Raw genomic sequence first — 72089 nt, forward strand, 5'->3', positions numbered from 1 at the left:
TCCATTCACTTCTGGGAATGGAGCAGATTAGGCGGATCTCATGATTTTTCATCAAAAGCTTTATTGCTTTGTCCAGCCAGCCATGCATAGGCATGAAATAAATTCACAATATTTGTGAAGTCTCTTTTCACAATATTTTTGTTATGAGCAAATTAGTTGCTTTATTTCTTTATTTAATGGTATCCCAATATCCATTGCATCTAAATATATTTCAACATTTAAAATCCAATATAAGGAATTCTTCCTTACAATATCAAGGGTCACAAATCCAAATTTTGCAACGTTTCGCGTGTTTAAAACTAACACATAAAATAATAATATTAATAATAATCATCATCATCAAAATAATAATATTAATAATAATCATCGTCATAATAAAAATATTATGACAGAGAATTTTGCAACGTTTCGCGTGTTTAAAACTAGCACATAAAATATTAATATAATCAAATTTCATGTATGAAATTATTAAAATCAAATAATAATAATAATAATAATATGACAGAGAAAAATAAATCAAACAATTATCATTACACAAAAAAAAGAAAATGAGATAAAGTTTGTGAATGAGAAAAAGATTAGAAAGAACCTCGGTTAAGGAATATAGAGCGTTGTTCTTAGGGAGAAAAAAAAAAAATATGCCTTCACGCTCAGTTGGATAACCCTCGTGCTGATAACGTGTTATAAAATAAAGGTAATAAGAGAGACAAAGGAGAGGAAGAATAGAGAATGAGAGAGTAGGGAGCAACTTCTGTTTTTATGTGTGTCTCATTACTGATAGGACGAGTCCTATTTATAGGTACAATATGGTAACCCAGAAAGGATATAAAATCAAATAGTAAATACAAAATATTACATCATAAAGAGTAATGAATAATATGATTATCAATCATATGAGTAATTGTATAAATCAATGGACGACCATTAATTCATAACATATATGATAAATTTGTTAATTTGTATATTATAGGCAGTGATGGAACTTTAAAAAGAAAATTAAGGGGTGCCAACTTAAATTTTATGCTAAAATTTTACATATATATATATATATATATATATATATATAAATCAAAAGTTACATTTAATCAAAGTGAGACTCTATGTTTTTTAATGACTAAAAATTTTCAATAATTAAACCAAAATTAAAATTTTTTGTAATATCTCTTTCAATATAAAACATCATTTCACTTATTAAAAATTCAGCCTTCATACTACAAAAAAACTTAGAAAGGTAAATTAAGTTTTACATACAAATTTAATATATGGATTTATATTCGTATGTAAAATTGTATTATACAAATCTTTTTTTTATGTAACAACAAACTAATAGCTACCACTTTTTCATATGTAAAATCCATATTTAAAAGGGGACATACCTTTCATATAGACTTTATATGCGGATTTTAAACAAATACACTATCAGAAAATTGAATTTTTAAAAATTTATTTTCATTGGTCAGTGCATATTATCGTGGCTTCTCCTTTTTTCTCATATCTCAGGTTGATCTCTCTGTCGTATGAAGATTTCTCTCGTTTGCTCATGTTTCTCTCTCTCATTTTTGTATGCTCATTTTCGATGCTCATGTTTCTCTCTCTCAACTCGTTTTTTTAGAAAAAATTTCATAGTAGAAAATGAATCAATTATTTAATTATTTATCATAATTTTTCTAATATAAATGTGTGACCTCTCACTTATTTATAAAACTATAAATTTATCACCATTCATTGGTACATAATAGAAAATTTTATCACATGCAAGAGAAAAAGAGATTACTTTTAAAAAATGAGTAAAAAAATGAATTCACTGAATTCACTAAAAAGAAGAAATTGATCAATTCAAAATGTTTGTTAACTCTTCAATTTCACCATGGTGTAATTTAATTTTGAAAGGACGAGAGATTAAGGATAAAATTGAGATAGAAAGAAAAGGTAGAAAAAAGATGAAGGTACGAGACAATAGGCAGATCAAACCAAAACAAATTGATAGGTTGAAAATTTCAACCCAACCCGCTCTTTTTTTATTGGGCTGAGTGTAACTTCCCATTTAATTATTAAGCGAAATTAAAAGAAACGTCACACAAAATAGTAATGTAGAGTAGTCCTCGGGTCCTTAACACAACCCCTACAAACTGGGCACACCACGATGCCAACGGAAACCAGATAAAAGTCTAACAAAATGAGAGTAGAATAGTAAAGCATAGAGCAATACATGGGCCATAGCCCTAAATAAAACCCATGAAGAAAAAAATAAACATAAAGTCCAGCCCAAATGGCTAAGCAGCGGAATCGCCATTTCCTTGCTGACCGCGGGAACCTCGCCCATCTGCTCCCATCAATTAAATTGATGATCATCGCAAGAAAGAAGAGCCACATACAAGACAACCATACAACAAACGGGGTAAGCTAGAGCCAACAACATTTTCATCATACAGTCAAATATTACTTTCACCATCCAATATCCATACAACAACCAAGCATGTTATGACTTTCCAATCAATACACTACGACTCGGCTCGACTCATCCGGATTCGTATAACCTGGTCGAATTCAGCGGATGCTCGCACTTGTGGTGGATACCTCTGCTCACCCCCGAGCTATGTGTTATAAGTGTCACCCCCCGAGCTGCTCAGGCCTCCTGCTACTCTCACCACAAGAGTCAGTCCGCTCTAGATGAGACTAACTGACTCCTTAGAGTGTCAGGATGCAACCTTACCTTGAATCCTTACCTAGTTATACAGATGGGGCACCACCAGGGACACCCACTAACAGGGCCCATGGAATTACGTCCCGACCACTGAAGCGCGGCCCTGAAAGTCTCACCTAGAGACTCCAAGGAATTATGCACTGACACCGACCAAACATAATCACACAGCCAAATAACATTCATCATGCATGTATACGTTCGTCATCCCAACCTTTAAAACCAACGCCTTTCATGTTCCAGGCCCAACTCATTTCCACTCATCATAAACCATCCATGCATAAGGATTCCCAACTCATCTCGTTATCATGTCTCTTTAATACCAACCATATCATGCTCATTTCATGCCAAGGATTTATTCAAGTTTGTCATTCATAAATTCATACACCCTCTCACACATTCATATTATATCCTACATGCCATTATATAATAATTCCATCAATTTCATACCAAACACAAAAGAGAAAAGGAGTAACCACTCAACCAGCGCATACCCTCGCCCAAACTCGTCGCTCAGGCCAATGGGTCTCGCTCAGGCGAATTCTCCTTCGCCTAGGCGAGAGTTCGATAACACGGACATAAACAAATACGCCAGCTCGCTTAGGCGAGCTCACCTCGCCTGAGCGAGATAGACCCTCGCTAAAAAATCAGGTCCACCCGCCTAGGTGACAACTCGCGCAAAAGGTCTGGGCGAGCCTTCGTCAGACTCGCTTAGGTGAGCCCGACTCGCCTGGGCGAGATTAACAGTTCTCGCTCTGATTCGCCTGCAACAAATGTGTTTTTCCAAACCAACAAATCATGCAAAGAACTCCACACATCAAAACAGTGATTTATCCATACAAACAACAAACAATCTCAAGAACAGTCCACAAACAATATAACTCGAAACCCTAACTTCGTGTACCTGGAAAAGGGATAAAAGCGGGGTGCGTCTCCAACAGCGGAACGCGAAACTCCAAAGGCAGATTACTGAGCTGCGGGACAGATGCGGAAGAATATACATAAGCCTACGACGAACCCCTACTGGAAGTACAAACATAAAAGCGAAAGGAAAACAAGACTTGAGGTGTAGAGCACTTACATGAGGCTAGGAAACGTAATTGAGCTCACTGGTTCAAGGTTAGGAGTAAACCCTAACATAGGAAAAACAACAACCGCTCTAAGGATTGTGAAAGTTCTGTGTTACCAAAAATGAACACAAGGTTAGGGTTGGTAGGTTAAGTCTGACCCTTCCTTCCTCTTTGGGCCAGCCTTTAGGCCTATAAGATTGGGGCAACCCTTAAAATAAAAGAGACAGAATCAAGCGGGCCTTACACTGGGGACCAGACTGACAAGTCAATCCTACTTTAACACCATAAGAGAAACGAAAAGAAAGAAAAAAAAAAGAATTTAAAGAAAAAGAAACTACAAAGGAGAGGGAAGAGAGAGAAACTAAATAAATAAAAAAAGGAAAAAATCCAGATAAATACAACTAATTTAAAAAAAAAAAATCTAAAATTTGTATAAATAATATATAAATATAATTTTAAAATATATAAACAAAATAAATATGACAAAATGTTGGAAGACCCGTAGCTCCAAGTCATAACAAAGGTTCATTCCTACTTACAAAAAATATTACAAATATTATTTCTATTGGTTCACGTCATAGAGATGTTTATATAATAATTTCTTATTATTTAGGAGTTAATATTTAAAACTTTTTTTTCTTTCCCTTATCTGATACATTTTTCATGAATAAGATAGAACACTAAATTTTGAAGAGGACAATATTTCGAGTTGGTATTAACTATAGAATTATCTTATTGGACTTGGTATTTAAATATATATATATATATATATATATATATATATTAATTAATTTATTTATTAGAATACTTAAGTTTCGTTTTGATGTATACTTCGACACTTACTATAATTTCTTTCATAATCATCAATTAATTTCTTTTAAAATACAGTAAATAATTCACTGATACTGAAAAATAACTTATGCTCTTATCTAGTAAAAAAGTATTATCTGAAATAACTTTATTGATGTTAATAAAAATTACTCCAAAATCATATTAAAAGTAAGGGTATTTTTTTTGTCCTTTAAGCGAACTAAAAATTTCCTTTGGGGTACTATTGCAACCCTGCAATTCTAGATTCTGACTGCTACTGTGAGTTCTACTTTCTACACATAATTGGCGTCTTCTGTTTTGTTAATTAGCAACGGATAACTAGTTCTTCCCCCACGATGGCGACACACTCCACTGTAATGGATACTGATTTTTGAAGTTAACGAAACCTAAGAGTGAAATTAATCTAATTCTTTACGTAATTGTGGGTTTTTAGCCTGATTTCAAAAAATTAAGAAAAATAATCCATCACTTCATCCTCTCAATAAATACGCATATACTACATTATTATATACAAGTAAAGAGCAAAAATCAAGGGGGAGAAGTTGGTGTGGTAGACCAGCTGTGACTGTCGGCGTATGTGTGCTCTTTCTTTCTCTCTCTAGACGCGTCATCTTAGAGAGAGAGAGTGTGTGTGTGTAGTTTTTCTTTCTTCTTATTCTTCCTGTTCTTCGTTTTCATTTTCGGCACAAGAAAAAAGTAACCTCATCATTGCAGTTTCTGCGCAAGATAATTGCGCTGTGTAATTCGCATTATTGTTATCATTACAGCGTTGTGAGAGTGTGAGAGAGAAGTGAGTGTGGGGGAAGCACTATTGCATTGATTGCGGAGACACGTTAGGGATGGTCATAAGCGGAGAAGGATAGCGTCGCACGTGGTTCCGTTGCGGAAGCAATGTAGAAACGGTTTAGGCGCCGTCGCCAGAGTTCGGAGGGTGGATTTCGTTCTGAGCGTAACCGGTTTATCGCAATTGGATCGGGAGCGCGATGGAGTCGAGGATGGATCACTACGAGATCATGGAGCAGATCGGTCGCGGAGCGTTTGGCGCCGCGATTCTGGTGAACCACAAAGCGGAGAAGAAGAAGTGCGCGCTGTTTTTTCGTCTTGATTTTTGCGTTTGACTGAATGTGTGACTGGATTGTGTTCGTTTGAATTTTGAGAACTGAGGCTTCGTTTGGTCCATGGATTGCAGGTACGTGTTGAAGAAAATCAGGCTCGCGCGGCAGACTGAACGATGCAGAAGATCTGCTCATCAGGAGGTAGGATTTTGGTTACCTGTTTGTTGATTTGCGAAGTACTCTGAGATTTGACCTTTGTTGACTGTTTTTGCGAATTGAAGATGGCGCTTATTGCTCGAATTCAGCACCCTTACATTGTGGAATTCAAAGAGGCTTGGGTTGAGAAGGTGAGACACATCACACCGTTTCAATTGTTATATTATGACTTTTATTTTCCGGCTAAGGATATTTTGGTTGTGTTGCAGGGTTGCTATGTTTGCATTGTTACTGGTTATTGTGAAGGTGGAGACATGTGAGTAATATCTTTGAAGTGTGAACTCCCACTAGTGTCGTGTGAAGTTCTAGTAATGTATGCCTGATTACTTACTATTTTGTTGTGTTTAACAGGGCTGCATTGATGAAAAAGTCAAATGGGATTTACTTTCCTGAGGAGGTATTTTGCCACAAATATATTCGGTTTTCGTAATTCACATATTTTCGTTAATTTTAGTTGCTGACGTTGGATGTCTTTGGCATTGCCTAGAAACTCTGCAAGTGGTTTACTCAATTACTTTTGGCAGTGGAATACCTGCATTCAAATTTTGTTTTACATCGCGACCTAAAGGTATTACTTAAGAGACATATTTATATGGTAGCTGCTTCTTTTCTCTGTTCAATTTGAAAATGAATTAAATTACTTTTTTCAACTCTGCTTGTAGTGTTCCAATATCTTTCTTACCAAGGATCAAGATGTTCGCCTTGGTGAGTTCATCTACTTATTTAGGGATAGATCATGATGTTTTCATCCTGAATTTTGTCTGTAATCTCCTGACAATTATATAGGGGATTTTGGGCTTGCTAAGACACTAAAAGCGGATGATTTGGCTTCTTCGGTATGTGAGAAATGGGAACTTTCTACTTTTTTTTTCTTCTTTAAATCCAATTTTTTGTTTGAATGATGTAAAGATTCATGCTAGATATTATTCTGTCAAGTTACAGCATCGTTGAACCATGTTAACATCATAAGCTGAGCAGCACTAAAACCAAGTTAGAGCCTGGTGTTTTTCCTCCTTAAATCACTCCCCTTGCTTTTTCCCTCAGTTGGCCATATTTAGTTATACTTACTCTCCAAGAATACCCATTCGTGTTTACATATATCATCCAATTTTCGTAGCATCAGCTTATCAAACTTAGTATCCTAGAGTATCTTTCCGTAAGAACAGAAAGCTTCACTTTGTTACTATTCTTGTTAGCGTTTCTGACAGCGACTTTCACTAATATGTTCAATTAAAACTTCCCTGGTTGTTTGGTTGATTTTCCTTCACATCACACCATACTTCCCATTCTTGTTATTACTATGATATTATATGTAAACCCTTACCAAAACACTTATGCCATGATTGCTAGAAATAATTTTGCTTAATTATTTCTTTCACATAAAAGGATTTTATTTTTTTCATATAAAACATCTACTATAACCAAGGCAAATAATGATGTTGAACATGATAAAATAGACTTGCAGGCCTATTAGTTTTAGGTGAAAGAAACCTTGTTAAATAACTTTATTCAGCTTATGAGATATTTTATTTTTTTCTTTCTAACTCTAATTACAATAAATATTTCTTTGTTGACCACAGTGACACTTAAACCTATGCATAAGTGATGTGATATATATTGAAAGTGAGTTAATATTAGTTCAATAAGATAACCAAGAAGGTGCCAGTTGTGATGAAAAATACTATAAAATAGGCTAAGATGGCATTTTCATTTTTAATACTAATATTTCAGAAAATAAAAAATGTGGAGACTAATTGAGCGCTGTTTGAGTGGATTGTATATTAATTTCCTTGCTTCAGAATTGATTAGATCGAATTTTCTACTACAATCTGTTTCTGCTGGAAAACTATGTTGTAATGAGCTTGCATTTATCGGCTTTCACATCTTTGAAAGATGCAGTCCATGTTTTAATATTTTTCAATTACTATAGGTTTATAATATGACATTGGTACTATATGATTAGTTTTGCATTTGTTTTATAAATGTGAAGTTACTGGTTGAGGAAGTTAATTTTTGTAAATATTTGTGTGCAGGTGGTAGGAACTCCCAACTATATGTGTCCTGAACTACTTGCGGATATTCCTTATGGATTCAAATCTGATATTTGGTCACTAGGTATATGTTTTATGCTGTGAATATCTGATATTCGCTTTGCTACAGCTAAAAAACATTTTCGTTGTTCAGGGTGTTGTATATATGAGATGGCTGCTCATCGCCCAGCTTTTAAAGCTTTTGTAAGTTTCCCATTGATTTCTTTTTTACTTTATAATAATTATAGGTTGATGTCTCAGCTAATGCACAGTCATGGAGTAATACATCAATGTAATAACATTTGTTTATCAAACAAAGAAAGTAAAGTTGCATTTTTGTTGAACAGAAAGGATAATGTATTGATTTGCATAATGGTCTAGGATGACAAAATTTTTGATCGAGAGTTCCTAAGTATATATATATATATATATATATATATATATATATATATAATATTTTACTTATTTTGAAGTAATTATAGATATGCTACAATCATTTGTTCATTCTTTTAATATGTTATCCTCAAATTTGATCTGAACAAAATATCTCATATGGTTGAGTTACATACCAAAAGATTGTCTCTTGTAATGTGAAGACACATAGGAAGTCCATTGGGTATTCGTAATCATTCCACCATAATCCAATGGCCGTAAATATAGAAACCAAAGGAATCCATGTGGGAAAAATAAATGAAGTTTCCAAGGTTATAGCATGCTTTTCTACCATGATGTGGCTTTTTATCCATAAAATTATATAGAAATTATTCAATCATTGAGAAATTCTCCAGAAAATTTCCCGGTAGAATATGTAATAATAACATGCATCTCAAAATATGGAGTGTGTATTTTTCATTTGTCCATCCAAATGAAAGAAAAAATATGCACATATCTAAATAATTGGACTTACCATTGAAGATATAATTCCATTTCCATGAGTGTAATGCTTTTGCTTTAATGCTCTAGGCACTTGAGGTTGACAGAAGAAGAGCTCAATGGAGCAATTTTACTTGAAAGGGAGTATAAAAATTAAGTTTATTAGGAATGCATGCCATAATGTTTACAAACATATCAGAAGCTTTGTTGCAAGCAACTTGAAATTTGTGAATGCAAAAAAAAAATGAGAATTGTAGAAATTGAACTAGAATGAACAGTAAATGAAAATAATAATTATTACCAAATTAATTGAAGAAATTTTGCAAATGAAGATGGGAGAAAGAAGATTATTGGATTTCCCTCTTCATGAACTGTGGTTTATGAGATTGGATTTTTGGGATTGAAGTATGAAAAAGAAAGCAAAATGTGATTCAGTGAATCATATTTCCTGAACAGTCTCCTCGTTCAAAGCAAGCTTAGCGAGAAATGTTATTGAGTTTTCCAATTTCTAAGATCCACATGGAAAAAAAACAGCATCTGGGTTGAGTAACTAATAAATTGGAGTGGAACTAAAATATGATCTAATTGAATTGATTATAATCTACTGGATCAGTAAAACAAAAATTTGGGCCTAGAAGATTTTTTGCCCACCCCTAATTGTAAGTGGTCTAGAAGGGATAAAAAGTATAAAAGCCTTGTCATGACCAAAGAACCATCCCTTCCAGAATCCTCATCATGACCTATTATTTTAAGGTTGTCACTATTGTGATATTGTGATATCAGTGGTGTTCGAATTTCTAAATTTAAGCTTGCTGTAGACCTTATTTTGTCTCATATGTTTATGTGTATATGTGAGAATGCAATTTGTCGTCGTGTTTTTTCTTTTCCTTGATAAACATGGTAAATATTGTTTCAGGACATGGCAGGTTTGATAAGCAAGATAAACCGTTCCTCTATTGGCCCTCTGCCTCCCTGCTATTCCCCATCTTTGTAAGCATCATCTTCTTTGTTGAGGCTAGCGAGTGACTACTCAGGCTAAATAAGTTGTCTTTTGCTTTTGCTGCCATTCATATAGAAATGCTATGAAGGCTTCTGTTTGGCAATAAGAGAAGCTCAAATCTGTCTAGGTTTAGAGGATGATATACTTGCATATACATATGTATCCACGCATATATATATTTCTATTCTTGCTTCTCATGTATGTTCCCCGGAAATCTTAAACTTTGGTTCATATATACAGGAAAACACTGATAAAGGGCATGCTGAGGAAAAATCCTGAGCATCGTCCAACAGTAAGCCTCTATTTGAGAAGTGATCTTATTTCCTGTGTTACACTGGTTTCCTACTGTTGCTAATCTTGAGCAATTTCAATATATAATTTCACAGGCATCTGAAGTCTTGAAGCATCCTTATTTATTGCCTTATGTTGATCAATATCGTTCATCTTTCTCTCCAACAGCCAGTTCTCCTGAAAAGCCAATTTCTGCTGTTCATCATCATCGAAAAAATAAGCCAGACGGTCAAAATAGTAGTAGTTCAAGTACAGAGAAAGATAGTTTGATGTCAATTATGAAAAACACTGCAAATGCAGTGCAGAAGTGTGATAGCAAAAGCACTGAACTAGACATGACCTCAATTGAGGATGATGGCTCTGAGCAACTCCTGCCTGATGAAGAAGGAAATGGCTCTATAAAAGTCAACGACAAAACTATTGATCAAGAGGTGACAAAGCAGTTTAATAATGAACACCATTCTAATGTTGTATCTAAGCAACCAATAGCAATTAAGAATGTGGTGACAACATTAAGAAATAGAAAACTTAGAGAGACAAGTTCTCCGATAAGAGGCAATAGCATAAAGGGTGGTGGTGTGTTGACGCATAAATTAAATACAGAGACATTGTCCAAATTGCCCAAACCTAATTTTGGTGCTTGTGATTTGAAGCCGAATTTGGAGGTGCCAACTAATGCATCTTCAAAAGCAACTCCTGCTCCTGCTAAAAGATTGCAAGGATCACATACATCAAAGCATCAGGTACATTACTGTTATAAATGCTTTAGTGTAATATTAGTTACTTTTAAAGATTTCTTCGTAGCATTGAAATTTATTTCTGGTACACTGATGAATGCTGGCAGTTACCAATGATTGAATCCACACCAAAAACTAAACCTCGACATACTGTGATTCCACCACTGGGTCCTTCCAAACAAGTAGAAGGTCGTGAATTTGCTGCTAAGCCAAGGGAAAAGACTCCTCCAAGCTTACTTAAACCACCTTCTTTTCCAGTACATGTGAGGCAGACTGGGTTTGATGTTCCCAATGCAGCAAACAATAGTGGAAAGTCAAGTCCAAACAAAATGGTTCGGGAGCCTAAGGTAAGCCATAACCAGTTGACCAACAGTCATCTACCACTTGTTTCTAGAGAGATTACTCGAGAGCCTTTAAAGGCTTTTGAAAGCAGTTCCAAAGGAATGCAAACAGACAGCAGTAATTCTGTCTCATCTTCTTTCTCTATTCAAGGATTCGAACTTTCTGATTTCGCAACCACTTTTATTGACTTAAGTGAAACAACACTTCTTGTTGAGGAGAGTTTAAACCACGCTGAAAATGTGGAATCACGAGGAGATAGCGGTTCACCTGCCTCTTATTCGCATTTTGAGATGTCTGAACAATTGTCTGAAGAAACCCCTGACATTACATCACACGTTCAGAAGATAATGACTAGTGACGAGAAAGTAGGTCCCAGTTTATCTCCAGATCATTCGGTTCAAGATGCTAAGGTAATGTTTGCTTCTGATGATAGTTCTCCCATAAATCAGAGGATCACATCTGCTGGCTCCATGTGTGAAAATACATCTGTAGAATCCTCTGCTGAAATCACAGAAGAAATAGAAGATGTTGAAGATATTTCTAAGGAGATGTCTTCAACCAAATCTCCTCAACAGTCACTCCCCATTTCTGGAGAAAAATTTGCTTGTGAAGAATTTGGTCCAACAAGCAAACCAAATAATAGACATGATAAAGTTAGCCAGCCTAAACTTATGTGCTTCTCCAGTGATGACAAATTTATGGTGAGGGGAAGACTGTCATCAGCGGAAGAAACTTCTCCTTTGATCATCTCTACTAAAATTTCAAGCCAGAAAGTTTTGCAAGAGGAGAAAGGAACAGTTTCGGCATCAGAAAGGCCAGCTGTTGGCCATTTTCCTCCAGCTTTTGATGATGTCATTCATGTCATACGCCATAGCAGTTATCGTGTGGGGAGTGAGCAGCCAGTAAAGGAATCCGTGGAGATGGGAGTTCAAAATGTAGATGTTGGTAAGTTTATCAACATTGTAAGGGATGATATAGAAATGAGAAACGTGAGCACTCCTTTGACCCTAAAATCTTCTAATTGCTCAGAAGCTATTGGTTTGAAGGCAAATATTTCTGAAAATATGGAAATTAGAAACTTGAACAATCCTCCCAACTTAAAATCTTCAAGTTTCACCGACTCGTTGAGCATGAAATCAAGTCTTTCTGACAATCCTGGTGTCAGGGAACAAGATGTGGAAAATCCTGATTCTCTTGTTGCAAAATCTGATTCCCCTAAGTATATCGGATACACTCCTGCAGCTGAAGAAGAACCACCAGCAAAGGAAGTTTTGGATGTTAAATCTTCCAGGCAGAGAGCTGAGGCCCTTGAAGGACTGTTAGAATTATCTGCAGATTTGCTGCAGCAAAATAGATTGGAGGAACTTGCAGTTGTTCTGAAGCCTTTTGGAAAAGATAAAGTTTCCCCAAGGGAGACAGCTATTTGGTTAGCCAAGAGTTTAAAAGGATTGATGCTTGACGAAAGTGGAGGACGCAGTTAATGGGGTGTTTTAATCCATGGTAAGTTTGCTTGTGTTTGATATTTTCAATTACTTTTCCACTTTATAGCTTTTCAAGTGCCACTTGAATTGAGAGAACAAACAGGCTTTATCTCTTCTTTCACTTATTTTGTAATTCTTTTTATGCTATTGTAAATAGTTACCATACGAATGAATAACATCAACTTACGATCAATTGTGTGGACATGCTCTTGCCAGGCCATATTGACAATTGATGTGCTCTTTCAGTGTTCTACGTATGTGGTGCACTTCTCCAATTATGATGTAATAAGAAGCCAATAGAGAAATTTAGCTAATGCAACATATTATTAGTTTAAATGCATAAAATTCGTTTTATACTTATTTTGAGTAAATGAAAGCGTCAGGTAAAATATACTATATTTTTCTTGATCATTCCTCTGTATAACCTGTAACAAATACTCATTTTATCAAGAAAGAAAAAAAAAAATACTACTTCCTAGCCCTATTTATAATACCTTTTCAACTAATTCACGTCATTTAAGAATATTTTGTTTGAATTAGAGAAACGTACTTTGATAAACCAGAAGTTGTTAATAAGTTAATGAAAATCATGTTAGTAATGCAATCTTAGCTTCTGTTTAGTTTGAGGAAAAATATTGTTTTTGTTTTATCTCTAATTACAAAACTATGGTTTGTTTTCAAAAGTTTGTATAAAAAACAATAAATCTGGAAAATAAGGATAGAAAACAAATAAAAACGAGGCGATAACTTTCAATTAAAAAACAGAAAACAATAAAACCAAAGTTCTTTAAAAGCTGGCACCGATAAATCCGCACCAACAACAACAACAACACCGTCATTAAAAAAAGAAAATATAGTTTTATTATTATTTTTACCAATAAAAAATACAATGGAAAACAACATTATAGAAAGTGTTACATAAAAATATCACTCCTTAAACTACCTTAAAAAATATATAATTCTTTAATAAACGAGCATTGCTTTTTACGATGATGATGAGTTAATGTAGGTCTCTCTTTACGAGCAAGTAACCCTCATGCTTCGTTTTCAAGATGCTTCATGGAACCTAGTCAAACCTTAATCTAAATCACTAACTTGTTTCCATCAAAATTACCACTATTTTTTTTTTCATATCTCCAATGTTCTTCACCTTCTTGGTTTAAAATGAGTTAAACAGCGGCACCTCACTTTCTGTGTCCCATATCCAACTCAGCACAACAAATCCAAACAACAATATCTAAGTGACAAACGTTTGAACGTCAATTGGTGTCTTATGAAACATGGTTGCGTCCCTTGTCTTGTGCCCACGTTGACCACGTTCTTAGACGCATTTCTCTTTCACCTCAATCTATTAATTTAGCTTAAAGTCAAAATCATAGACTCAAATTAGGTATGAATAATAAAAGAAGATAAATTATTTATCATAAAAAAAGATAAAATAATATTAACATACTTTTAGAGGATGGAGGAAAGGGAATCTTATCTTTCAAAAAAGATAAATTATTTATCATAATGAAAATCTTTTTAATCCTTAAGTATGGTTTGAAAACGATATTAGAATGAACGAATTTGAGAGAATCTCTCCAACAGAGAGAAAAAGGAAAGGTATTAATATTCTTTATAAAAAGCCAAAATTGAAGAGTAGTAAAAGCGACACGCACAAATCCCAACAACGTATCCAAACATCAACCTTTCCTCTCTCACACACTCCACACACTCCACACACACACCGCTTTACGTTACTTGCTCTTCCGTTCCGTTATGCAAGATCCTTCTCGCCCCGCCACCGGCTACCCAGCTCCGCCCTTCCGCCACCCCAACGGCGCTCAACCTCCGCCGCCCGCCACCGCATATCCATATGCCGCCGCTCCCCCGCCCTACCCTCAGCCCCAATACTACAACCCCAATTACCCTCCTCAACGCTCCTACGCCTCCCGCTCCTTCTTCCGCGCCTTCTTCGCCACCATGATTTGCCTGGCCGTCATCTTCGGCGTGATCCTCATCGTCACTTGGCTGGTCCTCCGCCCCTCCCTCCCGAACTTCACCCTCCACACCGTCTCCCTCACCAACCTCTCCACCACTTCCCAATCCCTTTCCGCCACGTGGCACCTCTCCTTCCTCGTTCGCAACGGCAACAAGAAGATGACCATCACGTACAACGCCCTCCGCTCCTTCGTCTTCTACCGCACTGTCGACGTCGCCGACTCCCAGCTCGCTCCCTTCAAACAGGACACCAAGTCTGAGACCACTCTCAATGCCACCCTCGTCGCTGCCGGCACCTACCTCCAGCCCTCCCTCATCAACGGTCTCAACGCCGAACGAGCCGACAAGTCCGTCCTCTTTGACGTCCAGGTTGTCGCCTCCACCTCCTTCCGCTCCGGCTCCTGGAGGTTCCGGACGCGCGTCCTCAAGGTTCTCTGCCGGAAAGTTCCCGTCAGTGTTTCCTCGAATTCCAGTTCCGGCGAATTGGTCGGCGGAGACCGGGAATGTCAGGTTTGGACGTGAATTCTTTGTGCAGGGTGATGTTTTGTAAAAACCCTAGGTTCGATTGGAGATTCGTTTTCTGATTGTGTCCGGGTAATTGATAGTTTTAATGGTTTATGTTTATGCGATATGGTTTAGGTTTTGAATGGAATTTTTTGTTGGTAGTGTATGAATATGACTGTAGATAGTTATCATCACATCGCATCACACCTTGTGTTATTTGCCTAGCCTTCTAGAACACCTGACTTCAATTCAGTGGAGATTTGAAGGAGATTTGAAGTTCATTGATGCTGGAAGTTTGCAACTTTATGATTATTGGAGGCATCAAATAGGGCAGATAGTAATATTATTTATTTTGGATATCACTGACTTACTGTTTCACTGATCTTTGTTCTACTGAATATATATGTGTAGCATGAATGATATTGTCTAGGAAAAGAAAAGATGTTTCAAATTAATTAATAATGTTGATTTTTAAAAACATCTCCGAAGCTTTGGTCTTTGATCGGGGGTAAACAAGGTAAATGTTTATTGTTTTTATTTAAAAAAAAATTAATAGAAACGAATGGTGGTTTTTTTATACACAGGACAAATATAGAACTAACTACTACCGGATGCTTTTGTCGCATTTTTCTGTTGATGAGTTGATTCAGATTGTGACAAAGGCATTCATTGGCTTCTTACTCAATCATTCATTTTCAAACCCTTACTCAACTCTAGTCTTGTGAAGATACTGATTCCAAGTAAATTACGTGTGTGTCAGTCGGTTGTCTTACTGAAGCATTGTTTTTAAGATGTTTCACTTTGATGGTGTTTGAAATATCTAACTCGATGACATAGGCTCTTCAATTCAAACTGACAACACAAAAGCTTTAGAGTTTTATTCATCTTCGAGCATTCAAACTTGGTTAATGTTGTTCAATTCAAAACGCGTGCATCATCCAGTATTTTCTCCGAATAGGTGCTATATTGGGCATTTTGAGTTGTGGAGTCTACAGAATGCTTAACAGCTTGTCTATGTGGTCACTGGTGTATGACTAGCAATAGAAACATGTCTTTTCTAGTTCTGGTTTGGCTGTTTCTTTATATTGTTTCATAGATGGTTGTTGATGATATTATGATGACTACCGCAATTCGCCATGCTAATATATTCTGAAAGAAACAAAACTTTGTGTGTGTTTTTAATCTTTTTGTTATATTTTCACACCTAGTATATTTGTGATCAAATAATAATTAATCTAACACCATGGCATTTCCACCTTTTATATCTTGGATAAACTATGTTGTGTTAGGGGTTTACAAGTGTTTCTGAGTATCCAAAGTCCATACCTAAGACCTTTTCTTCATTGAGTACTTGTTTATTTAAGAAATTTATGACTCTAAATGAGGCAAATTTAAGAAATTTATTGATAAACTATCACAGAGAAAAGATCATATTCATTAAAAAAATCCTAGAAAACATTAATCATGACGACACTAGTTCCAAGTTACAAGCTAGCTCGTCATATACTTAAAGTCTAGAAACTGCTTGAATTGGCAATGCATGGAGGACTGGGGTTGTCATTTCACTTTGTTGGATCCGGGTTGCAACTGGTACAGGCTGGTGTCAATTGGGGAGGGGGGAGGGGGTTAAAAATGGAGTTTTTTGTTTTTGGATCTGTGTTGGGTTAATTTAGTACTATAGAGTTGATTGATTAAACTGTTGGCATTGACATTTATCTAATCTAATGGGGATGACTGTCAATTGTGTCTTGTTTAGTTGTAATTGGATCTGTGGACTGATAGAGTAAAAAATGGACATCAATCTCCGGTTGGTACATATCAAACTATACTGAAACAAACTAAAATACATACAAATACAATTTGTTTATGTAATCTAACTAACCTGTCACAAACTATATTTGCTCTTCTGTCACAAAAGTACTTACACTACATTATAGCGTGAACTGGGCCCTTATATTATTTATTTAGTTTGCTCCCTTTCTTGTTGTATATGAGTAGACCTAATCTGTCCTCTTGAACCATTGGAGCCTTGACAGCAGCCAGTTTCATAATTGATGTACGTGTCTTGTTTGAAAGAGCAGAAATTGATGGTATTTGTTTTGGTCATATTCACTTCCTCAAGAATTGCGTTGTCATTACCAATATTTGTCCATTTAGTTTAGTTGAAAACCAAGCAGTTTTTATGTACTGAGACACACACTCTGAATATTCTGTGTACCGTTGTGCACAATCTACGTGGCACAAACAAAAAATTGTTTATGGTTTTACTTGTTTGGAAGTGGGGATTAGAAGATGCAAGTGAAGTGAAATGTTAAACCAGCCAATAGTTGGTTTCTTCTTTCATTTTTAAAAAATAATATCGAAGGTTAGCTAGCAAAAATATTTTTGAAGGTTAGCTAGCAGGTTTGGCCACGGTCTGGCTGGTCCTGATGCAATTATTGATTGCCTTTGAAAACTTGCAATTTTGGTAGTGATTGGCTTCCCCATACTTCATTTTTGTTGAGATGAGATGTGTTTGACCCATTTATTTATGAATTGTTATGGATGCTTGCTGCACATGCATTTGTGTCCACATTAATAGGTAATCTGGAATAGTACAAACAGGGTTGGCCTCTTAGTTCATGCATACGCACGCAGGTTTTGGTTTGTTCCTAAGGTGCCGCTGCTCTTCAATACAAGTTCTGTAACATTGCCATATGCTTTTCCTCTGAATTTTATAGCAGAGAATCAGAATCTTTCATCCATAAAGGAATATCATGCGATTGCATTTACTTTATTCCGATATTGCTTCTACATTTTGTTTGTTCCGACTAACTTTGGTCCATTTTTATCTGGCATTGTTTCTATAACAATACCAGCTTACACACTTTTCTTGAGGCTCTTTCATCACGGAGAGATTATTTTGAAATCTAAAGCTTTCTTTTTTATATAACTACTTAATTCAGAATTTACGAAAGGGAGTGCTTTCTTTCTCTACAGAAATGTTAAGCTAGGGTGAAGGTTTTGTATACAAAATTTTTGAAGGGCTTGGAGAGGACAGGACATTCCTACTTGGGCCAGGCCAGGTGACTATAATAGTGAAAGATTAGTGGTCATGCTATTATGGGCCTAAGTAGGACCGAGGTTTGCAACTCTTCCAAGTTATTTCTTTTACATGTCTGCAGTTTAACTTATATAAAAATGTCATTTTTGAAAAAACAATTATTTCAAAAGCAAATGAAAAAACAAAATCGTTTCGACTTGTCTTAGGTTTGGGTAGCACACGAATTAAGAATTCCGATAGTAATACAAAAATATAAAAGTAGGAACGTGGGCCCTTCTGTGGATCTAAATTTGGTGAGTTGTGTTTTTAAATGTGGATTTAGGTACCTAGGCCTAGCCCCTACTAGAGTGGGCCTCATGTAGCCCATCTTGATATAGGCCTTTTGCATCTCTCAACCTTTTTTTTATTATTTATAAAAATCTAAACACCTTCCTCGTTTCATCTTTCTTCTTCCTTCTCTCGTTTCATCTTTCTTCTTCCTTCTCTCTCACTATGCATAACAACCTTTTTGTAAACTATTTTTTCTTCGAAAGTGCCAAAAAGTGGTGGGACTACAAAGATAGAAATGGAGATACAACAGAATCTTCCTTTCGTATAATTGATATTCAAACCAAAGTTTCAATGAAAATTCTACTCCCACTTTATCACCTTCTTAAGATTCCTCAGTTGAAGACCACTTGTTAAAAAGACCTCATGCTTGTAACTCGTGAGACCAAACTGCCTCAATGATGTTGTTCCTTTAACCAAATAACATAACAGGCTAAATTAATATTAGTTTTACTTTGATAATTTCATAAACTAATACGAAAAATTACAATTTGAAAGTCGGTGCATACTACTGATGAAAATCTCATATTATATGTTCGTGACGTGGCACATAGGATGAATGAAGATCAAGAGAGTAATCGAAACAAAACAAAAATGTTATGTATATTACACTTCTCAAAGTCTTCTTCAAACATCGAGTAATTTATGCAATGCAACTGTGTTGAAAAGCAGAGGTTTCATTGTGAATGTGATTGATTGGTGAAGATAAGAAATAAAAATAAAACAAGTTCATCTCTAGTATGAATATTAAAATTATGAATTTGAATATATTTTAACAAGATTTGTTGTTTGTTGAGATTATTGTATCATCTACTATCTAAAGATTTTTTGTTTGTAAAGTTTAGTTCTATCTACTAATATAAAATTATTATCGAACTATTTGTTAATATTTAGTCTCGTGTTTTAATCTCACACTTGAGATATATACTTTTCTAAGGGTTGAAGATCGACAAAAACTAAGTTAAAGAAAAGAAGGAGTAATGAAGCGAGTGAGGAGAAAGTGGGTATGCATTAGGAGGAGATGATTTTTTTCGTACAGAAATTTGAAAAGCCCTACATGTGTACCTTGAAAGATAAGGCAAATCTCAAATCTGGGACCAAACTTATCCATCACCCACCTCCAACCACCTTCTAATACTTTCATCATCATATCACAATAATAGTAATAATCACAAAAACACTAAAACATCACAAATCTAATCTAAGGACAACATCTTATATGGTTGTCAAGGTCCCACAGGTTCGTTTTCCTGTCTACCTCTATCTAATCAAAGTTTGTTAGTGACTAAATATGAGAGATTAATAAATATTAGACGGAAAATAATTTTTTAAATAAATAAATTTTGACAATTTTCTCTTATAATTTAAGGTAATATTTTTAAGTTATTTTTATTTTTTATTTTTTTAATTTTTTTTATTTCAAAATTACTTACCAAATATCACTTCAAATTATAAGAAAAAATTGTGAAAATATCATTATGCGTATATTTAGTCCCATCTTAAAAAGCAAAACAGTTTGAGTTTCACACTTTCATTGATCATGTGTTGGAAGAAGGCACCACTTTAAGGCTACAACATTCCTAGCATCCATTGAAAAGGTTGCACCATTCTATCTCTATCTCCATGTCCTCCAATGGCTACCCTTCCAAATAACCCTGACATTGAATGTGACTTCTAATTTCAATCAACTTCCATTATTCATTTCACCTTGTCTTAACCCTTTTGTTATTTTTTTTTCTTTCGATGTGAAAACCAAAACTGGATAATTAAAGTAAAAAAAAGGAGGAGAAAAAGAAGCATCTTCAATAACAGTGAATGTGAATATGTATAATACTGTGGTACCAGTGGAGACATCGCTGATTGCAAAGTAATTTTATGAAAGCACTTTTCTACAAAAGTGGTTTCATTATTCTTTCTGCATTTCAAAGATTATAACAATCACAAAAACGAAAAGAAATAAGGATAAGAGATAACCTTATGAATGCTTCTTTGGAAAAGACCTTACATGATTAGACTCTTCACTTACATTTAGTGAGGGCCCTTCCAAATTAGTGTTTTAAAGGAAAAATATTTTACACAAGACATAACCATTTGACAATTCACTCTAAAGGTAAAATGGCTATTAAAAAAGGAAGAGTAAAGTTTTGTATTTATACCAAAAAAAAATAAAAGATATTGAAAAGTAATATTAGAATAGTGTAAAAACTTTTTGGATGTCTTTTATAAAACTACACTATAAAACTACACTTCAATGTTTATATAATAAGTTTAAGGTGGCGAATTAACCTTTAAATTTAAAGAAAACTTTTCGTACATTGATAGTGATAGTAATTTTTACATCATTAATAATGTATTAATATATAATATATATATATATATTGTTTTTTACTTTTATCATTATTATTTAATAAACATATCACTTACCATCAATTACTCATTGAAGTTCAGTGGGTCTTTTTCACAATACACACCTTACTTTTTTGGAACAATCTTATTAAAGTAGTTGGATTTTTTTATAATTAAATTCTGTTGACAAAGATAAATAGAACAATTAATTTAAAGACAGAGTATGAAAAAAAATTCAATAAAATATAAAAATATCAGTCAATTAAGATTTTTGTAGAAAGACTAAAATAAGAATACAAGGGAGTAGATAATAGTAAAATGACATTTACACATATAAATATATAAAAAGTAAGCCTTTTCTTTTATTTTAACATAGGCATGATCGAGAAATTATAAGAGACATATATAAAGGTCGTTTGGTGATTCAGAAGAAAATGTGAATTTAACTTTTTCACAAATAAATACTGACTGATAAAAAATATTGAAAATTAATAAATGAAATTATATTAAACATTAAGTTTTTTACCTAAACAAAATATTTGTAAAAATATTTATTTACTGTGTTATCACAATATACATCATTAATATAGATAAAGAAATGTCTTAAATTTAATAAAAAAATATTCTAAAAATGTGAGGGCCAGAACAAAATAAAAGATGTTAAATAATTAAAAATACTTTTATTTTTCATGAATAGTGTGACAAGATTAAAAAATGAAAAAGAAAAAAAAGAGATGAACCTTGACATGAGATATCCTTGTGACAGTAATGCCCCCACTATAACTCTTCTCTAGATCCGATGCTAATACCTTTATAAAAATTATTAGTGGGGTGTGGGAATGTGTTGCTTCTATTCCCTACCAAACAACCTTCTTAATATATTTTTTTTCTCCTTTTTCCCATGAAAACGTACTATAAAAATTCTCTTCAACCCATTTCATTTGATTTTTTCTAAAATCTAGAGATTCTAGCTACACCCTAGTCCTCAAAACTTTTCAGTCTTATGCTATGCTTTTAGCTTATTTTATAAACAAACCTAATATGTAATATATATATATATATATATATATATATATATATATATATATATATATATATATATATATATTTTAAAGTGAAGACAAAATTGTTATGAATATCAAGATCATGTTGGGATTTTCACATACACTATAAACTACTGAAAAATTTTATGAGTATTGCTTACTTTGGGATCCATAATTATCATTCTTTACTCAATTTGATTGACATGATTGCATTTGAGTTTTGTAGTTTAGTTATGCATGAACTCACTTTCTTGTTTCAAATAATGTTTACTTCAAAAATTGACATAAGTTTATCAAAATTCAAATCAGAATCAATTGTTTAAGGAAAAGAAACTGTCATTACAAGAAAAAAATAAAACAGAAAATATATTTCTTGTACATATTCATTGCACTCAGACTTGTGTCCGAGATTTTCCAAGTCAATAAAGAATAATTTTCATATGTAACACTTTACGAACGTAGAAAACAGAGACTTCGAGAAAACACTTAGTTAAGTAAGAGACTTGTTTCACATTCGAAGTCTTATAAATCTTGGCGACAATAACAGTTTCAAGAAAAAATATATATCTTTACTCAAAAATATATATATATATATATATATATATATATATTATACTTTTTAATTTTGTTTTGAAATTTTTTTCATAAAAAATATATAAAAATTTTGTTATGAAAATTAATTTCTAAAAAATTACTTCTAACTTTTTGAAAAATTATTTTGTAAAAAATATTTATAAACTTTATAATTTTATTTGAAATAATTATTGACGAAGAAATTACGTATCAATTAAAGTTTTTGAAAAAAATGATAAAGAAAATGTTCATCGCAAGAAAAATTTTATGGAATATGAAAAATTCTTCTAATGAGAATTATTATTTTTTTAAAGAATTTATCATTTAATAAAAGAAAAAAAATACATATTTTTTAAATTTAAAAACTGAATGTTTTGATGTCAACATTTAAAACTTTAACACAAAAAAAGCATGATAGAAATCTTGTTCACATTTTTATTAATTTTGTACTTATGTTTTTAATTTTTTACAACATAAAAAATTAACTTTTTACAAAAAATATTGTACTTTATTATTAAGATCCACTGATAGTTTTTGTTTAATATATACAAAACTTTATTCTTAAATTTAACAACCTTCTTAATGCCTCAAGAATAAAGATGTACTCAGAAATTTGTTTATAGGGTAAGAAGAAAATGTGAAGAAGAAAATAAAAACATTATAAACTAGAAGATTAGTTTTGTTTGGGATCATCACAAACAACCTTATGGACTAAAAAATATACATTAATGGACACCAATATAAAAATATAAATTAATGATAATTCATTATGATATGTGTAGTTCACTTGTTATAATAAGTTGATTTGTGATGATTTTGTAATAAAAGGTTAAATTTATTATGATGAGTGTACATGTATTTGTTATAATAAATTGATCGGTGACATTTTTGTAATAAAAGTTAAATTTATTGAACATTGTAAGTAATAATGTCATAATAAGTGAGTATGGTGGCACAAATTTATTATGTCAGTTTATTGAGTGACCTATCATAATATATGTTTACTCCTTATAGTATGTTTGAATCTTTACTCACATTTTCTTTTAAATATTTCACTTTTTTTCTTCATGTTATCTTTTAAGCAGTTCATAATTCAAGTTTCTTCTCTCAACTTGCATTCTTATACCAACTCTATTGTCGCGTCTTGCATTCTCGCAACTCCCATTGTGGTTGTCTTCATCCGTTATTGCATTCTTGTGAAGAGGTTATAAGTTATTGAATCCTAAAATGTTATATTCAAATTCACTACAAATTTATTTATTGTTGGGGTTGCTCATACGATTGTTTTGATTGCTGTCACAAGTTGTCATTGTCATCAGAGAATAAAGTTGCAGGTCAGATCGAGGATGAGGTGAAAGGTTGACCATATGAAGGCTACCAGGCGATTGATTCATCATGGTAGATTCGCTAGTGAGAGCCACTTACTAGTGATGTACACAAAGATGAAGAATGATAGAAACTCTAGCAAACATTCCAAAAGAATCTCTTTTTAGTATTGTTGGAGAGTTAGGTAAAGTCGTGGTGGATTTGGCATAGTAAGATCTACTTAACTTACTATGTCAAATCTTTTGCAGTATCACAAAAAATATATACACTATATCATCCACAACTATGACACCAAAATAATCATCATAGAAATATTGTACACCGGACATAAAAAGTAGTGTGAAATTTTTATTTTAAAACTGTCATCAGATGTTATATTTTCAGAAAAATGAAAATAATTTGGGCTTGAAGTATCCATAATGGCATTTTTTTTATCCTTAGTATCCATGTTTATAAGAAGAAAAAAAGAACACTAACAAAATGAATTAACATGAAAGAAATCATAGTGGAACAGAATCCTAGGAGAAGTACCACAATCGTATAGAGAAAAAGAAACATGATTTTTTAGAGAAGAAAAATGTTACTCATGTGAAAAAAATATTATAGCAATCAAAAGAAGTAAAAAAAAAAAAAGAAACACTCTCTTTATGTAGCTTCTCACTTTTGATTGCAAAAATAGTAAGTTATCCTTTAGGAAAGCAAAGTACCTGGCAGAACCTTATAAGGTTTGGTCGGCGGTGGGTATGTCATAATTGCCATTTCTAAACTCTATGCTATACTTTTTTACTTATTAATCATCACAACCATTCTAATACAACATTAACCATTTCTTGTTTAATCAAAATTATTTTTTCTCTAATAATCAATATCACTTCAACTTAATTCTAAATTAAAAATTGATCAACTTTCCGTATACTACAAGGTTTGAACCCAACACCAAAGTCATCATGTCTCTGTCGAAAATAGATCATTCTCTCTATAATCTCAAATTCTGTTTTCTTTTCCGTGCCATCTCATTTTCTTCAAAATGTCTTTCTTTTTCACTTTTCTTTTTCATTACATTTATCTCTTTATGATAAAAAACTATTCTTCATATTCTTTAAATTATTGTGGTGCCTATATAATGCACCACCCTTTATGAAACATTCTCAACATGCTGAATCCAACACACACCTCTCTGCATATTCACATTTAGTTATACCAACCAACGCCACCATGACCAAGGACTGCGGCCACCACAACGAGGAGCGGCAGAAGCTCCTCCGCCGAGTATTCGCCGCCGTCCTCGGCTTCATCTTCCTCATCCTCCTCGTAATCTTCCTCATCTGGATCATCCTCCGCCCAACCAAACCCCGTTTCATCCTCCAAGACGCCACCGTCTACGCATTCAACCTCTCCTCCAGCGGCGCCATCCCCTCCCCCACCGCCCCCACCCCCAACACTCTAACCCTCACCATGCAGGTCACTCTCTCCGCCTTCAACCCCAACCACCGCATCGGCGTCTACTACACCAAACTCGACGCCTACGCCTCCTACCGCGGCCAGCAAGTCTCCCTCGCCACCGCCCTCCCCCCCACCTACCAGGGCCACCGCGACACCGCCGTCTGGTCCCCCTTCCTCTACGGCACCGCCGTCCCCGTCTCCCCCTTCATGCTCCAGATTCTCCAGCAGGACAAAACCTCCGGAGGAGTGCTGGTCAACGTCAAAGTCAACGGCAGAGTGAAGTGGAAAGTGGGGACTTGGGTCTCCGGAAGGTACCATATTAACGTGAACTGCCCCGCGTATATCAGACTCGCCGGCGACGATGATGACGCCATCGGGGTAGCCGCTCCGGCGGTGAAGTTTCAGCTTTTCCAAAGTTGCATTGTTGATGTTTAGTTTATTAATTATTTACCAGTTAGTAGTGATATGAAAGCAAAGTAATTTGCTTTCATTGCTGTAGTTGTTAAATTTTCTTTCTTTCTCTGAGTTAGTCTCAACCACCTCTCCATAACTATGTTCTCTTTTTTTCTTTGTTTATTTTCTTTAAGTAATATATTGGATAAAGTCTTCTAAAGTTTTACATACACGAAAAGGTTTACGTGAATTTGTACGAGAATTTTTGTTTCGACTCCTTGCATGCTTATTATTATGATTTAATTCTGAGCATACGATGGTTTCTTTTTCATTCTTACAACAAAAAAACAGTAACAGTGTTCATTTCATTTAGTTACGAATTTTTCTTTTTCAAATAAATGGATAACGACAAGGAGTTTTTCGTGGAAGATGTAACTGTGAATCTGAAGAAGAAAGGAAAGGAGAAAAATAATGGTTGAAAATGATAGTTTTGGTTGTTCACTGCTCTTGTTGATGCATGTGTTACGACTGTGTTTAATTTTAACGCGACTTTGATTTTTGACGAAAGATGTGTAGCATACTAAGAAAAGGTTAAAAATATTACTAATATTTTTAAATAATATTCTAAGGACAATGTTGGTATTCAATTTAAACTTCTTTTTGAAGTCTTCTTTTCTTTCTTCCTTCTTAGTCTTTGACACGCACTTGAATATAGAAGAAACATGTGTATCGTAAATTGACTAGGATTTGATGGAATTGGTGTAGTCGTCTATGTACTTGACCAAGGTCTCCTTGGACTCTGTTCCTTTTGGTATTTAGGTCTACCTTCTTGTTCTAAGTGAAAATAACTTCACAATAAATAATATCTAATTAATAAGATATTCATTTCTTTTTAACTAAAAAAATTATGCAAAATTTCACGTAGACTAATAATAAAAATAAATTATAATTTATAAATAAGATTAAATAATAACTTATTTTGTAAAGAAAAGCATAAGGTGGCAAGAGTAACTAAATTGTAGGCATAATAGAGTGGATATTGTGGTGTAGGGTGTTGAACTATGTGGACCACATGACACACAGATATGATAGAGCATAGGTCACTTTTGAGTGATGATTTTTGAAGTCATTCGTGGTGATAGACATAACTAAAATGCATATTCGTGGTGCTTTCTTTTACTTGAAGCTTTACAAAAAGTTACTTCTGCAGATTCTAAAAGGAGAGATGGATCAACTTCTTCCACCAACTTCCTCTTACTTTTTTCTATATACAAATATGTTCGGTATTTCAAGATTACAACTCTTCTTATTGCTCCAGATTTTCTCCCATTTACCTACTCTGCCTTGTTTAAACCACAATTACATGACTAATAAAGTCAATATGTATGTATATTACTCATGACACTAAAAAGATATAATTATGATAATTACTCAGAAAAAAAAACATTATTACTCAACAAATAACATGTAACTACCTAAAATATAACTTATCTGTTGAGTTAAGACGACAACTCCAAAAACAACTTTTTATTCTATAATGTTTGTCTATTACTCTTTTTTTTATATTACTCGATACGAGATTTGGGTGAATATTTATCTGTGAAGCAACTTGAGGAGATAGAGTGAATTTGGACAGATTTTGCAAAGAATTGAACAGGGAGCATATGAATTGGCTTGTTGCCTCATGTTCAATGCCTATTGAGAAAAACCACACTCTTCTTTTTTGTTTTGGTGTCATTACAGATTCAGAGCCTTCATTTATTTGGCATTCATGTATTTGTCTCCGCTGTTAAATCCACAACAACAGTTGAGACAGAAGAGAAAAAAGTGGGCCAAAGAAAACAAAACTTGGACACCATATATGCTCCTTTTCTTCTTTGGGAAATGAAAGAGAAGGCCTAATCTGTTCACCAAAAAGATAAGAAACTGATGAGTTGGAAGAAATTAAAGAAAAAAAAAAGTTAATCCACGAGTTTTGAACACAAAAAGATTGAAGTAACAACTATGTTATTTCGTTAATGATATAAAGTACTTTGACAAAAAAGAAAGAATTTTAAATATTTAATAAAACAAAAACTTGTAATTTAATTAAATGTATCCAAGTTATGAAATAATTAAAACTTGGTTAGAGTGAAAATTATTTTCTACCTATGTTTTTCATATCCCGTTTTATTCCATTATTTTGTTTTAGTTAACTATTCCTTTCGGAATATAGTGCTGCTTTGGTGTATGGGCCTGAACGTAATGAGTTTCTTCTGCATAAGCCCGTTTCAATGAACTTTCGTATGCTCTCTTAATTCACATCAATATTTCCGTGAACAACACTTTCAAAACACACTGTTCTTTCGTTTAATATGTTGAAAGAGATAATGCTTTTAAATGTTATTGGTGTCACACCAAAGAAATATTTTAATTTTCTTTTAATTTATTTCATTTAATATTATTCAAAGGGTTTTCTTATTATGTTTGAAATCTTGTGTATGTTAAACATTAATTGTAACCCATTTTAGTTATATGGTATTTTTGAAAAAAAAAAAAACCAAAAGTTATGCTTAATGATATTGAAAGTTACTTTGAGTAAACTTACGGAATGCACCTTATCTATACTAGGGTACACACACGCGCGAGGCGCGATCCTCGCGCCTGTGTGTACACATTTTTTGAATTATATTAATAATTGATAATATTGTAATGTTATTAAGTTAATGAACAAAATAAAAGTATATTTATAAAAATTAAAGTGAAATGTATGGAGAAAATATGAAAAAAATAACTGGTGATGAATAGTAGGAGAAAAAGAAGAAGGAGATAAGTAAATAGTTTTATAAAAACTTGTAAAAGTAACCATTATTTTTTTTAAAATTTAATAAATAATTAAATTGTAAAGGGTAAAGTTGAAATTATGAAATGTGGACACAAAAGAGGGAATCCCTTTTATATATAGTTGTCGCAACCGGAATCGCGACGGGAAGGCGAATCGAAAAAGAAAATGGGTTTGGAAAGAGATTTGGGAGTCGCCACCATAGTTATTCTGGAAAACTATGGAAAACCATAAAGATAAGACAAGTCTGCGAAAAACCATATTTTGGATTCGGGAGTCGGTTACGCGTAGGGAAGGTGTTAGCACCCTACCGCGCCGGCCCGAGGGCGGTACCTTTAATTAAAAATGCAAAGTTGATGTGGTTTTCAAAATGTTAATTTTCCCCAAAAATAATAAGACAACGATGCTAAAAAGAAACAAAAATATTTTTTTTATTTTTTTGGGCCCGACAAGGATTTGACCTTGGTCCTACGTATTCTCATTAAAAATGAGAAATCAGGGTTACGTAGTTCTTTGAAAAATATTTGAAAAAAAATGAGTAAAAAAGATTTGATTTTTTAGAGGTGAATCTGACAAGGACTGACCTTGCTCCTACGTATCTCACGGTGGAGAATCAAGGGTCACGTAGTTCTTAAAAAGACTTTGTTTGAAAATGTTGATGTTTTTATATTTTTTGGTATTTTTGAATTAATTGAAAATATGTGTCACACGACGCGAGCGGTCGGACAGACACTAAAAGAAAAAAAAGAAAACTATTTTTAAGAAATTAAAATTATGATATTTAAATTATTTATACTTTTTAATTTTTAAATATTTTTTTTAAAATTGTTATATTTTATATTTTAAATTTTTAGATAAAGTATTCATTCGCGAAATAAACACATGACGCGAGCGGTCGGACAAACACAATAAAAAAAAGAAAGAGAACCTTTTTTATTTTTCTATATTTTAATTTTTATGATTTTCAAATATGTTTGTTTTCCTCTTTTTTTAAAAAATAAAAATAAATAAATAAATTTATAAAAGGATGAAATTATTTAAGAAGGATAAAAGTCGGAAACAAGAAAGTAAGGGTGCGTGAGTAATTGGTGGGGTGCACAAAGCAAATACAACAACAAGCCCAAAAACAATAGACAAAGACATGGGGTGCAGGAGTGTCACATGTGGGAGGTGCATGAAGTAACAGGTGGGGTGCGTGCAGTAAATAAAGGGGTGCGCTAAGGAAACAAAAAAAGGAGGTGCAGGAATTAAAATTGGGGGTGTGCGAAAAGAAAGGAGGAGGGTGTGGTTGAGGTAAAAGAGGGGGTGTGCGTGGTAAAAGGGTTCTGCCCCTTTTTATCTTTTCAGAAAAACCCTAACAGAAGCCAAAGCTTCTTCCCCTCACATGGCAGCCTCTTCTTCTCGACACCACCACAACTCCAACCTCTGTCACTGTTCGCCTCTGTTTCTGCTTCACCGCACCACCACAACACCGAGCAGCTAGCTCGCCGGCGACAACGCCGATCATCACCCACCGGCGACACATCTCTTTCTTCCTCTTTCTCCAACGCGCACGAGATAGGTGAGATCTCCAGAGCCCCGTCGTCGCTCACCGCACCGCTCTAGCCACCAGAGCCTCACCGTCGACGCCGGAAGCCACTCCTTCTCTCCTTCTCTCTCGCGAGATCGACGCCCGCGCTAGGAGCCGCCGTCATGTGTATGCTCCTCAAGAACTGCCGCACCCGTGGCCACCGCACCGCGTCCCTGCCGTCGGAAACATCACCGGCGACATCCTGTTCTTAGGGGTGTCGTCGCCGGGAACGCTCGGCCTTTGCTTTCTCTTCGCATATCGTTTCGAACCGCCTCTGCGTGATATCCAAGGTCGCTGCCGTCGGCGCGTCTTTCGTTTAAAGCTCCGAATCGCCGGCGGCGAGGGTTTTTATTCTTTGATTTTTTTTTATTTGTATTGGGTTGTTATGGTGAATTTGAGTGTGTGACAGTGATGATGACGAATGAATGTGATTCTGGTTGTTTGTGGTGTTGTGTTTGGGTTCTGTCTTGGCAGTCTTGAAGGTGATGAGGGAAAGATGATGGTGGCGAGAAAGATTGAGATTGAGGGTGAGGTTATTTTCCAGCACTCACTCGGACAACAGTAACATTCAAACAAGAACATATCTTAACAGATAAAATAAAATAAAATAAAAATAAAAAACATTGTGCCCTGTTCTTTAGATGGGAATAAACAAAAGGAATAACAGATGTAACTATGCTCATCTCAAACCATCTATACAATATAAGTTTTAATTCATACACCCATGAACATCAACAGCAACATCAAGTTACGGTAACATAAACATAAGCTAAGGAGGAGTTAAGAACACTTACCGTGAAAATAAAACTTAATGCACTTCCGTTTTCCAATTTTACTCCTTCTCTCCCTCCTTCTGATTTCTGGTGCCCAAACCCCTCTCTGTCGTAATTCAAAAAAAAGACCCATCCTCTCATGAATCTTCCCCTTTTTATTATGTAACCCTCTGCACCTTCCAATTTTGAAATTTGGGACCAGACTGAGAGCAGATGTTGTTTCCTGCTCCTTCAGCCATCATGACCATGCCACAGACCTTTCCCAATACAAAACCATGATAGCATAGCATGCTTGGGTTTGACAAAAGAGAGGCTTTACGTTACCTTTTTCTTTCCCCTTTCCCTTCTCTCTTTTTTTTCTTTTTTTTTTTTTTCTTTTTTTTTATTAAACTAGAATGAGAGACGTAGAAAAAAAAAGGAGCTGTAATAATAGAAAGAAAAATAATGTAATAATCAAAATAATAAGCCCAAATAAACTAAAATAAAATATATAAAAAATAATAATAATAATAATAATAAAATAAATAGATAATTATTTTTCTCAAACCAAAACATATTTTTTCTTTTCTTTTCTTAATTATTTATTTATTTATTCTTCTCAATTGAACTTTAATTAATTAATTAATTAATTAATTATTTTATTTTATCATTGTTACCCGGACGAAATTGGGTGTTGACAATAGTTATAGATTATAGATGAGGAAGACAACAAAAATAATTATGATAATAAATAAATAAATATTATATGATTTGATGCGAGAAATATAAAAAAGTAAAATCCTTATTTGTTTCACAATTGAAATAAAATAAAGTTTAAATATTGAATAAATTTTTCATTCACAATTAACATAAAATAAACTAAATATTGCATAAACATTTATTGCCAACAAGGTGAAATTTACTTTAACAAAAATGCTCCGTGACTATATGATATGGGTCACATTATCAAGATCTTTAATTAGTTGTGAATTGATATTCTATCTTTTTGTGAAATCGTATTTCACACACAACAAATTAGTTAAAAAAAATCTTTTATCCATCTCAAATCACTCTAATTTCATCTTTTATCTATATATTTTAATTTAATTATCTTAACTTTCTATCTTTTGAAAAATATCTTTATATCTCTGCATCGTTAAATTTCATTATATAATAATAAGAAGAAAAATATTTACGAGATTAGCAACCTCTTATTTTAAGATTAAAATAGAAAACCAGAATCAGCGAGTAATTTCCCACTGCATCGTCAAATATCACAACGAAATCACAATGTGTTCCAAAAAGAGAAAAAGGTTTATGAGAGCTCTGTTCAAAACAAATGGAGGCTGTGGATGTAGGAACCCTAAATCCTACGAAGTACTCCAACTCTCAATTCACCAAAACACAACAAACCCTACCACTTCCGGCGACAACGACAACAACGTCTTCTCCGAAGTTCACACAAATCATGAAAACCCTAACAACGACAACATGAGAAAACCAAATTCAAAACTCATTGACACTGTTGCGGTTGAGAAGGATTCAAAGGACCCGCACAAGGATTTTCGAGAATCCATGCTTCAAATGATCTTTCAGAGACAAATCTTCACCAAAACCGATCTTCAAGACCTTCTCGAGTGCTTCCTCCGCTTGAACGCCGCCGATAACTACCAAGTTATCGTTCAAGCTTTCATGGAGATTTGTCACGAAACGTTCCCCAAGAAGAATATCAACGATGCAGACGCCAACGCTGCTTCTTTCAATAACAAAATTTGATGCATTTTTTTGTTTATAGTGTAAACCTATCATTCATCTGTCTCATGCCACAGTTCATTTAATTCGTTATTCATAAATGTTACAGTTTTTTCATATATCATGTAACTCCCGAAAATACCATAAACAGATCTCAAATTTTGATCCACAAACAAAATTTAAATTAGATTAAGATCTTTTTAGATATTTTAATTGAATTTTTCTGTTTAAATTAATTTACAAAAATAAAAATTTAAAATAATTCATTTTACTTTGAATTTATTTATTTTTTCTAATTTTCCTACGAGTTAGTATCTCATTCCATTTCTAGTTGCATTGATCAAAAGATTTAGCCTGTTAATTTACAGAACAACCAAATTTGAATTAAGTTAGTTTTATCATATATATTCAGTTTTTTTTTAATGGAAGTTATATAATTTAAGGTACACAGATAATTTTAAGAAACAAAATTGAAGAATCATATATAATGATATAGGTGTCGTAATAGAAGAGAAACATCAAATTTGACCAGTCATACCATATGCTCCTATATATTCCTGGACCACATTTTTCGTAGATCATTTCTGCGATACCAATATTAATCGTCAGCTTTAGATTGGTAGAATACTACATCATTTTTCTAATTTTAAGAAATTAAAATTATGATATTTAAATTATTTATACTTTTTAATTTTTAAATATTTTTTTTAAAATTGTTATATTTTATATTTTAAATTTTTAGATAAAGTATTCATTCGCGAAATAAACACATGACGCGAGCGGTCGGACAAACACAATAAAAAAAAGAAAGAGAACCTTTTTTATTTTTCTATATTTTAATTTTTATGATTTTCAAATATGTTTGTTTTCCTCTTTTTTTAAAAAATAAAAATAAATAAATAAATTTATAAAAGGATGAAATTATTTAAGAAGGATAAAAGTCGGAAACAAGAAAGTAAGGGTGCGTGAGTAATTGGTGGGGTGCACAAAGCAAATACAACAACAAGCCCAAAAACAATAGACAAAGACATGGGGTGCAGGAGTGTCACATGTGGGAGGTGCATGAAGTAACAGGTGGGGTGCGTGCAGTAAATAAAGGGGTGCGCTAAGGAAACAAAAAAAGGAGGTGCAGGAATTAAAATTGGGGGTGTGCGAAAAGAAAGGAGGAGGGTGTGGTTTAGGTAAAAGAGGGGGTGTGCGTGGTAAAAGGGTTCTGCCCCTTTTTATCTTTTCAGAAAAACCCTAACAGAAGCCAAAGCTTCTTCCCCTCACATGGCAGCCTCTTCTTCTCGACACCACCACAACTCCAACCTCTGTCACTGTTCGCCTCTGTTTCTGCTTCACCGCACCACCACAACACCGTCGTAATTCAAAAAAAAGACCCATCCTCTCATGAATCTTCCCCTTTTTATTATGTAACCCTCTGCACCTTCCAATTTTGAAATTTGGGACCAGACTGAGAGCAGATGTTGTTTCCTGCTCCTTCAGCCATCATGACCATGCCACAGACCTTTCCCAATACAAAACCATGATAGCATAGCATGCTTGGGTTTAACAAAAGAGAGGCTTTACGTTACCTTTTTCTTTCCCCTTTCCCTTCTCTCTTTTTTTTTTCTTTTTTTTTTTCTTTTTTTATTTTTTTTTATTAAACTAGAATGAGAGACGTAAAACAAAAAAGGAGCTGTAATAATAGAAAGAAAAATAATGTAATAATCAAAATAATAAGCCCAAATAAACTAAAATAAAATATATAAAAAATAATAATAATAATAATAATAAAATAAATAGATAATTATTTTTCTCAAACCAAAACATATTTTTTCTTTTCTTTTCTTAATTATTTATTTATTTATTCTTCTCAATTGAACTTTAATTAATTAATTAATTAATTAATTATTTTATTTTATCATTGTTACCCGGACGAAATTGGGTGTTGACAATAGTTATAGATTATAGATGAGGAAGACAACAAAAATAATTATGATAATAAATAAATAAATATTATATGATTTGATGCGAGAAATATAAAAAAGTAAAATCCTTATTTGTTTCACAATTGAAATAAAATAAAGTTTAAATATTGAATAAATTTTTCATTCACAATTAACATAAAATAAACTAAATATTGCATAAACATTTATTGCCAACAAGGTGAAATTTACTTTAACAAAAATGCTCCGTGACTATATGATATGGGTCACATTATCAAGATCTTTAATTAGTTGTGAATTGATATTCTATCTTTTTGTGAAATCGTATTTCACACACAACAAATTAGTTAAAAAAAAATCTTTTATCCATCTCAAATCACTCTAATTTCATCTTTTATCTATATATTTTAATTTAATTATCTTAACTTTCTATCTTTTGAAAAATATCTTTATATCTCTGCATCGTTAAATTTCATTATATAATAATAAGAAGAAAAATATTTACGAGATTAGCAACCTCTTATTTTAAGATTAAAATAGAAAACCAGAATCAGCGAGTAATTTCCCACTGCATCGTCAAATATCACAACGAAATCACAATGTGTTCCAAAAAGAGAAAAAGGTTTATGAGAGCTCTGTTCAAAACAAATGGAGGTTGTGGATGTAGGAACCCTAAATCCTACGAAGTACTCCAACCCTCAATTCACCAAAACACAACAAACCCTACCACTTCCGGCGACAACGACAACAACGTCTTCTCCGAAGTTCACACAAATCATGAAAACCCTAACAACGACAACATGAGAAAACCAAATTCAAAACTCATTGACACTGTTGCGGTTGAGAAGGATTCAAAGGACCCGCACAAGGATTTTCGAGAATCCATGCTTCAAATGATCTTTCAGAGACAAATCTTCACCAAAACCGATCTTCAAGACCTTCTCGAGTGCTTCCTCCGCTTGAACGCCGCCGATAACTACCAAGTTATCGTTCAAGCTTTCATGGAGATTTGTCACGAAACGTTCCCCAAGAAGAATATCAACGATGCAGACGCCAACGCTGCTTCTTTCAATAACAAAATTTGATGCATTTTTTTGTTTATAGTGTAAACCTATCATTCATCTGTCTCATGCCACAGTTCATTTAATTCGTTATTCATAAATGTTACAGTTTTTTCATATATCATGTAACTCCCGAAAATACCATAAACAGATCTCAAATTTTGATCCACAAACAAAATTTAAATTAGATTAAGATCTTTTTAGATATTTTAATTGAATTTTTCTGTTTAAATTAATTTACAAAAATAAAAATTTAAAATAATTCATTTTACTTTGAATTTATTTATTTTTTCTAATTTTCCTACGAGTTAGTATCTCATTCCATTTCTAGTTGCATTGATCAAAAGATTTAGCCTGTTAATTTACAGAACAACCAAATTTGAATTAAGTTAGTTTTATCATATATATTCAGTTTTTTTTTAATGGAAGTTATATAATTTAAGGTACACAGATAATTTTAAGAAACAAAATTGAAGAATCATATATAATGATATAGGTGTCGTAATAGAAGAGAAACATCAAATTTGACCAGTCATACCATATGCTCCTATATATTCCTGGACCACATTTTTCGTAGATCATTTCTGCGATACCAATATTAATCGTCAGCTTTAGATTGGTAGAATACTACATCATTTTTCTAATTTTAAGAAATTAAAATTATGATATTTAAATTATTTATACTTTTTAATTTTTAAATATTTTTTTTAAAATTGTTATATTTTATATTTTAAATTTTTAGATAAAGTATTCATTCGCGAAATAAACACATGACGCGAGCGGTCGGACAAACACAATAAAAAAAAGAAAGAGAACCTTTTTTATTTTTCTATATTTTAATTTTTATGATTTTCAAATATGTTTGTTTTCCTCTTTTTTTAAAAAATAAAAATAAATAAATAAATTTATAAAAGGATGAAATTATTTAAGAAGGATAAAAGTCGGAAACAAGAAAGTAAGGGTGCGTGAGTAATTGGTGGGGTGCACAAAGCAAATACAACAACAAGCCCAAAAACAATAGACAAAGACATGGGGTGCAGGAGTGTCACATGTGGGAGGTGCATGAAGTAACAGGTGGGGTGCGTGCAGTAAATAAAGGGGTGCGCTAAGGAAACAAAAAAAGGAGGTGCAGGAATTAAAATTGGGGGTGTGCGAAAAGAAAGGAGGAGGGTGTGGTTTAGGTAAAAGAGGGGGTGTGCGTGGTAAAAGGGTTCTGCCCCTTTTTATCTTTTCAGAAAAACCCTAACAGAAGCCAAAGCTTCTTCCCCTCACATGGCAGCCTCTTCTTCTCGACACCACCACAACTCCAACCTCTGTCACTGTTCGCCTCTGTTTCTGCTTCACCGCACCACCACAACACCGTCGTAATTCAAAAAAAAGACCCATCCTCTCATGAATCTTCTCCTTTTTATTATGTAACCCTCTGCACCTTCCAATTTTGAAATTTGGGACCAGACTGAGAGCAGATGTTGTTTCCTGCTCCTTCAGCCATCATGACCATGCCACAGACCTTTCCCAATACAAAACCATGATAGCATAGCATGCTTGGGTTTAACAAAAGAGAGGCTTTACGTTACCTTTTTCTTTCCCCTTTCCCTTCTCTCTTTTTTTTTTCTTTTTTTTTTCTTTTTTTATTTTTTTTTATTAAACTAGAATGAGAGACGTAAAACAAAAAAGGAGCTGTAATAATAGAAAGAAAAATAATGTAATAATCAAAATAATAAGCCCAAATAAACTAAAATAAAATATATAAAAAAAAATAATAATAATAATAATAAAATAAATAGATAATTATTTTTCTCAAACCAAAACATATTTTTTCTTTTCTTTTCTTAATTATTTATTTATTTATTCTTCTCAATTGAACTTTAATTAATTAATTAATTAATTAATTATTTTATTTTATCATTGTTACCCGGACGAAATTGGGTGTTGACAATAGTTATAGATTATAGATGAGGAAGACAACAAAAATAATTATGATAATAAATAAATAAATATTATATGATTTGATGCGAGAAATATAAAAAAGTAAAATCCTTATTTGTTTCACAATTGAAATAAAATAAAGTTTAAATATTGAATAAATTTTTCATTCACAATTAACATAAAATAAACTAAATATTGCATAAACATTTATTGCCAACAAGGTGAAATTTACTTTAACAAAAATGCTCCGTGACTATATGATATGGGTCACATTATCAAGATCTTTAATTAGTTGTGAATTGATATTCTATCTTTTTGTGAAATCGTATTTCACACACAACAAATTAGTTAAAAAAAAATCTTTTATCCATCTCAAATCACTCTAATTTCATCTTTTATCTATATATTTTAATTTAATTATCTTAACTTTCTATCTTTTGAAAAATATCTTTATATCTCTGCATCGTTAAATTTCATTATATAATAATAAGAAGAAAAATATTTACGAGATTAGCAACCTCTTATTTTAAGATTAAAATAGAAAACCAGAATCAGCGAGTAATTTCCCACTGCATCGTCAAATATCACAACGAAATCACAATGTGTTCCAAAAAGAGAAAAAGGTTTATGAGAGCTCTGTTCAAAACAAATGGAGGTTGTGGATGTAGGAACCCTAAATCCTACGAAGTACTCCAACCCTCAATTCACCAAAACACAACAAACCCTACCACTTCCGGCGACAACGACAACAACGTCTTCTCCGAAGTTCACACAAATCATGAAAACCCTAACAACGACAACATGAGAAAACCAAATTCAAAACTCATTGACACTGTTGCGGTTGAGAAGGATTCAAAGGACCCGCACAAGGATTTTCGAGAATCCATGCTTCAAATGATCTTTCAGAGACAAATCTTCACCAAAACCGATCTTCAAGACCTTCTCGAGTGCTTCCTCCGCTTGAACGCCGCCGATAACTACCAAGTTATCGTTCAAGCTTTCATGGAGATTTGTCACGAAACGTTCCCCAAGAAGAATATCAACGATGCAGACGCCAACGCTGCTTCTTTCAATAACAAAATTTGATGCATTTTTTTGTTTATAGTGTAAACCTATCATTCATCTGTCTCATGCCACAGTTCATTTAATTCGTTATTCATAAATGTTACAGTTTTTTCATATATCATGTAACTCCCGAAAATACCATAAACAGATCTCAAATTTTGATCCACAAACAAAATTTAAATTAGATTAAGATCTTTTTAGATATTTTAATTGAATTTTTCTGTTTAAATTAATTTACAAAAATAAAAATTTAAAATAATTCATTTTACTTTGAATTTATTTATTTTTTCTAATTTTCCTACGAGTTAGTATCTCATTCCATTTCTAGTTGCATTGATCAAAAGATTTAGCCTGTTAATTTACAGAACAACCAAATTTGAATTAAGTTAGTTTTATCATATATATTCAGTTTTTTTTTAATGGAAGTTATATAATTTAAGGTACACAGATAATTTTAAGAAACAAAATTGAAGAATCATATATAATGATATAGGTGTCGTAATAGAAGAGAAACATCAAATTTGACCAGTCATACCATATGCTCCTATATATTCCTGGACCACATTTTTCGTAGATCATTTCTGCGATACCAATATTAATCGTCAGCTTTAGATTGGTAGAATACTACATCATTTTTCTAATTTTAAGAAATTAAAATTATGATATTTAAATTATTTATACTTTTTAATTTTTAAATATTTTTTTTAAAATTGTTATATTTTATATTTTAAATTTTTAGATAAAGTATTCATTCGCGAAATAAACACATGACGCGAGCGGTCGGACAAACACAATAAAAAAAAAGAAAGAGAACCTTTTTTATTTTTCTATATTTTAATTTTTATGATTTTCAAATATGTTTGTTTTCCTCTTTTTTTAAAAAATAAAAATAAATAAATAAATTTATAAAAGGATGAAATTATTTAAGAAGGATAAAAGTCGGAAACAAGAAAGTAAGGGTGCGTGAGTAATTGGTGGGGTGCACAAAGCAAATACAACAACAAGCCCAAAAACAATAGACAAAGACATGGGGTGCAGGAGTGTCACATGTGGGAGGTGCATGAAGTAACAGGTGGGGTGCGTGCAGTAAATAAAGGGGTGCGCTAAGGAAACAAAAAAAGGAGGTGCAGGAATTAAAATTGGGGGTGTGCGAAAAGAAAGGAGGAGGGTGTGGTTTAGGTAAAAGAGGGGGTGTGCGTGGTAAAAGGGTTCTGCCCCTTTTTATCTTTTCAGAAAAACCCTAACAGAAGCCAAAGCTTCTTCCCCTCACATGGCAGCCTCTTCTTCTCGACACCACCACAACTCCAACCTCTGTCACTGTTCGCCTCTGTTTCTGCTTCACCGCACCACCACAACACCGTCGTAATTCAAAAAAAAGACCCATCCTCTCATGAATCTTCCCCTTTTTATTATGTAACCCTCTGCACCTTCCAATTTTGAAATTTGGGACCAGACTGAGAGCAGATGTTGTTTCCTGCTCCTTCAGCCATCATGACCATGCCACAGACCTTTCCCAATACAAAACCATGATAGCATAGCATGCTTGGGTTTAACAAAAGAGAGGCTTTACGTTACCTTTTTCTTTCCCCTTTCCCTTCTCTCTTTTTTTTTCTTTTTTTTTTTTTTTTATTAAACTAGAATGAGAGACGTAAAACAAAAAAGGAGCTGTAATAATAGAAAGAAAAATAATGTAATAATCAAAATAATAAGCCCAAATAAACTAAAATAAAATATATAAAAAAAAATAATAATAATAATAATAAAATAAATAGATAATTATTTTTCTCAAACCAAAACATATTTTTTCTTTTCTTTTCTTAATTATTTATTTATTTATTCTTCTCAATTGAACTTTAATTAATTAATTAATTAATTAATTATTTTATTTTATCATTGTTACCCGGACGAAATTGGGTGTTGACAATAGTTATAGATTATAGATGAGGAAGACAACAAAAATAATTATGATAATAAATAAATAAATATTATATGATTTGATGCGAGAAATATAAAAAAGTAAAATCCTTATTTGTTTCACAATTGAAATAAAATAAAGTTTAAATATTGAATAAATTTTTCATTCACAATTAACATAAAATAAACTAAATATTGCATAAACATTTATTGCCAACAAGGTGAAATTTACTTTAACAAAAATGCTCCGTGACTATATGATATGGGTCACATTATCAAGATCTTTAATTAGTTGTGAATTGATATTCTATCTTTTTGTGAAATCGTATTTCACACACAACAAATTAGTTAAAAAAAAATCTTTTATCCATCTCAAATCACTCTAATTTCATCTTTTATCTATATATTTTAATTTAATTATCTTAACTTTCTATCTTTTGAAAAATATCTTTATATCTCTGCATCGTTAAATTTCATTATATAATAATAAGAAGAAAAATATTTACGAGATTAGCAACCTCTTATTTTAAGATTAAAATAGAAAACCAGAATCAGCGAGTAATTTCCCACTGCATCGTCAAATATCACAACGAAATCACAATGTGTTCCAAAAAGAGAAAAAGGTTTATGAGAGCTCTGTTCAAAACAAATGGAGGTTGTGGATGTAGGAACCCTAAATCCTACGAAGTACTCCAACCCTCAATTCACCAAAACACAACAAACCCTACCACTTCCGGCGACAACGACAACAACGTCTTCTCCGAAGTTCACACAAATCATGAAAACCCTAACAACGACAACATGAGAAAACCAAATTCAAAACTCATTGACACTGTTGCGGTTGAGAAGGATTCAAAGGACCCGCACAAGGATTTTCGAGAATCCATGCTTCAAATGATCTTTCAGAGACAAATCTTCACCAAAACCGATCTTCAAGACCTTCTCGAGTGCTTCCTCCGCTTGAACGCCGCCGATAACTACCAAGTTATCGTTCAAGCTTTCATGGAGATTTGTCACGAAACGTTCCCCAAGAAGAATATCAACGATGCAGACGCCAACGCTGCTTCTTTCAATAACAAAATTTGATGCATTTTTTTGTTTATAGTGTAAACCTATCATTCATCTGTCTCATGCCACAGTTCATTTAATTCGTTATTCATAAATGTTACAGTTTTTTCATATATCATGTAACTCCCGAAAATACCATAAACAGATCTCAAATTTTGATCCACAAACAAAATTTAAATTAGATTAAGATCTTTTTAGATATTTTAATTGAATTTTTCTGTTTAAATTAATTTACAAAAATAAAAATTTAAAATAATTCATTTTACTTTGAATTTATTTATTTTTTCTAATTTTCCTACGAGTTAGTATCTCATTCCATTTCTAGTTGCATTGATCAAAAGATTTAGCCTGTTAATTTACAGAACAACCAAATTTGAATTAAGTTAGTTTTATCATATATATTCAGTTTTTTTTAATGGAAGTTATATAATTTAAGGTACACAGATAATTTTAAGAAACAAAATTGAAGAATCATATATAATGATATAGGTGTCGTAATAGAAGAGAAACATCAAATTTGACCAGTCATACCATATGCTCCTATATATTCCTGGACCACATTTTTCGTAGATCATTTCTGCGATACCAATATTAATCGTCAGCTTTAGATTGGTAGAATACTACATCATTTTTCTAATTTTAAGAAATTAAAATTATGATATTTAAATTATTTATACTTTTTAATTTTTAAATATTTTTTTTAAAATTGTTATATTTTATATTTTAAATTTTTAGATAAAGTATTCATTCGCGAAATAAACACATGACGCGAGCGGTCGGACAAACACAATAAAAAAAAAGAAAGAGAACCTTTTTTATTTTTCTATATTTTAATTTTTATGATTTTCAAATATGTTTGTTTTCCTCTTTTTTTAAAAAATAAAAATAAATAAATAAATTTATAAAAGGATGAAATTATTTAAGAAGGATAAAAGTCGGAAACAAGAAAGTAAGGGTGCGTGAGTAATTGGTGGGGTGCACAAAGCAAATACAACAACAAGCCCAAAAACAATAGACAAAGACATGGGGTGCAGGAGTGTCACATGTGGGAGGTGCATGAAGTAACAGGTGGGGTGCGTGCAGTAAATAAAGGGGTGCGCTAAGGAAACAAAAAAAGGAGGTGCAGGAATTAAAATTGGGGGTGTGCGAAAAGAAAGGAGGAGGGTGTGGTTTAGGTAAAAGAGGGGGTGTGCGTGGTAAAAGGGTTCTGCCCCTTTTTATCTTTTCAGAAAAACCCTAACAGAAGCCAAAGCTTCTTCCCCTCACATGGCAGCCTCTTCTTCTCGACACCACCACAACTCCAACCTCTGTCACTGTTCGCCTCTGTTTCTGCTTCACCGCACCACCACAACACCGTCGTAATTCAAAAAAAAGACCCATCCTCTCATGAATCTTCCCCTTTTTATTATGTAACCCTCTGCACCTTCCAATTTTGAAATTTGGGACCAGACTGAGAGCAGATGTTGTTTCCTGCTCCTTCAGCCATCATGACCATGCCACAGACCTTTCCCAATACAAAACCATGATAGCATAGCATGCTTGGGTTTAACAAAAGAGAGGCTTTACGTTACCTTTTTCTTTCCCCTTTCCCTTCTCTCTTTTTTTTTTCTTTTTTTTTTTTTTTTATTAAACTAGAATGAGAGACGTAAAACAAAAAAGGAGCTGTAATAATAGAAAGAAAAATAATGTAATAATCAAAATAATAAGCCCAAATAAACTAAAATAAAATATATAAAAAAAAATAATAATAATAATAATAAAATAAATAGATAATTATTTTTCTCAAACCAAAACATATTTTTTCTTTTCTTTTCTTAATTATTTATTTATTTATTCTTCTCAATTGAACTTTAATTAATTAATTAATTAATTAATTATTTTATTTTATCATTGTTACCCGGACGAAATTGGGTGTTGACAATAGTTATAGATTATAGATGAGGAAGACAACAAAAATAATTATGATAATAAATAAATAAATATTATATGATTTGATGCGAGAAATATAAAAAAGTAAAATCCTTATTTGTTTCACAATTGAAATAAAATAAAGTTTAAATATTGAATAAATTTTTCATTCACAATTAACATAAAATAAACTAAATATTGCATAAACATTTATTGCCAACAAGGTGAAATTTACTTTAACAAAAATGCTCCGTGACTATATGATATGGGTCACATTATCAAGATCTTTAATTAGTTGTGAATTGATATTCTATCTTTTTGTGAAATCGTATTTCACACACAACAAATTAGTTAAAAAAAAATCTTTTATCCATCTCAAATCACTCTAATTTCATCTTTTATCTATATATTTTAATTTAATTATCTTAACTTTCTATCTTTTGAAAAATATCTTTATATCTCTGCATCGTTAAATTTCATTATATAATAATAAGAAGAAAAATATTTACGAGATTAGCAACCTCTTATTTTAAGATTAAAATAGAAAACCAGAATCAGCGAGTAATTTCCCACTGCATCGTCAAATATCACAACGAAATCACAATGTGTTCCAAAAAGAGAAAAAGGTTTATGAGAGCTCTGTTCAAAACAAATGGAGGCTGTGGATGTAGGAACCCTAAATCCTACGAAGTACTCCAACCCTCAATTCACCAAAACACAACAAACCCTACCACTTCCGGCGACAACGACAACAACGTCTTCTCCGAAGTTCACACAAATCATGAAAACCCTAACAACGACAACATGAGAAAACCAAATTCAAAACTCATTGACACTGTTGCGGTTGAGAAGGATTCAAAGGACCCGCACAAGGATTTTCGAGAATCCATGCTTCAAATGATCTTTCAGAGACAAATCTTCACCAAAACCGATCTTCAAGACCTTCTCGAGTGCTTCCTCCGCTTGAACGCCGCCGATAACTACCAAGTTATCGTTCAAGCTTTCATGGAGATTTGTCACGAAACGTTCCCCAAGAAGAATATCAACGATGCAGACGCCAACGCTGCTTCTTTCAATAACAAAATTTGATGCATTTTTTTGTTTATAGTGTAAACCTATCATTCATCTGTCTCATGCCACAGTTCATTTAATTCGTTATTCATAAATGTTACAGTTTTTTCATATATCATGTAACTCCCGAAAATACCATAAACAGATCTCAAATTTTGATCCACAAACAAAATTTAAATTAGATTAAGATCTTTTTAGATATTTTAATTGAATTTTTCTGTTTAAATTAATTTACAAAAATAAAAATTTAAAATAATTCATTTTACTTTGAATTTATTTATTTTTTCTAATTTTCCTACGAGTTAGTATCTCATTCCATTTCTAGTTGCATTGATCAAAAGATTTAGCCTGTTAATTTACAGAACAACCAAATTTGAATTAAGTTAGTTTTATCATATATATTCAGTTTTTTTTTTTAATGGAAGTTATATAATTTAAGGTACACAGATAATTTTAAGAAACAAAATTGAAGAATCATATATAATGATATAGGTGTCGTAATAGAAGAGAAACATCAAATTTGACCAGTCATACCATATGCTCCTATATATTCCTGGACCACATTTTTCGTAGATCATTTCTGCGATACCAATATTAATCGTCAGCTTTAGATTGGTAGAATACTACATCATTTTTCTAATTTTAAGAAATTAAAATTATGATATTTAAATTATTTATACTTTTTAATTTTTAAATATTTTTTTTAAAATTGTTATATTTTATATTTTAAATTTTTAGATAAAGTATTGATTTTTTAAAATACTGTGTCTGAATATATAATTTAACAATTTTTAACATATTTAAATATATTAAAGTTGAATTTATTTCATTTTAAATTGTTTTATTTTTAAATGTTTTGTTTGGATAAAATAATTTAAATATAATCAATTTTAATAATTACTAAATATAAAAATTGTGCATATATAAATGAATTGTTAAAAAATTAAAAATACCAAAATTACTTATTTTTTATAGTCGATATTTATTAATGTTATTTTAATTTCTTTTTGCAAAATGCTCCACGTACAATAAATAAATATAGAGCATACAAAAGATTGTATTTTTATTGATAGTGAAGGTAGTTATTTTAATATTTGATACACTCATTGGTTCTTACTATTTTTTTTTACTTAATTATGAGTTAATTAAATTTTAAGTTTGTAGTAAATATAAGCGATTTTAAATTTATTTTTATTAAAAAATTATTTTATTGAGTATTCAAAATCATTATATCTTTCAATTATATATATATATATATATATATATATATATATATATATATATATATATATATATATATATATAATATTTGATTCTATTATCATTAAGTGAAGTTAACATGAATATTTGATTTTTAGTTTCAAACACAATATCACAATAACACGAACCCTTATTATTTTTATATAAAATGTCATTGTTTCATTTTTTAATTAAATACTGAAATAAAGATACAAAATAATGTCATTTGATAAAATTAATTAAGATTCCAAAGTTTTTTTTCTCTAATTTCATGGTAATATGCTTAAAATTGCAAAATCAAACTATCACATTACTACCTCTGTTAGTTTATTAAAAGGATTCGATTAAAAATATAAACATTTTAGATACTTAATATAACAATTTTTTTAATGAAAAATTCAATTAAATGTTATTTCAGTTGATCAATTAAAAAATATGAAACATTTACATAATTAATATAATAAATTTGAATTTGAAGGTGGAGCGAGAAAAAAAACAAAAGAAAAAAAAATAGAAGGATACAAAATAGAAGATGAATAAGATGTTGAGACATGACACTTTTAAAGGACATTATAATAAGGCTTAAATATAAATTTGGTTTCTATTTTTGTTATTTTTATTCAATTTTGTTCCTATTTTCGTTTTGTGTTCAATTAGGTCTTTATTTTTGTCAAATTGTGGTCAATTTTGTTGTTTTCACTAACGGTGTTTAAATAGTTAAAATTTCTAACAGTACATGCCACGTGTCAGTTCCTGCTTTTTTTAATTTCTTTTTATATTTTTTTAAATTTTTTAATTTCAAAAAATTGTCCACATGTCAAGTCACAATTGTGCGACGTGTCAGTTTGTGGTTGTATTATTTCTTTTTGTTCAATTTAGTCTCGATATTCGTTATTTTTGTTCAATTCAGTTCCTATATTCGTTATTTTTGTTCAATTTAGTCCCAAATTTTGTTAAAATATAACCATTTAATTTTTAAAATTGACATTATTAATATTATTTATTTTTTAAATTCAATTTTAAATTATAATATTTAATTATAAATTGAATATAATTCTTAGATTCAATTGTTAAATAGAATATAATTATTTAAATATTATTAAAATATAATTATTAAAATTTTAAAAATATATATTAACATTTGTAAAATTCACATTTAAATTTAAAATATTTAATATTATTATTGCATTTTAGATATAAAAATCTAAAATATTTTATATTTAAATGTTAATTTTATAAATATTAGTTTACTTTTCTAAAATATTTTGAATATTTAAAATATTTTTATATATCAATTTTAAAAATATTTTAGAATATAAATATTAGAAAAAAATTTAATAACTATATTCTTATAATATTTTAAATAATTATATTCTATTTAGCAATTAAATATAAGATTTCTATTCAATTTATAATTAAATTTAATAATTTATAATTGAATTTAAAAAATAATAATTCAAATGTCAATTTTAAAAAAATATTAATATAATTTGTATAAAATATATTAAATTTAGTGTCAATTTGAAAAAGACAAAATTGATTTATTTTAATAAAAATTGAGACTAAATTGAACAAAAATAACGAATATAAGAACTAAATTAAACAAAAAAATATACTATCACAAACTCACACGTGAAACTAGCATTGACACGTGGCACAATTGTAACTTGACACTGGACAAATTTTTTGAAAAAAAAAAATAAAACAAAAAAAAACAGGAGCTGACACGTGGCATGTACTGTTAAAAAACGTTAACTATTTATACGTGAATAGAATCAAATTGACTACAATTTAACAAAAATGAGAACTTAATTGAACATAAAACGAAAATAGAGACCAAATTGAATAAAAACAACAAAAATAGGTACCAAATGTATATTTAAGCCTTATAATAATTGAAAATGAGTAGAATAAAATGGTTGTATTTAATAAATATTGAAACTTTGACTAAAATGAATATAAAATAAAAATGAGCTTAAATATATAAGTGAAAATCAAAGTGTTAATATATATAATTAATTCTCAAAAAAGAAAAAAAAAAAAAAACAATGGAGGTTCACAACTGCCTTGAGATGAAAGAGAAAAACGAAAGAGGGACATATAATTGTTTAGGGTTTTTATTGTTTAATTTTACAAGGCTTAATAGAGTCATTTGAGTGTGTCTAGGGGTGTTTAAAAATAATGGGTTACAAGAAGAAAACATGTATCGGACTCATTTCGCCATAAATAAAAATTGTAAGACAAAAGAAAAATTAAAAATATACAAATTAATTTGTTAAGTTTATTTTATTACATATTTTCATTTAAATTGTTTATATGATTTGAAATATTTTCGTTATAATATTAATTCAAATATATTATGATAAAATATATTTAAAATTTTAAATAAATTTAATAAAATTTGATTAAAAAATTAAATTTATATATTTTTAAAATTGAAAACTAAATTAAATCAAAATTATAAAAAAAAAAATAATTTTCCTCCAGAATTAAGACATATTTAATCCTAAAAGTATGCATCATCATAATAAAACAACCCCTGTAAATGTAATGTAGGAGCTTACCTTCTTGTGCTCAGTTACGGGGCTTCACTTTTCTAGGACTCAAATACAAACAGAAAAGAATCGGAGACTAATTTTTCAAAGAATCAAATACAAACAAAAAATTATTCAGAGACTTATAACGTTCATCACTTAATTTTTTATCATATATACACTAAATAATGAATAAAAAGTTAAAGTATTAATTAAATCACAGGTTCAGAAACTGAAGTGAATTATCCTAATTTATTAAAAAAGGAAAACAAAAGTGAACCAATTCCACCCCATACTTGTTTCAAGTTCCAAGAGCCAACGCATGGCATGGAGTGCGTTTCAAGTTTCAAATTTCAATCTCTTCATCAACCCCCACGACGTAAGAGAAGATTGTTGAGTTTGGCAGTTTCCGAATCTATAATTAATTTATCCAGTAAATAAAATAAAGAATAAAATATTTATTTATATATATGGTTTTTCTTTTTCATTTTGAGTTCCTCAACTAGAGGAATACGCAAGCTCCAATCCAAACAAAACACCGGCATGTTTCTGGGGCCCACCCTCCGCGAAATAAATATCCCACATTCTCTTAAACGCATGCCACGTCAGCAAGCTATCGGACCCGGCCTGGTGACACTTTCCAACGGCCCGGTCCACGTTCAGGGTTAGTGCCAGCCGGTCCAAACCGCCATACAGGCCGTCACAGAACCGCATCATGTGCTTGATGTCATAAACATTTCCTCCGAAAAACGCTTTCAAGATTTTCAAGAAATCCTTCAACCCATGGGGCAGGCTCCGTCGGGTCAGAATCTTAACCAAATACCCGAAATCATACGCGCTATGAAACGTCACCCAACTCACCGCCTCGTTACACACCAACCCCGACGACATCATCAGTTCTGCGAAAAGACACGAGTCGATGCCTTCCGCCGCGTTGCGCCCGAAGTCGATCCCTTGACGGCGGAGGAGATCGATTGAGTCCGGCGCGTGGGAGTCACGCTCCACGTTGAAATCGCGGAAGTTAAATTCCCAGATGAAACGGTTGCTGGTCCCGAGGTGGGGCAGGTTACCGTCTGCATCGGAAAGCGTGAGACCCACCTGGATAAGGTTGAGGACATCAACGTTGGATTTGAGGAAGGCGTAGTGCTCGGAGGGTTTAAGGTGGCGGCGGGTGGTTTCTGTCGGAACCACCACTTGGGGGAGGTAAATAACTCCGGGGAATTCAGTATCCATGGAAACAAAAGGGTAATCGTCGATTACGCCGCGAAGGATCTGAAACTCCGCTTCAAGGTTGGAGGCCCAGACCGCACGGATCAGGATCCGATTGGGTTGGGAATGGGAAGAGTCTTGGTCGACCACACCCATCTGGAATCGCTTCTGCAACAAGACGAGGAAAAGAAGGAAGAACCAACACAAGGGTTTTTTTGTTTGCGGTGAAATCATGAAGAGGAAGTTTTATATCCAAGAAAAAGTGGATGGTGATGGTGGCTGGCCGATGTTGCTTCAGAAGTGGGGAACGTGACAGTGAGTGTGTGTGTGTGAAACGGTGAACGATGAACTGTGGGGAAGTGGTGAATGTGGTGGTGTGTGTATATATATATATACATACAATATATAGATATAGATTGGTGTTATGTGAAGAACTGTTACATTGAAGTTCAAAGCGTTCAGAAAATTTGAGTCATCCACCTAATACTATGTGCCATTGCTGGCACCATTGAACCACCTGGTCCATATACTCCATATTCTAATCCTATTCCTGTTCCACTTTTTTTTCTTTTTTTTTTCCTAAAACATTATATGTGTCACTTACAGTGATTCTCCTTCAACTTTTTTGGTAAATCTCATCAACTGCTTTCAGATCATGGTGAAAGTTCTGACATGGATGGAATGATTTTTTAGAAATTGCATGATATTGTTATGTATTTTTAGAAATTCAAATGGTGTTACCTTAAATGCCTTTTAAGTGATTAAAAGTAAAAGAACTTTTATAGAAAAATAATATTGATACGTCTGAATCTTAATTGCTAAGGTTTTATGATTATGTTACAAATATAATTTGTAATAAATAAAACTTTTAAGTATACAAGTTATTTTTTATATTTATAATATAAAATTATTTTACATCATTTATATTTTTCATAAATTACTAAAATGTAATTTAGAGATGGGAATTGTACCCTCCAATGACTAAGTGATTGTGTATTTTTGTGATTCCAATGGCAAACCATAAATTGTTTCCTAGAAAAGAAGAACCAGTTGCTTTAATGGATTTTTTTCTTTATCACTTTGAGATACACGACAATATATATAACACACTGATACTTTAATACTTTAATTTAAGTGATGTTTTTGTGTCTTATACTTTAAAATATTTTATCGATATTTATCAATGAAATATCTAATTTATGAAATTGTAATAAATTATAAAAAAATATTTGAATAATCACAAATTTTAGTGACAAAAAAAAAATAGTCATTATAATAATTAATTTAGGTACCAATTTATAAAGCAAACACTATTGGCAACCGAAATAGTTCAAAAAATTATAATTGATCTCTAAATTAATAACTAAAATAGTTTATATTCTAAATTGGTCACTAACATCAACTACTAATATTTTGGCTGCTAAAATAATTGGTCTCTAATTAAGAAACTGGTCCCTAACATTTTTTTTTTACTTTTACTAAAATTAGTCAATATTTAAGAGTTTTCTTGTAGTGATACTTTTGTGATGACAATAATTTATATTTTTTATGTTGAAGACTTTAGTACATATGATCTTAATTTAGATTCACACAAATAATCATATATTTATTAATTTATTATGTTTTTAAGAATTGTTGTATACTTTAAATATTCATATATCACGTATCGTATCTTATTATTTACAAAATAAATGTATTTACAACACCAATGAGACTGAGCCTAACCATATAAGGCACTAACACTACTCTCAACCCAAAACCTTAAGGCAATGGATTTATGGGTCATTATTCTTATATAGTGCTCTACTTTCTCATTTCTGGTCAATGTGGGACTTTAGACTCACTTGGATTCCTAACAATCTCCCTCTCAAGGGTGAGTCCCTTCAACCACATTGGTACACTCCTCCTCCAGCGGAAGCATTCCCAACCACGAGTACTCCTTTTCTGCCCTTTTTTGTACCGTCGTTCTTTCTTAACAGGACACGCTTTACTTAAGACTCTTGCCAGGAAGATTTTCGATACTAGGACCATACTGCACTCGTTTGAGCCGATTTTAATCATCGACTCTGATACCACTTGTTAGGTTTACAAAGGGGTTTCACTGGGGAGATACAACACCAATGAGACCTGAGCCCAACCATATAGGGCACTGACACCACTCTCAACCCAAAACCTTAAGGCAATGGGTTTATGGGTCTTTATTCTTATATAGTGCTATACTTTCTCATTTTTAGCCAATGTGGGACTTTAGACTCACACTTAGATTCCTAACAATCTCTCCCTTAAGGGTGAGTCCCTTCAACCACATTGGTACACTCCTCCTCCAACGGAAGCATTCCCAACCACGAGTACTACTTTTCTGCCCTTTTATGTACCACCGTTCTTTCTTAACGGGACACGTTTTACTTGAGACCCTTGCTAGGAAGGCTTTCGATACTAGGACCATATTGCACTCGTCTAATTCGATTTTAACAATCGGCTCTGATACCACTTGTTAGGTTTATAAGGAGGGGTTTCACTAGGGAGATACAACACCAATGAGACCTGAGCCCAACCATATAGGGCACTGACACCACTCTCAACCATGAGTACTCATTTTCTTGTCAATGTGGGACTTAGACTCACACTTGAAATCTTTGTGCCACAACCAAAAGGTTTTAAAGTACAAGGCAAAGAGAATCTTGTATGCAAGCTTCAAAAAAGTTTGTATGGATTGAAACAAGCACCGAGACAATGGTACGGGAAGTTTAATGAGTTTATGAGAAACTCAGGATTTCACAAATGTGAAGAAAATCATTGTTGTTACGTGAAGAAATATATTAACAGCTATATCATTCTTGCCTTGTATGTTGACGACATGTTGATTGTTGGTGCTAATATAGCAGAAATCGACAGGTTGATGAAACAATTGTCAAAAAATTTTGAAATGAAGGATCTTGGTTCAGCCAAGCAAATTCTTGGTATGAGAATCTCCAGGGATAGATTGAAGGTATTCTGAACTTATCTCAGGAAAAATATATAGAAAAATTGCTTAGCAGGTTCAATGTTAGAAATGCTAAAACTAGGAACACACCTTTGGGAACTCACTTAAGGTTCTCAAAAAGGCAATCTTCTCAAACAGAGGAAGAAGAAAGTCACATGTCTAAAGTGCCATATGCATCTGCAGTAGGGAGCTTGATGTATGCTATGGTTTGCACCAGACCTGACATAGCACATGCAATGGAAGTTGTGAGCAGGTTTATATCCAATCCCGAAAAAAAGCATTGGGAAGGCGTGAAGTGGATATTGAGATATTTGAAGGACACTTCAAAGATGCATTTATCTTTTAGAAGAATTAATCTCACTTTACAGGGGTTTTCTGATGCAGATTTGGGAGGTGATTTGGATGGTAGAAAGAGCACATGTTACATTTTTACGTTGGGTGGCACAACTATCAGTTGGAAGTCCAAATTTCAAGGAAGAGTCTCCCTTTCAACCACTGAAGCTGAGTATGTAGCTATCTCAGAAGCAGCAAAAGAGATGATATGGTTGAAGAATCTTCTAAAAGAATTAGGAAAAGGGCAAGATGAATCTCCATTGTTCAATGACAGTCAAAGTGCCATTTGTCTTGCTAAAGATCCAATTCTTCACTCTAGATGCAAACACATTGAATTGAAGTATCATTTTATCAGAAATTTGATAAATGATGGAGACTTGTTTTTGTTGAAGATTCCAGGTGCAGAGAATCCAACTGATATGTTGACCAAGACTGTCACAACAACTAAGTTGAGGTTTTGCATTGCCTCAACTGACGTTTGAGAAAATTGATGATGAAGGCACTACACTAGGTGGTAATGTAAATCAAACCCCAAGTGAGAGAATTGTTAGTATTATGGTGCTTCATTTACTCTCACATTACTTAGAATTGTGAGATGTGATTCTCTATTTTACTATATAAGAGACCCTATGTAAAGCTTTGAGATATACCATAAATAAACATACTTCCTATGTAGTCGTGGACGTAGACATACACATTGTATGCCGAACCACGTTAAATTATTTGTGTCTATTTTTTTTTCTCCTTTATTCTTTCTTTTATTGTCTTGTTCCTAACATCGGATACATGTTGTATCTGATATACATACCGTATTCACAGGGGCGGAACTAGCATAGGACAGGGGGAGCCACGGCTCCCCCATTTTTTTTTGAATTTTTTATATATATATTTATATATTTTTTAAAATAATATTATATATTATTTATATTAAAATTATATTATGGAAAATTATAATAAAAGATAAAATAAAATAAATTAATAGAGACATTAATTTATAAAAGAGATTAGGATTTTTTTTCTGACTATAAGATCTTTCCACCGTGTAAATTATCATAAAAGTGTATGAAGAGAGATAAATACAAATAGATAGGTTGGAAACACATAGATTGAGATTCATGTATACATTCTTGCATGATCTCTCACAAATCAATGTTAGTATCTTATTATGATGTATGTATGTTAGTTTATGATTCTTGTTAGGATGTTTCTTCCAAATTAAGTTTATCCCAAATTAATATAAACCCTAATTATAATTTTAGGGATTCTTTTATGAAATTGGTATGAACCCTAATTATAATTTTTCTTAAATTATTATAATCCTTAATTATGAAATTTAGGAATTTTGTATTTTTCGCTACCTATGATAATTTTTTTTTTAAGTTTTGAATTTATACAATATAGCTTATTTAATTAAAGTAGTATGAGTTTTGTTATGTTTTGCATTGTGATAATTGTGATTTGTGAATATAAAATTTATTTTTTTTAAATAGGTAAGAGGTGATAAATTTATATTAGAAAGATTATGATAAAAAGTAAAAAAAATTGATTCCTTTTTTTCAAAGAGAAAGGTTTGTGATGAAGATGAAAAAGAAATGCATTTACCTTAACTAAACTTGAGAAATTTAATAAGAACCAAGAATTTAAGACAATATAAAACAAATATCTAAAGTTCTTAGACTTACATATAATGAATTTAACAATTCATTATAACGTGATCTGGAAAAACGACATCAAATTTGACAATACCACCAAATCAAATTGATGAGATAAGAATGACTTGTCTAAAATGGTATTCATGAATTGGTATCATGATATAATAGCGAATGATAGTAATATTTTTTTTGAATTCTACTATTAAGTGTGTTTGTTTTAAGAAGAGGAAATGAAGAGAAAAAATGAATAGTTTTTCTTCTAAAGAAAAATTATATATAACAAATCTAATTTGGCCCCCTACAATTTTAGTCCAAGTTCCGCCACTGCGTATTCATACATCATAAACAACAATCAATTCAAAATATTAAAAAAAATAGCATATTTGAAAACACAACAAAAATAATAAAAGAAATTCAAAAGATCTGATCTCAGTGTTTCAATATCATCACAGTTATAGTTTTTTTTTTTCAAAATAATATTATATGTGATATCGGGAAATGAGGATTCTTTTGGTTCTGTACTTTTAGCATCGATCTTTCCACATTCACACTATTTTCGCACATCCTTTCTTTCCATTCCTAGAAATAGGAACTAAAATTCATTAAGTGTGAGGTTTTTTTATGTCACTCAATTTTTTTATTATTTTTCAATGTAAGATTTTTAATTTAATAGTTTTTTTAAATTATCTTTTTTTTCCTTATTTCATTTAGAAAAATATAACCTTTTAAACAAATACCACATCACAAACTATAAATATTTTAAGGAATTACTAAGACCAATAAATTCGTTTACTAAAAATTGAAAAAGATAAGCAACATAAAATATTACAATACTCAGTATAGTGAGTATTACATTCTAACAATAAATTATATCAATATCTTCTTTGTAAATATCTCTTGTGAAATAAAATTTCACATCAATATGTTTATTTCTTTCATATCAAACTGAATTGTTATTTTAACAATTTGATTGTTGAGTTATTGTCACAAAATTTTATGGTAGCCTTGATTTGTTTGAATTGGAGCTCTTTAAGAATTTTCTTTGACAATATGACTCGGTGAATATCAATTGTAACTACAACAATTTAAAGTTTAGTTTTGAATGGATTAGTAATAAGTTGCTTTATAGAAGATCATAAAATAATGCTGGTTACCAAAAAAATAAAAATAAAAAACTAACTATTATTCTTTTCTATCATATATATATATCGGTGAGTAATAATTATTTGTAAGATCAAATCATTTTTTTCCTACTTGTAAAAGACTTGAAAGTAATAGATTTCTTGTAAATAATAAATAATTCTTTTGAAAAATAACAATTATAAATCCTTGTGATTTTTTATGTACATGTAAATCAAATAAACGGTATATATTATATCTTACCTAACTGTAGTAAAATACATTAGACCATCAATAATTTATTTGAAATATGTTAATGTTCCGGTATACTTCTCATTTCACTTACGAGTGAAAGTTAATTGCAGTTTAAACATTTTTTTTCTTTCTCAATTCTTTTAAGTATTTTTTAAATATAAAATTGTGACAAATTTCACGCTCTACGTTGCATTAAAGTATATAATATCTCGAAAACACCTTTTTAAAACACCTTTTTTAAAGATTATTTATCTTAACAACATTAATTTACTTTTTTTAGTTACTATTAATGTTATTTTTTATCATAGTAGTTATTTATCAACGTGAATGAAATTATTTTGTTTTAACATATGGAAGTCATTTTATATCTATATAAACGATGCCTATATCTTGATTTACATTAAACTTATGACAAAAGTATAAGTATTTAAATTAAATGCTTAAAGTAAGAGGATTAGAAAATTAGAAAGATGCATGGAATATACATTGGTGATTATATAGCCACAATATTAAAAAGTTTATAAAATAATAATTAAACATTAAGAAAAAGTAAACCAAAACGAAATAAGAAACTTCAATTATAATTATCACACTTGTATTCCCTTTAATTTATTAGACAATATAATAGCTTGTTTTCCAAAAGTTAACAACTTTATAAAAAAAAAAACCATTAAGCAATAAAATAAGACAATAACTAAATTAATTTAAATTAAATTAAATTTAGTTATAAAATTTAATAGTATTAAGGACATTTTTTTTTTCAGTTTATAAACAAAAATAATCTTTTAACATCTCATCAGTCATATGAGAACTCACTTTTAAAAATAAAATAGTCATTGGAAAACTAAAATTTTGTATTTATAAATTGAATGAAAGACAAAATAATATATATAAGATGAGTATAAACACTACACGACAATATTTCATTAACAATAAATTTTACTGACAAAAAATTGACCAATTTAAATATTAATGTACAAAATAAAAAATTATTACTTACTAAAATATCAATATTATAAATAAAAAATATAATTAGTGATTAAACTCAAAAGACACATTATTCGAAGAAAATGTTAAAATCCTTTTGAGGGAGGGAATGTTTGTTTAAAGAGAAGAATGACAAGTTAAATACAAAATTGTATTAATTTCAATGAATTAATAGTATAAATGGAAAAGAAATTTTCAAAATTACACCTTCAAATTCAATAAAATTTCCAACTATATAAACATTATAATTTTTAGATTTCGTTTAATATTTTAGATGAATTTTGTATATAAGGTGAAAAAGTAGAAATTGAACTAACTTATGCTTCGTTCCTATACTTATTTTCCACGTTTTACTCATTCAAATGATATGAAATTTGATTTTATTGAAAAAAAATATACACCAATTTTCAAATTAGGTTCTGAAATCACTAAAATTTTGAAATGAAGAAATTATAAATTTTCCAAGTTAAAAAATCTATTATGTTAAAGCTTTAAACGAAATCACTCAATTTTATTAAGCTCTTATTTTGTATAAATTGACAAAAGGTTTTCTAAAAATAATTAAATGTTAAAAAATATATCTAGTTAGCTTTCTAGCTAGCCATGTATAAGTTATAATAACTTTTCGATTTCATTTTACATTTCAAATGAATATTTTTAAGATAATAATAACAATACTAATTTAAAAATCACAAGTTAATAATAAAGCAAAATATTAAACGAAAATAAGGAAGACATTGAAAATAAACAACTTCACCTTTTCCCCTGAATCTTTCAACAAGAAAAAAACTTATTAATCCAATAACGTTTAATGGAGTATCAGCAGTAAGGTATTCTTTCTCTTCTATCAATGTTTGAACAATTTAACATTATGTGATATACTTATAAAAAAAAGTTAAATATATTTTTCATCGATCTCTTAACTTTAAGTGAAAATTGGAATTAGTTCTTTTTTGAAATTTAATTTAGTTTAGTCCTCCAACAAACACGTTTCAAGACCGTTTATGGGCTAACATTGAAGCGGAGATGTGTAAAACGGTATGAACAACTCAAATACTACGATGAAACACATTTAAAATATTAAATAAATTTAACAAAATTTGGTTAAAATAACTAAATCCAAACATTTCTAAAATTGGAGGACTATATTGGGTCAAAGTTTCAAAAAGAGACTAATTTCAATTTTCACTAAAAGTTAAAGCACCAAAAACATATTTAACCCAATAATTTAGTTATGATAATTGTTTTTTACATATTTATTTTTTCTGCATTTTTTCTTTAAACTAACGAAAACATTAGATTCTATTTACTTATTGAAAAGAGTTGGAGGAAATTTGTTAACACTAGTTTTCTCCATGCCTAAAATTAGAATCGAATGATATGAAAATACAGTGAACCCATCCCATGATAAATACATTGAACCAGGCTCGTAAAAAAACCCATAACAACCGACAAATATTTGGCTGCTAAAAGAAAACAAATTTAGAAAAAACCAAAAACTAACCAATGTGCTAAACTATGAAATGTGTTAGGTTGTTTTATAAACAGACTACAGTTGTTCGTTTTCTTCATATTTTTTAAATTAAAATGTATCTATATATTGTATTAGGAAGATAAGTGCATTACATAATTTATTATTATTATTATTATTATTATTATTATTATACAATATTAAATTTTCAGGAAAAAAAATAGAGAATTCAAATTAAAACTTACTTATTTTAAAAATATTAAAAAGATATTCAAACCTTAAAAATAATTAATGATAAAAAGCCTTTTAGAAATTAAAGGTAACAATAATTTACCAATATTATCTTATTTTATAATAGTTTTTATTAAAAAAAAAACTATTATTACAAAGTTATTAGAATTAAATCAAACAAATACGTATCGATGTCAATAGAAAACATTCATTATTCTTGCTTTTGGCTTGTGAAGTAATTGTTGTAGGTCCGAAGATTCACATCGATAAGAACAATTTACAAGTTATTTTTAAAATTTAAAATTTATTTTTTAATATAATATTAAAGTTTATTCTAACAAATTATTATTTGTTAAATTTACTGTTTTACCTATTATTAGTATTAACTATTTATTAATATCTAATATTGTAATCGAGATATATTTATTTTGTTGTTGTAAAGGTATGTGTAGAGATGTCTTGAAATGTTACATTGACTTATATTAAACAAACTTACATTAAAAGTGGATGTAAGTTTGATGAGGACTTAAAATTTATTTTTTAACAAATATTTTTGAAATTTTACATATGATTTAAGAGTAAAAGTGAAAATAATTTAAAAAGCACATTTATTATTTAATTCTCCAAAACTTATTTTCAAAATAAACTGAAATTATAAATCGAATGCAAATTTCATTTTACTCTCTAAAATTTAAGTGTTTATTTGGGGAACTTAATAGAAGTGGTGATAGTCTCGGTTTCCAAACTTTATCGTTAAATCTACTATTTTCTAATGAAAAAAAAAAGTTTATTGATAATTAAGAAATATATAATTATTTTATATAATTTATTTACCTAAAAAGTAAAACAGAAAAAGGTCGTCCACTCTTTTTTTTTTTATGGACGAAAGTGAACTTGAAATTGTATCTGAGAGTAAAGAAAAAGAGATATAAAATTTATTGATGAAACGACAAGGATTGCATGAGGTTGTTTGTAAATCACACAAAGTAGTTGAGAGAATTAAAATGTGGGATTAAATTGGAATCTAACAGTAGCAGTTATATAGTTATTTCTACATTGTACGGAACAAAGATGAGGCATGCGCATGCTGTGCTGTCGCAAGGATAAGTGGGCCGTTTCTTCATAAATACCCCAAACAGCTTCCGCAGCCCATATATGGTCAATAAATATATACAACCATACTTTCCCACTCAATTTTTATTTTTGCTTTTTTAATCATTTATATGTTCTAACAATACATAAATGGACGACCTTTTTTTTACTAGTAGTAAAAAATATATTTTATTTATTTTGTATGATCTAAATTGATTTCTTCTATCCATTTTCATACTCTTAACATAGTTTGTTTCGCATAATTTAGTGTGTGATGAGTTATATTTTATGCCATATGAGTTATGGTCACAAACATACTGAGATTGTAGTTTTATATGGTTATATAACATTAGTCTTACACATATAACACATTTGACACCACTTTTACCCCAAAACCTTACAACGATGTTATGAGTCTTTATTCTTATATAGTGTTTAACTTTGTCTATTCTATCCAATGTGAGATTTTGACTCACACTTCGACTATTCTCAACCGTGTGAAAAGATAAAAGGGATATTATACTATAGTTTAACCACCACTTTGCTTCTAAGGATGTGCAGAAATGAGAGCATGTGTGTCATGGTTTCCTTCTTCATCCTCATACATTGAAAAGAGAAGAAGGCCTCAAGAAGAAGAAAAAGAAGAAAGAAAAGTTGGTATGAAAATCCACGTTTTTACTCTTTAGAATTTCAGGTGTTGTCTCTACTCAAATATTATAATTAAGATGAATATGGATAATCGATTATTTAGCTTCAAATATAATATGATATTATTACAATAATCTCGATAATTAATTATTTATAATTTATAATTTATAATTATTAAATGCACACTTATTATATACTGTATGTTTGAAAGATATATAGTTTATTTGAAAGATCTGTGAGAAAAGTTGTAAGTTTAACTATTTTACTAATAAGTACTGCAGATTAATATTTGTCGATTAAAAATATAAGATATTATTACGTTCACATAAGAAATTATGTTGAAAACACAAACACCAACTATGAACAATTCAAAAGTTTGCTATATTTTTAGATTTTTCAAATTGATTTAAACAAGGTTTGGTCTATAGAGGAAATCATTTCCATCCATTTAAATATTAACAATTGTGTTAACGAAATAAACTTCAGCTAGAAAATGAGGAGTGATTTTTTAAAGTATAATTATTTGTGTTAACCGAGACAAATTTCAGCTAAAAAACGAGGATTAATTTTTTACAGTATTATAAAATGTAACTAAAAAATAATCTCAATAGATATATATTCACCCAAATAAATTACACTACAAGATAATTATTAATAACAAATAATTTAGAGATAAAAGTAATTATTTATTATATTAATTAAGTTAGATACTATTTTTATAAACTAAAAATTACTTATATATTAAATAATTTTTATTATTAATAAAAAATTATTATTGATTTGAGCATCAAAGTTTAACTTAATTTCTAGTCGGCAATCAAAATTTTAGCTATTAATTATTGTTAGTCTCTATTATTAATTAGAAATTAATTAAGAATATAAAAGAGTAAATAATTAAAATTAATTATAAATTTTTATTAATAATAAAAATTATTTTATAGACTAAGAATTTTTAATTTGTAAAATATTATCTAACTTAATCAATATAATATCTAATTATTTTTCATATTTAAATTATTTTTTATTTAATAATTTCCTTATAGTTAAAAAAAGGACTAATCAAATATTTAAATACAAAATTATGAACTAGTTATGTCAGCAATTAATTTCACCGACAACTCTCACTCCTTGTGACCTTTGGAAGCTACCATGACCAAATCTTTTAATATGAACAACGATCCCTATGATAAACCAGAACCGGTGATGAACGGAGCACAATAACGGTGAGTGGAGCAACACCAATAAGAGGATTTGGGGCTTCAAAAGTGGGAGAAAAAAGAGTTGAATAAGAAAGAAGTGAGGGCTATGTAGGTGTGGGAGAGTCTTTTGAGATTTTTAATTCACTACCACATCGGTCCTAATATCGACCAATGTAATATATGTTTCTTTTATTTTTTATTACATCACTTTTAACTAAATCGATGTAAAACATGGTTGTAAAAAAGGTCATTTTGCACTAATGTAATATATGATAAAAAAAATTTGTACCCTTAATATTGTTTTATTTGAAAAACATTTTTGTTAAGAAGTAGATTTTAAATTTAACTCTACCTCACAAAATCAACTTAATTAAGGTGATAAGAAGGTGTTTAATCAAGTACCATATGAGTAAATGATAAAATGAGAGTGAGAGAAAACTTGCAGAAAAATATTTTATGGAAAGTATGAGAATTGAATTATCTAACATAAATGAAATGTGCCTGAATATAAAAGGAAAATACAAGAAAAAAATATATATAAAAAGAAACCTAAAAAAAAACATAACAGAACATCTAACAAAAAATCATAACAGAAAATTGAAAGAAGATATATGTAAGGCCCACTTACACTGTTGCCTTAATTTTAGAGGACTACCCCAAAATCAGTTGGGTTAGGCGCTAGCCCAAAAGGGAAACCAGACCCTAAGTCTACCATAACACACTCTTCTCTTTTCATTTTCAGAAAAGATAGTTGTTTTGCTCTTCTATTCCAAGAACTGTGCTCTGCTAGGGTTTGCTCCTCCGTCCCGTTCAAGTCAGTTCAACTCCGTTTTTCCTACACGTAACTTAGTACTCTAACCATGAACCCTTTCTAAGTCATTTTCATGGTTTATGTTGGGGCTCGCTGTAGTAAACTCAATCTTCCTTTTGTGCCACTATCTCCAGCTCTTAAATATGCTCTTGGAGCTGCTATGGTGGTGGGCTTAGGTGTCGTAGTAGTTTGCTAGCTCATTCTAAGTAAGGGAAGCTAGAACCCTTTTATTTGATGTGATTGTTGGTTGCTTTGCCTTTGTTTCATGATTCTTGAGCTTGTATGCTACTGTGGATGCATGGGATGGTTGGTATTATTGTTTGAGTATGAAAATATAGTTTTTGCAAGGAGAAACAGTGGCGAAGTCTGATACCCCCGCTCAAGTGAGTTTGTCTCGCCTAGGTGAGACTTGCAGAAGCAGACTAGGTTCGCACTCGAGCTCTCGCTTAGGCAGAGAGCTCTCGTTTGAGCGAAGTGACATCTCACACAGGCGAGAGGGGCTCGCCTAAGCGATATCGCGTGGGAGCCTTGCATGTCACTGCACTTTTAGTCCAGGCGAGGAACCTCACCCTTGGGCGAAGGGTGGTCTCGCTAAGGCGAGGGAGGGCTCGCCTAAGCGAGCGTGCGAAAACCTCCCAGAGCCCCTGTCGCAATCTCGCCTAAGCGAGAGTCTGCAGCTTGAGCGAGGGGACTCATCTCGCCTGAGCGAGGGCTTCTGGCTTGAGCGAGATCCACTGCAGGCCACACTGTCTGCTTCATTTGGTTGTTGTGGGTTGCTTGATTTATGATATACTCTATTTAATGCATGAGGCCTGTGAAATGCATGGTATAATTTGTGGTCATGAATTGGATTGATGTGAGTGTGTGATCTTGGCATGTGAAACAAATGAGATGGTTGGTAATCAAGTGGTGTGGTATTGGTATGAGATGAAGCCCTATACTCATGGATTGGAAATAACGAGTTGGTATGGACTCAACATGTGATGTGAATGAGGATTGGTTACGGATGTTGGTATGAGGTTCCTATGCATGATATATATATTACTTGGTTGTTTGAATACGATTGGTATGTGGTCAGTACGTAATTCCATGAGCCTCTAGGTGAGACCTCGTGGTAGTGCTTCAGTGGTTGGGACGTAGTTCCATGACCCCTGTTAGTGGAAGTTCATGATGGTGCCCCATCTATATAATTTAGTAAGGATTCAAGGTAAGGTTGCATCCTGACGCTCTAAGGAGTCGGTCAGTCTCACATAGAGCGGACTGACTCTTGTGGTGAGAGTAGCAGGAGACCCGAAACTCATTAAGAGCTAACCTTGTGCGTGGGGGATTTAAGACATTGTAACACTTGTAATACTTCACTCGGGGGTGAGCAGGATAATCCACCACAAGTGCAAACATCTGCTAAATCCGACTAGATTATATGTAATTCGGATGAGTCGTGTCGAGTCTTAGTGTATTGTTTGGAAGGTCATAACATGCTTGGATGATGTATGTATAATTGACTGTGAAAATGTATTTGATTGCATGATAAAACTACTTTTGGCTCTAGCTTACCCTTCTGTTGTTTGTTGTATGTCATATTTGTGTGGTTTTCCCCTTTTGCAATGATCATCAATTTATTGGTGTGAGCATATGCGAGAAACACCCATGATCAACAGAGAGGTGATGGTTACGCTGCGTAGCCCACCTGGGCTGGATTCTACTATTTTGGGCCTTATTTTAGGGCTATGGCCCATGTATTTGGTTTAGTGTGACATCGTTGTGTGCCTTGGATAATTGTAAGGAGTTATGTTTAAACTCCAAGATTGTGCTACTATATTATTTTGATGTGACGACGCTTCCTTTAATTACGTTTATTAATTAAATGGGGTGTTACAATATCAAAAATTTCTCTATCACCCTTTTCAAGGTGGACATGAAGATTATGTCACCGAAAAATTTGAGAGATCTGGAACTTGAGAAATCAAATTTTTTGTGTGCTTTTTTTAAATGTTCCAATCATATGAAAGGTAGTAATTTGAAAGTTGTACAATACATTAATTAACGATAGTAGTAGAAGAAGGAGAAACATTTTTTGATTATTGTAACAAGGCAAAAATAACTTCATATTACTCTTTAGAGAAACCAAAGAAGACATCACTTTTGTCATTCTTCAAAACAGAAAGATGAATGACAATAGATTAATCGGTGTCAATCATACCAGTAGAACTTAATTCTACAAAACGATTTGATTTCTAAGGTGATAAAAAAGAGGAGTAGAACTTGCATGATGAAACTACGAAGAGAAATTAAAGGCAAAAAGTGTTTAATGCAAGTGAGAGAAAACTTGCAAATAATTATTTTATTGAAAAGACGAGAATTGAGTTATCTACAAAAGTGAAATGTGTTTGAATGTAAAAGAAAAATACAAACAACATACTGTCATAACATAGAACAAAAATATTAAAGATACTCTATTAGTTTCTTTCATTATATATATATATATATATATATATATATATATATATATATATATATATATATATATAAACTGTTATTCTCTTTTTTAACCAGTCAAATAGTTGAACATTTATCAAGTTGACTTACATTTTGAAAATACTTTTTCCCTTAACATTTATAAAAGTAATAAATATTTAGTTGTTATAATTTTTGTTTAATAATATATTTTGAATTATTTTAAACTTTTGCATAAAAACTATTTAATTAATATTGAAAGAATTTGTACAAGTGTGATAGGTATAAGTGTGGGAAAGAATATATGGTATATCCATCAGACGTGAATAAATATAAATTTTTTGCTCATAGAAGAAGTAGTATAATGAAAGATCTTTTACCATAAGGAAGATCATGATGATACATCCATTTTGATTGTATGAGTGGTGGAAAAAAGGGAAACGAATAAAAATTGAGGGTTAAAGTAAGAATATATTTAGAAAAAAATGACGTCCGAGAATTTCTCACAGTACACTGCACCCCACTTTCTGCGCAGAGTAAATTAGACATTTATAAGGGCAATAAATATTGTGGGCAATAAGTTCTGGTTTATCTTCATGCATTGAACACCTCAAAAGCTCTACATATAGTGTCACCTTCTAATGCTTCACTCAACACAAACCAGATTGGTACAATATTATGCTGCCGTTTCTCTGCCTCATGATACGGTTGTGATGCATCCATCCGCCTCATAATTCTGGTTCTTCCCGCCACCAACTGCTTCTATTCTTTTCTTACTTATTCTCATATTTACTTCTACACCTTTTGCATACATGCCAATCTTTTTCATCGTTTTCTGCAATGTACTCATTTCTCAAATCGATAAAGCTCACACTAAACACACAAAAAACCCTTGTTGGTTTTACCCAGAACAGATTTTTACAGTTTGCTTTTACCAGCTTAATTCCCTCTTTTCAAATCTTAAGGAACATGACATCTCTTTGTGACTTTGTATGTTAATTCTAGGTTTTAAACGTCTTTCTGGGACCGCAGTTTTGACTGTAACAGTTTCTTGTTTTACCGAACCTGCAACTGCAATTGCAATTATGACCGTATTCACCGTGTTTTGTCTTCAAAAACGTAACAAAAAAATAAACTTTGAACACAATTTAGAACCTTTCTGGAGTTATATATATATATATATATATATATATATATATATATATATATATATATATATATATATATATATATATATGAAAGGACTTGCTAATTGCTGTCTACCTTTCTCGTTTTTGCTCTTTATAATTAGTCCGTTTAGTGCGTAATTGAGTTCACTTAGGTTGTGAAAATGATGTTTTCTTTATTTCTTCTTGAAAATGAACAGATTTAGAGGAGAGTTAGTGTTTGAGAAGATGCGCAAAAGAAAGAGTCGAGGGTCGGAATTGAAGGTGGCGAACAGGCCAACATCGCCGGTGTTTTCTTCGTCATCATCAGGTGAATGGCCGGAGTTTTCTTCCTCGTCGTCTTGTTCTTCGGTATCATACTCACCAAAGTTTGCGACCGAGGAAGAAGAGAAAGTGCATGGTGAAAATGGTGAAGAAACAAAGGCCATGGATCTGGTTGGTTGTCCTCGGTGCTTCATGTTCGTGATGCTATCAGAGGAGGATCCAAAGTGCCCTAAGTGCAAGAGCACAGTTTTTCTTGAGTTTTTCAAACATGAAAGCATCAAGACAGACAACTGAGTCGTGATGAGGACAATTTTTAGGAATTAAATAAAACCCTCATATGCTTCAGGATCTTTCCATGTTTATTTGTTTTGCCTATGTTGTTTAGTTGTAAATCTGAGTTTTATCTTCTTACCTGAAGACTAAATAAAGTTTATATCATGCTCTACTTTTCATCTTCTTCATACATTTTGTTTTTTGTTTCTAAAATTTCAAGAAGTAGAGTAGCATTAGGTATATCTCTACTATTTTTAATCCTTTCAAATACCAATGCAGTATTTTCCTAAACTTAGTTTAGTTAATAGGCTATTAACGCGGTATCTTTTTTTTCCTTTCCTTTAAATCACACTTAAGTTAGGCCAAGTTATAATATAAATAAAGAATGCTGAGAGTTTCATGTAGCAGTGCTCGAATTTGACTATATAATTTCATTGTTTGGCTAACAATTCATTTATTTTAAATAATTCAATAATTATCAAATCAATAAATATATTTTTTGCGGTTGTTGAAGATTTTTTTCTTCTTCTACATTGATTCAAAGTGAAATAAAATGAAATGACAAAAATATTATTCTTTGTTTGAATATTCATCATTTTTCTTTTATTTTTTTAATATAAAGAGAATTTTATTGATTGTGTATAAAATAATACTAAATATTTTAATTATGTGAGTTTACTTCTTCAGAAAAGTCTATTGATTTTGAATCACACTATGTCTAGTTGTAACATATGAAAAAATAATTTCTAAATTGTTTTACTCAATTTTTCTTTATTCATATCTTTGATAATTTATTAGGAAATTGTCAATTTTGAATTGTATCTTTTAAGTAGGATTTTTTATCTTCTTTTATCTTTAAAAATATAAATTAAGGAAAGTGCTATATATATATATATATATATATATATATATATATATATATATATATATATATATATATATATAATAAACGCGCATATTTTCTTTAGTTAGCATCCATGGCCGAATGGTTAAAGAGTGTGACTCCAATGGGACACTCTCTCCAAAACTCTACCATTTTTTTTTTTCAAAAATGAAATTTTACTCTTTAAAACCATATCACATTTTTGATAAAATGAAATGAGATGAATTGAGACGATATTTTGTAGTACATAATTATCTTTAATAAATTTTTTATTTTTTTATTTTTTATCATTTGACAAATACAAAATATTTCTTTTATTTTTGTTTTAACAATTTCTGATCTCTAATAAACTTATTTTTTGGATTCTCAAACTTGCGTGTTCTCATATATTATTTTCACTTTAAAGATATTAAATAAGTAAAAGCCGTCCATCAAAATTTAAATTAATAATCTAAAGTTATATATATATATATATATATATATATATATATATTAAAACAACTGTAGTTAAAAAATATGAAAAAGATTTATTTTATTTCTGTCAGTAAATAAGAATATTAGTGTGGCTTTACTTTGTTATAACTAATGGATTATCACGTGTTAGGGATTTAGTTTACATGAGGTGTTTTGGGATGGTGAGGTAGAAATAACCTTTTAAGGGTGGAAACCCTTGGATCATATTCTCTTTTTTATATTTACTTAGATCACTTTTTTTACTGATAAAAAAAATGTAAATATCTTAGATGATGTATGTAAATAAAAATGGTCACGTAGAAATTTGTATGAGCAGACTAAATTTAAACTCAAATTTAAGGATATGATATATTTTAAAAAGTAGAAGTTAACATGTTCATGCTTTTTTTTTTCTTAACCGATTATTTGATGCGATTAATGTTAGCTATAACCTTTTTCGTTTTTTTTTTGTGAGGTTGTTGCCAATTAAAGAAAAAATTAAATTAAATGGAGAAGATTTTGAATGAAGTAAAGAAAAAAAAAAATGGAAAGGCAATGATATCTGGTTTGATGGTAACCCATTCGCAATAATTGATGTTCTGGAAGCCCTGCACAACGATAATTGACTTGACTTGCATATTTGAAAGAAGGACTATACTTTAAGTCCAGAGAGAGACAAAGATTGCTCCTGCTCGTTACTCATAAATACCACCCACCTTAAAAAAACTCCATATATTTTATTTCATTGCTATCAAATTTAACATAATATATATTATATATATAATTATGTGATTTTAAACTATACATATACAATAATAATCTTCACATCGTATTATAGATACTATTTCAGATTTATAAATATTAAGAGTTTAATTTCTTTGTAGAAAAGAGTATTATACACAATCATGGCAAGATTAATTTGACTAGTTAATAGGTTGGTTCATTGAACAATACGCAACTTATTAAAAATTGTAAATTGGATTAGACACTTGGATAAAATGGAGAAGTATATGCAAACCAAAATAATTAAGAGTTTTGCGTTATAATTAAGAGATTTGTGGAGTTTTAAAGTCGACTTAATTGAATTTAAATCATGATTTATAGTTGACGAATAAGAAGATGAAGATTTTTTTTAATTTTTCCTTAACATTATGGATATTGATTTAAAATTATGGTTATAAAATGATGAATTTTTAGCGAGGCAGGGGACAAAAAATAGCGTATATGTTGAGCAGTAGATGTTGAATTTATAATGTAATTAATAAGGAATAACTAAAATAATATTACGATCTTGGTAGCCTTGTAAGAGGGGCAGTTGATAAGTCCTTTTCATTTTTTACCTATGATAAAGCCCTAAACAGATAAAAACTGTTTTAAACCTATTTTCCATATATATATATATATATATATATATATATATATATATATTATATTTTTTTTATGCTGCTAATTGGCCACTGTCTGTAAATTGTCCTTTCCATGCAGTGATCTGGGCAATTTGTACATCGCTCCTCTCTACATAATTTATTACCACATGATTTCCTTTTTGTATTGCAGTCGTAAGATTAAACATACTTATTTTATATTTTTTTTATAATGTTTGATATCTCTCAAATGTTATATTTCAAATCCTAATTGTATTATTCAAATCTTTCAAATATAACAAATAAATGATTTTAATATTTCAAACAAGTGATTATTTTATTAATTAGTTTAACTTTTAGTACTATTACTATAGAGTTTGATTATATTGTTAATTACTTAAAATTCATCGTAATATAATTTTTAAGGTGATACTAATACTAGTTTTAGTTATAGGTATGAAAAAGAAAGGTTTTGAAGAAATTTTTAAGAATCTGGTACATATATTAATATTGCTTTTGTGAACTAGCTTTGATGATAAATTTCTAATTTGGGTGTTCTTTTATATACCAACAAAGTTGAGATAGATCTACATGTTTTGTAAACGTCAATTTGGTAAATTTGAGCTTTTATAGTAGTCAAATTTAGATAAGATATTTTTCATTTCCTTTCAATAAATATGAGAAAGCACTTCCTACACAACTGGTTATTAGTGAATGGGGAAGATGATTACAAATTTGACTATCTCATTTCATTCCGAAGTAAAATTTATTGTCATTCTTATATATAATCTGAGTATGCAACTTTTGTTCATTGGATAATGGTATCCATACCATTAAATAATTTATTTTATAAAAATTAAAAATTACATAAAGAAAATATATGATATTATCAATTATTCAAAGTCAAAATAACATACATTATAAACTTTACATAATTGAACACCTAAAATTAAGATATACTCGCACGAAAAAATGAAAGATAAATAAAAATATTAAAAATCAGTAAAAATAATTAAATGTGTGCTCTAAAACTATTTGATATCAAATTGGGATATGTAATTCCTTAAATATAATAAATCATTTGAACAAAATTTGCATATAAAAATAATGTAATCAAGGTTGTAGGTTGTAGTAAGAGGGAAAGTAATTAACTTAAGAGAGCGAACTTTGTAAATATTGAACAAGTCCAACAATAATTGAGAGAGAAGACAAAATTAGGTAGCAAAAGAAAAAAGTAAAGTTTTCCATATGAAATAGAAATAAGGACATGAGAAACAATGAAAAAAGTTAAGTTAGGTTACCTAATAAGATATAATTATTCTAATAATTTAAAACGAAAACAAATATGAGGACAATGATGACTATAAGAACATGTACACTACACTGCTGCAAAATCTTGTTTTTAACTCGTCTTATATGTCTCGGTTGTTTAGGAACCGAAACATATAATGGCGCGATAACATTTTTGCAATTTCTGCAAACTTTTATGCCTTGGTTCACTTTTCACCCGAATCCAAAAATAGTTTTATGCTTCGGTTTGCAAAAAAACTGTGCCAAAAAGCATAATATGCTTCAGTTCCAGAGACCCGAAACCAAAACTTGGCCAAAATTTCAAAAATGTCACTAGCCGTTCGATGTTTGGCCTCAGGTGTCAAGGAAATCGGTGCCAAAAGAGTTTTATGCCTCGGTTAAAAATAAAATCGATGTTATATCCTTTACTTAGGGCACAAAATCTTGAACCATTTCACTGTTCTTCTTCTTCCCCGTGCGCCTGCACTCTGTTTTCTCTTCTCTCTCTCTCTCTCTCTCTCTCTCTCTCTCTCTCTCTCTCTCTCGAACGACGACCACTGTTCTGTGGTGGAGGATCACGCTTCTTTGTCGTAGTTGGTTTAAGAGGCGTGACTTCTTCCTTGTCATGGTTCGCGTCTGTAGGTGGCTATGTTTCGTGTAACAGCGTTCGAGACCTCCCTCTTCTGCGTTCATAGAAACGACTTCAGCGAGGACGGTGAACGGCAACGTTTGCTTTGCAACATGGTGGCTCGTCGTTCGTGGCGGCCTGGTTTCACAACGTAAACAACCTTTGGATTGGGTTTTATAGGTCTCGCTTCGTGCTATAGCTTTTGGTTCTGGTTTCATCTGCAAGTAAAGGTTTCGTTGCGGTGGCTGCATCTTCTCGTGACGGTGGAGGCGACAATGGCTCAAGCGCGACATGTAGTGTTCTTCACACAAGGGTTTCGCACCTACCTTTCGTTGGTTTTGGTTTTCTGCAAGTGGTTCGCACTGTTCCTGGCGGTTTTGGATGTGTGTTTACGACGGTCGCCAATATGGTCGTTGCTGATGTCGACGGTGGTGTCACAGTGACGAAACAAGTGTGGCTAGGTGCAGTCTAGTTGTTTCCCTTGTTTTTCGTTATAGTACAGGCCACTAATATAAAAGTTGCTCTATGGCTTCGGTTTACAGAGAACCGAGACAAAAAAGTGAATCTATGGTTTCGATTTGCACCCGAGACCAAAAGCCACCCCTTTTGGCCTCACCCCAATATGTCTCGGTTCTGGAACCAGGTCAAAATATCAAAAACAGCCGGGTCCAAAAGTCCTTACTACATTGGTACTAACACAAAACATGGTTATTACGTCAACCCATTTACGTTTGACCAGAAGATATCATACTTGAAAAATGCGTGGTGACATTTTTTATAAATAATTTGTCAAATTTTACGTCTAACCCTTTCCCATTAGATGTAAATTTCGTTTTTTAAGTCTGATCCATTTAGGTTTGGTGGAGAAGGATCAAACGTAAATGGCTTAAAAAAAACCTAGCGTCTATTCGATTATCACTTTCTCTTTCAAAGTGCGCGAACAAAAAACATAGCGCGAATAATGTTATCGATGTCAGCATTATTTTCGTCATTTGAAGCTCGCATTTTATTCTTCCATAGTGTGCGATTTAGTGAGAAACCTTCTTCTTCCCGATTATTTTCAACATTAAAGCTTATTTTCCTCATCCTCTCCGTTTATGT

At 31.3% G+C, this 72089-nt stretch overlaps 9 protein-coding genes and 1 long non-coding RNA gene across 13 annotated transcripts; 9 read left to right on the plus strand and 1 right to left on the minus strand.

The window, feature by feature from the left end:
• The first annotated feature begins 5100 nt into the window (after positions 1–5100).
• Positions 5101–12829, plus strand: LOC114185363 (serine/threonine-protein kinase Nek5-like). 4 transcript variants are annotated; one of them, XM_028073042.1, is made up of 15 exons: positions 5101–5175; positions 5370–5683; positions 5792–5858; positions 5939–6004; positions 6083–6129; positions 6225–6270; positions 6361–6441; positions 6536–6578; positions 6660–6709; positions 7907–7988; positions 8058–8107; positions 9693–9766; positions 10017–10068; positions 10163–10810; positions 10912–12829. In XM_028073042.1, the coding sequence occupies exons 2-15, from the start codon at positions 5586–5588 to the stop codon at positions 12625–12627; spliced, it is 3120 nt and encodes a 1039-aa protein (XP_027928843.1). In that variant the 5' UTR covers positions 5101–5175; positions 5370–5585; the 3' UTR covers positions 12628–12829. The 4 variants fall into 4 exon arrangements, with proteins under 4 accessions (XP_027928843.1, XP_027928841.1, XP_027928842.1 ...); XM_028073041.1 differs by having other exon boundaries at positions 5119–5233; XM_028073040.1 differs by having other exon boundaries at positions 5115–5683.
• Positions 12830–14265: 1436 nt separating this feature from the next.
• On the plus strand, positions 14266–15492 carry LOC114185364 (NDR1/HIN1-like protein 10). Its single transcript, XM_028073045.1, has one exon. It carries the CDS (start codon positions 14389–14391, stop codon positions 15130–15132), a length of 744 nt encoding a protein of 247 aa, XP_027928846.1. The 5' UTR covers positions 14266–14388; the 3' UTR covers positions 15133–15492.
• A 9408-nt stretch (positions 15493–24900) lies between these two features.
• LOC114185569 (NDR1/HIN1-like protein 1) lies at positions 24901–25838 on the plus strand. Its single transcript, XM_028073385.1, has one exon. The coding sequence runs from the start codon at positions 24910–24912 to the stop codon at positions 25648–25650; it is 741 nt and encodes a 246-aa protein (XP_027929186.1). The 5' UTR covers positions 24901–24909; the 3' UTR covers positions 25651–25838.
• Positions 25839–32041: 6203 nt separating this feature from the next.
• On the plus strand, positions 32042–32527 carry LOC114184742 (transcription repressor OFP4-like). The gene has a single exon (XM_028072053.1). The coding sequence runs from the start codon at positions 32042–32044 to the stop codon at positions 32525–32527; it is 486 nt and encodes a 161-aa protein (XP_027927854.1).
• A 2506-nt stretch (positions 32528–35033) lies between these two features.
• On the plus strand, positions 35034–35519 carry LOC114184743 (transcription repressor OFP4-like). Its single transcript, XM_028072054.1, has one exon. The coding sequence runs from the start codon at positions 35034–35036 to the stop codon at positions 35517–35519; it is 486 nt and encodes a 161-aa protein (XP_027927855.1).
• Positions 35520–38024: 2505 nt separating this feature from the next.
• On the plus strand, positions 38025–38510 carry LOC114184744 (transcription repressor OFP4-like). The gene has a single exon (XM_028072055.1). The coding sequence runs from the start codon at positions 38025–38027 to the stop codon at positions 38508–38510; it is 486 nt and encodes a 161-aa protein (XP_027927856.1).
• Positions 38511–41003: 2493 nt separating this feature from the next.
• Positions 41004–41489, plus strand: LOC114184745 (transcription repressor OFP4-like). The gene has a single exon (XM_028072056.1). The coding sequence runs from the start codon at positions 41004–41006 to the stop codon at positions 41487–41489; it is 486 nt and encodes a 161-aa protein (XP_027927857.1).
• A 2493-nt stretch (positions 41490–43982) lies between these two features.
• Positions 43983–44468, plus strand: LOC114184746 (transcription repressor OFP4-like). The gene has a single exon (XM_028072057.1). The coding sequence runs from the start codon at positions 43983–43985 to the stop codon at positions 44466–44468; it is 486 nt and encodes a 161-aa protein (XP_027927858.1).
• A 3981-nt stretch (positions 44469–48449) lies between these two features.
• On the minus strand, positions 48450–50067 carry LOC114183981 (probable CCR4-associated factor 1 homolog 11). The gene has a single exon (XM_028071201.1). The coding sequence runs from the start codon at positions 49664–49666 to the stop codon at positions 48722–48724; it is 945 nt and encodes a 314-aa protein (XP_027927002.1). The 5' UTR covers positions 49667–50067; the 3' UTR covers positions 48450–48721.
• Positions 50068–65241: 15174 nt separating this feature from the next.
• Positions 65242–66558, plus strand: LOC114186051. The gene is made up of 2 exons (XR_003604969.1): positions 65242–65406; positions 66034–66558. It is a non-coding gene; the product is annotated as an uncharacterized LOC114186051 (long non-coding RNA).
• Positions 66559–72089: the final 5531 nt, after the last annotated feature.

This window comes from Vigna unguiculata, chromosome 5, assembly GCF_004118075.2.
Source record: "Vigna unguiculata cultivar IT97K-499-35 chromosome 5, ASM411807v1, whole genome shotgun sequence".
NCBI lineage: Eukaryota > Viridiplantae > Streptophyta > Magnoliopsida > Fabales > Fabaceae > Vigna > Vigna unguiculata.

Bases quoted from the DNA above. Each gene is read 5' to 3' on its own strand.
- LOC114185363 (XM_028073042.1), top strand. From the start codon at position 5,586: ATGGAGTCGAGGATGGATCACTACGAGATCATGGAGCAGATCGGTCGC. The intron at 6,005-6,082 runs GTGAGACACATC...GTTGTGTTGCAG, and splicing joins AAGAGGCTTGGGTTGAGAAG to GGTTGCTATGTTTGCATTGT. The intron at 6,579-6,659 runs GTGAGTTCATCT...ACAATTATATAG, and splicing joins GGATCAAGATGTTCGCCTTG to GGGATTTTGGGCTTGCTAAG.
- LOC114185364 (XM_028073045.1), top strand. From the start codon at position 14,389: ATGCAAGATCCTTCTCGCCCCGCCACCGGCTACCCAGCTCCGCCCTTC.
- LOC114185569 (XM_028073385.1), top strand. From the start codon at position 24,910: ATGAAACATTCTCAACATGCTGAATCCAACACACACCTCTCTGCATAT.
- LOC114184742 (XM_028072053.1), top strand. From the start codon at position 32,042: ATGTGTTCCAAAAAGAGAAAAAGGTTTATGAGAGCTCTGTTCAAAACA.
- LOC114184743 (XM_028072054.1), top strand. From the start codon at position 35,034: ATGTGTTCCAAAAAGAGAAAAAGGTTTATGAGAGCTCTGTTCAAAACA.
- LOC114184744 (XM_028072055.1), top strand. From the start codon at position 38,025: ATGTGTTCCAAAAAGAGAAAAAGGTTTATGAGAGCTCTGTTCAAAACA.
- LOC114184745 (XM_028072056.1), top strand. From the start codon at position 41,004: ATGTGTTCCAAAAAGAGAAAAAGGTTTATGAGAGCTCTGTTCAAAACA.
- LOC114184746 (XM_028072057.1), top strand. From the start codon at position 43,983: ATGTGTTCCAAAAAGAGAAAAAGGTTTATGAGAGCTCTGTTCAAAACA.
- LOC114183981 (XM_028071201.1), bottom strand. From the start codon at position 49,666: ATGATTTCACCGCAAACAAAAAAACCCTTGTGTTGGTTCTTCCTTCTT.